Source organism: Haemorhous mexicanus, chromosome 1 (assembly GCF_027477595.1).
Source record: "Haemorhous mexicanus isolate bHaeMex1 chromosome 1, bHaeMex1.pri, whole genome shotgun sequence".
NCBI classification, from domain to species: domain Eukaryota; kingdom Metazoa; phylum Chordata; class Aves; order Passeriformes; family Fringillidae; genus Haemorhous; species Haemorhous mexicanus.
This window is the reverse complement of record NC_082341.1, coordinates 140288875-140360963: the sequence shown is the minus strand read 5'-3', so window position 1 is coordinate 140360963 and position 72089 is coordinate 140288875. Positions and strand designations below refer to the sequence as shown.

The 72089-nt window shown below is 38.2% G+C and overlaps 1 protein-coding gene and 1 long non-coding RNA gene across 2 annotated transcripts; one reads left to right on the top strand and one right to left on the bottom strand.

Moving 5' to 3' along the window:
• Positions 1-20421: 20421 nt before the first annotated feature.
• Positions 20422-48357, bottom strand: LOC132337144 (uncharacterized). The gene is made up of 4 exons (XR_009489071.1): positions 47658-48357; positions 46623-46730; positions 43104-43291; positions 20422-22062 (listed from the first exon to the last, which is right to left on the bottom strand). It is a non-coding gene; the product is annotated as an uncharacterized LOC132337144 (long non-coding RNA).
• EIF3E (eukaryotic translation initiation factor 3 subunit E) lies at positions 48353-71768 on the top strand. The gene is made up of 13 exons (XM_059865372.1): positions 48353-48511; positions 50219-50333; positions 53303-53420; positions 56634-56676; positions 57133-57237; positions 59224-59349; positions 60798-60922; positions 61639-61765; positions 63659-63760; positions 64436-64545; positions 69906-70008; positions 70454-70588; positions 71611-71768. Exons 1-13 carry the CDS (start codon positions 48422-48424, stop codon positions 71647-71649), a joined length of 1338 nt encoding a protein of 445 aa, XP_059721355.1. The 5' UTR covers positions 48353-48421; the 3' UTR covers positions 71650-71768.
• Positions 71769-72089: the final 321 nt, after the last annotated feature.

Below are 72089 nucleotides of genomic sequence, written 5' to 3'. Positions count from 1 at the left end.
TCAAGGTTGCACATTTCTGTGTACTGCAATGATTTGGGTAGGATTTCACCCCCATTATCTGAACACTTACTTTTGGTACTACTTTGTGCTCTAGGACCTTCGACATGAGTTGTGGTGCTCTCAGGCTGTCCTAGTTTCTACTGAATTTTTAAAAATATAACATGAGTGGAAGCTTATTTTGATGACTACTTGTTCTTAGTTGGCTGATTCTGGCAAGGATTCCAGCATTTCTATGATACAACCCCCCTGGCTTCAAATGAACATACAGCCTTGAAACTGGAAGTGAAGCATGAGCACGATGCTGTGCTTGAACAAGAATAAGCTCTGGTGCAGCCACAGAATGAAGCATTCAGTAGGAATCACCACTTTAATTACAGTCATGAAGACGAGTCTGGATTTTCTGTAAAAACCATCAGCAAAGGGTCTAAGCACAGCCCTAGTGCATCCCTGACTGCCTTTATCAACTGTTCTGTTCTTCCTTCCAGACCCTGTAAAGCTTCACTCTCCTGGGCACTGGTGCCCCAGTGCTGGAGAAGAAAGGGCCACCTCAGTGCCTTGCCAGCTCCTCTGCTGAAAGGAGAGCTGTGGGACTGGGCAGATGGGGAACACTCCATCTGGGCCTTCAGTAATGTGCTGCAGTGAGGTCAGACTGTTGTTGTGTGGCACAGTACAGCCTTGCAGAAGGACACAGTGTGGACATGAATCATCCTCAGCTGCTGACTGAGCCCACTTCAGCTCCAGAGACATATCCAGTATTCAAGGCTGGCACTCAGTAAATTGGAAGCACTGTGTCTCCAAAAGCCAGAAGGATGAAAGTATTTTGGAAAAAACCAAGGAAATGCCAATAACTAGAGCAATCAACTTCCCAGCCAATCCTGTCACCTCCTTATGCATTATAAAATACCCAGGATACTTTCATTTTAGGAGGAACATTCTGGATTAATAAATAGAAGCCAGAAATATTTGGAAAGTACTGCTCCCAGGATTAAGTGTTGCAGGTGGAAGGCCTGAATTTACCAAAATGCATCACTCCTTGAATGCTACATGTATAGAAGAACTTGGGACCCTTTAGTTTTTCAAATATGCAAGTGTACAAAGTGAATTTCTACCTTGCTCTGGAATGAAGCAATATTGATTGTGGTTTTATAATGGCATTAACAACTGAAGATTTCATGTAACCATAAGAACATATTGGTTTTATGTGACACAACTGTGTGAATTAAGAGGTTTTGACTGGACAAGACATGAAATCTTTCATAAAGGATTATCCTTTTCCCAGAACAAAAATAGCAACAGATCAAGTTCAGGAAAACAACCTGCCAAGCCCCTTACCTCCTGCTCTACTTCTTTTAGACACACTGCATATTCATTAATTAGGCTTGAATTTCTTGGGATTGATAGTATTACCATTTTAGCAATTCTCCAGTCATCCATAAAGCTTCCTAAGAAGTCCAGATTCAACTTTACAAGTAAAAGTAAACAAAAGCATACCTAAAAAACTAGAAGAAAACGAGACAGAAAACCTATACTTTTGGCTGCCATTTCAGGATAGTATAGGCAATGCCATGAGTTCCCTGACTCAATATTTAATTTGTTTTTATTTAGCTTCTTTTGTAGGATCACAAAATATGCCATGGAGTCTTTGGCTTTGATTTTGCAACAGCAATTGCCTGAGTAGATCCTTATGGAGTCCCCTTCCTGAATGAGAGCTTAGATACTGTAAATCTATCCCAGTCATCCCTAAAGAGAAATTGGACTTTTTCACTGTCTGCAGTCAAACCTCAGCACCTCCAGATGTAGCACGCATTGCAGCCTTCACTTCAAAACAGCTGTCAAGAGTGTGCACCAGACTTTCAACTGTCATGCCATACACTCAGGATCCCACACAACATAGAAATGGCAAAATAGAATTAAATAATGGTACGCAATATGAAAAGAAAAACACAAGTTACAAAATGGTAGTGGTCATGCTCACCGGCTTTGCAAAATCCAAAATTTCTCTGCTGGAGTGAATTTAATACCAGGCAGTTCTAAAAATCATGAGGTCAAGATGTAGCTGCATTTGTTGGGAAAAGAGGAGTAACTCTACCTGCTAAAAGTATTTTAAAGAAATGAGTCCCAAAATTTATCTGGACAAAATACCCCTTCCATTTAATTTAGCAGTTATTTACTGTGCATATAAAGCTCTTCTGTTCAGGAGCGATGAACTATAGTGTGTAACTTGCAAGCTTCACATTGTGGTGTAGAAAAACCCTCTGAAACTGCCTTTATGTAGAATTTGGAATGATTTCATCAATTACTAGCACTCTTCCTCAGTATAAGTAGATTTTGGTTAGTAGTGTGTTTGACAAGGCAGATCAAGCTGACAACTTTCATTACTCAGACATACAACCATTGTAAACATCTTCCAAACCAAAGGTTAAGCTTAAGAAACAAGACACTGGTGTTGGCATGTTCAAAGATAGTTTTTCAACTTCGTACAACAGTTCCATCTGTACCATTATAAATGACTGAGAAAGTAATACACTGGAATACATACTAATGGCCTGCCACTGAAAGAGGCCAAAGAATGAGGAAAATTTAGATGATCCTGATCAATCAGTTCTGTTTCTTGAATGCTGTGTTGCCAGAAGCAAACCTGTTGAACTGAAAATCAGGTAAATACTTCCACATTGGCTTTTGAAGCAAGCATCGTCATAAAAATGAGTAGGCAAGACATACATTGTGAGAATTATTTAATTAAATATCTATATGGCAAAGTGTTTTATCTTGTGTAAAGGGACTGTATGTTATTAGTTTTAGAGTGTTAAATGAAGAAGAACCCTCTCAGGGTTCTCAGTCAGGCAAAACGATCTAATAATCCATTGTGACAATAACATTTATAAATCTAGGAAAATTTTAAAATAAACTATAAACCCAAAGATGGTGTGATATTTCTAAGTCTTCAAGCTTAACATCTCCTCCTCCCCTTATTCCTCTCCTCCCCACCCACCCACCCCCACCCCCACCCCCACCTTTTGCGTTTATCTCAAAGCAATTGAGGTTTTTATTTCAGATCTTCTTGTATATTTAAGTACACTGGTTGTCTACTATGGCAGTGGTCTAAGTATTTAAGCTTCTCATGCTCTTTGAACAATTAAACAGAATACTTAAAATAAGTATCAGACAATCCAAGTCCTCAAGTTTATATTTTGAATGAATACTGTGTAGATTTTTCTCTACCCCTTCATTATAGAACGTGCATGTTCTCTTAAAAGCTTGTCCCATGTCCTTAACATGCCTTCCAGTACCTTATGGGAGGGTACAAGACAGTTAGAGAGGGACTTTTTGCAAGCACACATAGTGACAAGACAAGGAGGAGTGGCTTTAAGCTGAAGAAAAGTAGATTTAGATTATGTAGGAAGAAGAAATTCCTTTCTGAGGGTGGCGAGGCACTGGAACAGGTCAGACAGAGAAGTTTTGGCTGTCCCATCCCTGGAACCACTCAAGGTCAGGCTGGATGGGCTCTGAGCAACCAGGTCAAACTTGTCTCTGCCTAGGGAAAGGGGGGGGAACTAGATGATCTTTAATACCCTTCCAACCCAAACCATCCTACAATTCTGTGATTCTTTGAAATAAAATCACAACTCCTGATGGATAGAATACCCTGCCAGGTTATCTCTAAGCAATGAGATAGTTTGATTATTGCAGTGTCTTAGGTGTGTCCTACTAACAGTAAATTTAGACGCTACCAATAACTCCTTATAATATTTGTTCCATGTTAATGTAGCCTATACTTTTATTCCTGCCAAATAACACTTGTCTGCTTGCTCCAAATGAGGATCTCACATGTCCCTATTAACTACTATTTCTTGCCATTGCTTCACTATTTCAATATTTCAATTTTTATTAAGCATTACTCGTGTTAGTCAAGGAATTATGAATGAGTCTTCCTAACAAACAGCAACCTTTTTATTATAGGTCACCTAAAACTAACAATGTAGTTGCAGGCTAGGTATGCCTTTTTTCTGTTTTTGAAAAATTGTGGGGACTATGTAGAGCTAATACAAAGTTTGGGCATTTGTGTTTTTTAACTAATTCAGGGAATATTCTGCAGTAATAAGAAAAGGTGGATGTTCAGATGTTACTAATGAATACCAGTTTAAGAATCTACATAAAGAGATGGACTAAACTACTTTTTTTTCTTTGTCCTCTCTTAACAGCAACAGGAAACAGTTGGAGACAATTGTATTTACCTGACTGTTGTGTACCAGTTTCACAGACCCAAAGAACTGTGTTTAAGTGAGCTGCCAAACCTGGTTTGGTGCCAACCTGAGCACTCCCAGTTTATCACCAGCTGACCTGCTGCTGCAATTCTAATACCCGCTTTCTTGCTCTACACTCATATTTCCTTATGAATAAGATTCTGCAGTCATTTTAACATATCCCACTTTGCCAGGGGTTAAGACATGACTGGAAAAGTCTGCAGCCTACAAAGCTACAGCTAATATTCACCTGAGTGTCTACCTGTGCTTATAATCTCCATAAGGCATTGGAATCAGTACATTTTATGGGTATCTGTATCTAAACTTACAACATTCACTGTAGCCTGACACTATCCCAATTGGTTTCCAGCAGAATTCGTGCCAGTGGGCACAGTCTGGATCTGATTTGGAGGACGGCGATGGAAATAGGGATCGTTAAGAACACCCCATTATCATATGGTCTGGTAGTTGGCTACGGTGCCGTTCTACAAACATGATTTAATACAGATGTTTCATTTAAACTCTAGGTTTATAAAGGTACACATTTTTTTGGTTTAGTCTGATTATAACCACAGTCTACTCCTCCCCAGTAATCAACTGCTAGAATTTGTCAAATGTTGTCATTTAATATGTGGGTCACTTCCAGTGTGTGTTTGTTGCATGGAATGCTCCACTTCCATAGAAACAGATGTTTTAACTTAACAGCAAAAAGAGCTAAACAAGTGCATGTGAAGGCGCAGTGCAAATAATGTGTTTCATTTCTGTTATTTATAGCTGTCCACAGCTATCATAATTTTTTTATTTGAAAATTATTAAATCAATTACAAGAAGTTTATTTGTGGATACTGCCAAGAATGATGCATGATAGGAGACTGCTTCTGGGAAAAGTGTCTTCTTCTGGGCCCTGCAGAGGCGTTTCAAAGAAGTCAGTGCATTTCTGAAAGACTGTACTGTGACTGGGTCTACACACTAGGCCTCAAAGTGTGTGCAGAAAAGAAACCTTGTTTAGGTCTCCCAGCTGGTCTGACAGATCATGTCAGGTGTCGGGGCAGTGGAGCTAATGCACACTTAACTCCTCAGCATGTTTGAAGAGGATCCCTTGCCCTCTTTAGTACAGCTGAGATGGTGATTAGAAGGAAGAGTCGGGGGAGAGGGCTCTCTCTGCGAAATGGCTGAGATGAGAAGGTGGCTTCCTTCCTTCTTTCAGTTTTATTTCACTGAAATACATCCTACCTAAACTAGGAATCACAGTTTTTTTGTGAAAAAAACCCAAACAACTATTGTTGTATGAAGAACTATTAATAGTCTTATCTAAAACAGAAGGGGGAAATATTTTTTGAAACACAGAACTATATACATGTGTCACAAAGAAGTAACAAGTCAGCCATCTGTGAAATTCTTTGCTCCTTTCAATCCTACCTGACTAGTTTCAGGTCAGTGTAGGAGCCACTGATTTTTATAACAAAAGTAATGTTTGAAAGTAAGCCATGCTGCATAGTTTCCAAAGCACAAAGACAGAATAATTCGTAACAGTGCTGTAACATTCCACATCCAGGGGAGAGCACATAAAAGAGAGCTGCCTGCACCCAAGGTAAGGGCTTATAGCTGATACTCTAACACAATTTCAAAAAAAAACCCAATAATTTTTACACCTGAGCCATGGGCAAACCTAAAAGTACAGCCTAGGTTATTTAAAAGCTCACTGTGTTCTTTTTCATGCCCACCCAAATGCCCTGGACATGTACTCCACCTCCTATGCTGGGTTCTCAGTGCAGTAGTCAGAGCCAGGCCAGATGAGAGAGATATCTATGTTTGGCAAGTCTCAGCAAATGTGGGACACAAGAGCAGTAAACAAATCAATGGGATGCCAGACCAAATGTGTTCCACATTTGTGAAAATAACAAAGTTGAGTCAGGAAGAAAGGTTTATGTGTCTTCTCCTCATACAATCCTTCCCAAGGTACTTTCTCTCAATCCCCCCCAAATTAAATCCAGCCCAGACAGCAGCAATATTTGTGAGTATGCAGCATCAACCAAATGCATTGCAAAGCCACTGACAGCTCCATGTGGCTTGGCCTGAGCAGGTGTTTCCTCCCACAGTCTCCCTCTGCAGCCAGGCTCATGGATGTGCTGCCACACAGCCCTGCTGGAGGAAGGGTCTGTGCCTCACCTGCCACTTGCAGGGGACCCAAGCTCAGCAGCCAGGCTGGCAACTTCTTCCCACACGGCTCTCAAATCTCTGCCCCTGCCATGAATTCCTTCAAGGGAAAATCTCCGGATCATTTCTCGAGCCTTGAGAAAGACCCTGTGAGACCTGCCTCTGTTTGTTTCAGGGATGGAAAGCCTTTGCAAATATCTTTTAGAGACTTGTGAAACCATGGGAATCAGCTCACCTCTCCTGAACAGGTTAGACAGCCTCTGGTAGCTCCACAATTGGTGACTCATAGCTGTGCTGCAGCCATGGGAAGCAAGCACAGAGGCAGTATGGGACAGAACTGTTGTTCAATATCAAACTTGTATTAAACATTAAATATAAAAAATTAAATTACTGAAAGGTTTATTCAAAGTTTCTACTAATTCTTTTTTCTATTTAAATCATGAGATGCCAAAAAAATTATTCACGGCTACTAATTAAAACAGTGCTTTGCCACATCCATAATGAGAAATGGGAAATTTTGAAAGCTGGATAGTCTGGAAGGCTTTTACAACTCTTTTTGGTGTATTCGAACTCATATTCACTTATAGTTAGTCAGCACAGTCCAACCCAAGCCTACAATAAAGAAATATAATATCAGCTGATGGCTTTAAACCTATACTTCAGACAAAAATAAGTAAGTAAGCATGACTGGCAGCAGAACAATTTGAAGATATCTTTAGTTAATGTGTTGTATTTTAAGGACTATGGGTATTGTATTTATTCAGTTAACTCAGCCCTTTTCCCCGACAGCAATTTTCTACAGAGAAAGTGCGATAAAATTCTTTTGAATTAATTTTTGTCTTGGAAGTAGTAAGTAAATTTATGGTACAATTTACAGGAGTGAGGTTAGTCATTTAATTCCTTTAAATTTAGAATTTCATTGTCCTGAACTACATACTATTTTTAATCTTTGTTGCATGACATAATCTTTATAAAGTGGGTGGATGGGCCTCACTAATTTATTAGGACTTTCATCCATTTAGAAGCCTGCTTAAAGAAAGAAGACATGTTACACTAGCACTGGATAAGCAGATTAAAGGAATACTAGGGTATTACGTATTATTCTTGCTTTCTTAACTAAAAAACCCATTATTTTCCTATATGTATATATGATCTTCACATTTAATATATGTTCTCCTCTTGAACAAATAAACAAAATAAAATATTGTAATAAAACTCAACTGATTTGGTAGACCTCAAAATCCAGATTCCTTTTATGCCTCAGCTATGCACAGTTTTGCCTGCACATTATAGTCGCACATATCTTTCTTCTCTGAGAGGGTTAATTGCCACAAAATGAATGTCTGGAACAAGGATTTGAGGATCCAGCTTGAAATACCAGCAAGAAAATGGTCTGTGATGTTAGGTGTGGCCTCTTCCTGCTTTTCTTTCTCTCACACCTATTTGCTGTTCCTTTGTCAATTAATTCTCTGGACAAGATTAAAAAATAAGGAAAAAGTCATAACAAAGTTACAGATTGCTTTCTGTACCTGTCACCATAGCCATGTATCTTCTACCAAGTATTCCCATGTTCTTCAACTCCCTTATTTGCTGCAAAAATTAATGGAAGAAATTATTGTCCTGGAGAAATCCTGGCCTGTTTGGGAATTTTTCTGCCGAACATCCGGGGGCTCAAAAGAACCTCTTGCCATCCTGCCTTCTCCATGGGATTCCTTTCACTCCTCTGATGCCCATGGAGATCTAAAAAAAAAGTAAACAAAAAAAATGCAGGATGAACAGTAAATTCAGGTGGAGTCCCAGATGTCTTCAAATTCTTGAGGTTTTTTTTTTTTTTTTTTTTTTTTTTTTTTTCAAGTCTCTTAGCTTTCTCAAGTAAAAGTTTTGTGTTCTGGGAAAACACGTTTCTCCCAGCACCACAGGCCCTTCTAGTGATTCTCCTAAACCCCAAATCATCACTCAACATGCAGCAATGTCAAATTTGGTAGTGCTGCAGTTGCTTTGATGGAAAGATCAAGAAGTTAATTCACAAGAGACAGAAAGGTAAGTTAGCCTTTTCTAAACTGCCTAACAAGACTGAGGAAAAAGCACTTTTTTCCCAATCTCTACTTAGATTTTCAAAAATGAATTTGTCTATTAACACTCACACAAATGTAAATGCCGTTTTGCTTGCACCAGCATATCTGGGAAAACTCAACTGGAAAAAATCAACAAAACCTGCAATTACAAATCAGTTGCTTTCCTGCTAGAAATCTGTCATTTAGAGGGTTTGAAGACAGTATTTTGTAATTTTTTTGGCATTTTATTTTACATTATTTTATTAAGCTTTATTAAAAGCAGAACAGCTACTTTACATTTGCAGAATCCTTAAAGATATCATGATCAAGTTCACAAAGTTTTCCCTGAAACATCTTTTACTTGCCTCTTAAGCCAAAAGACCTTGTGTTTGATAATGAAATAGCTGGACATTTGGGTATTGCATTTGCATAATGGATATTATGATTACTATATGTGAATAAAGCAAAAGTTAAAATTTTAGAAAAATCAAAATTAATGTAATACAATACAAGAATTATGTTCATAATTTACACTAAATTTTACAACACCTTCAATATCCTTTTCATCACAATGAAATTTAAAGGAAGTATTTTGGTATAATCCAAAGCAACTTTTTAATTAAAAAAAATTTTTGTGAAAAATTTCTACTCCCTTGCATAGGCTGTAACCATGAAATAAACCTAGCTATTAGTCCCAGAATTAGGAGATAGAAACATCTACTTCTCCTTTATTATTTATCTGGAAACATGAATTCCCATAAATTGACATTATTCACTTTTACTTCCTGCAAAATTGTATAAAGTAACAAAATACATAAAAATTGAAAATATTGTGGCATAAAACTGAAGGAGATATTTCAACTTCATAAAAATTTTTTGGTAAATTATAAAATCTAGAATTTCTGGGGCTTGAGAGACTTACAGAAACACAGATTTTTTTTTTTTTTTTTTTTTTTTCTCAGGAAAATCTTTTAACCCATTTGGAGTGCAATGGCAGCTCAAAATTCCATTGTGAGATTCCAAAATGCTGGAAAATTTTGCACTGCAGGAAAATTAAAGCTCTAACTTTTATTTGATGAAACTTTGGATTCCACCCCACTGAGCTAGAGAGACCTCAGTGCCACTCACTCATCTCCATGTCTCATCTTACAGAGGCATGATGAAACATTGATTTTTTTAATGCATTTTAGCTTAGTATACAAGGGTTCAGGTATTAATCTAATCCTCTTTTCTTTCCATGGCTGCAGAGAAACATTTTATCATTTTAAGGACTGGACTAAAGGCTTCTCTCACCCTGCTTTTTGATCTGACCACTTGTGATTACATCTGCAATCTTTCAGTCTCACACTAAGCCTTCCAGCACAGCACATCCCAGGAGCCAGCAGGTTCTCCTGGAGGGACTTGCAGCTGCAGGACACAAAGCACTTCAAACTGGCTTTGAGTCAGTGCCACCTTGTGACACATCAGCAGGAAGAGGCATGAACTTCTCTGGAGTTACACTCTGGGCAATACTTGAAAGGACATTCAGAGCTCCTTTTTACAGGCAGCTCTCACCATTTCAGTGAGTCCATGCTCCACACAAGCTCTGCTCAGGATTTTCTATGTAAAGTACCTTATCCATGCAAAATGCATTGTTGTAGTCCTCCACCAACAAAATCAGAACAGCTGAATTGCTGTGGGTTTTACTCATACTCATCTCCTGCAAGGTAAATCTGTTCTGGCCACATCCTTCTCATGATGCTGACAGGAGGGTTGGGCTGTCCAGCAACAGCAGGAATTGTCTGGGCTGTGGTCAGCCACCAACTACAAAACTCCTTCTTGCACCTGGAGTTAAACTGGGAACAAAGCCTCATCCAGGAACATGTATATTTTCCCACCTGTTTTATCTCCAGTGCAGTTGTATCAACGAGCTTCTGTTTCCTATTTGAAATCAGTTTCCTGAACACACAGTTCCTATCCTGTAGATCTCCTGGCACCATATGCCTAGGATTCTCCTAAACTCAGTAGGCTTTTGATAAAATCAAATTAGGCAAGAGTCAGAAGTTCTTCATGTTCATCACAGAGCTGATTTCTACTCTGCATTTTCCCAGAATAAAATCCCAACTGGTTTATTTTTGCAGTCTCACAGGACATGTCCCAGAATTGAGCATTTGGAGGGTGAGGAGACAGCAGCATCCCAGCTCACCTGTCAACAGTACAGTGGAAAAAGAGACAGAAGGTGGCTCCTGCTGGGAAAACAGAAATGGTACAATCTCACTTTGCTCATTATGGAAACACAGCCACTGTTTTTTCCATCTTTGAAAAATAAAAAGACAAATCAAAAATATTATTATTATCTGTTCCAACAATTACAGTGACCTTTAAACCTGAAATTTGGCTTGCTAAGAATTTCTGGCCTCACAGTTTCTGTTAGATTCCTTTTCCAAAAATGCATTTGGAGCAACTGGAAGTATTCCACTGTGCAGCTGCAGATAAACCCAATTTCCAACAGGCTGGTTCCAACATCTGCCTCCTGTTTTAACCTGGTTTGAGGGAGTCAGTCCATTGGCTGGTTGCCCCAGTGCAGCTCACAGGTTTTGCTTGCTTTGACAGTTCTTCGCATGCAATATCCAGTTCCATTCCCTGGCAGGTTCAGAACCTTTGGAGAAGTCAGCCAGGAAAGTCATCTTTGTGCCAGCAAGGCACTGCCTGCCCTGTGCTGCAGCTAATGGCCTTTTGTTAAATTCAGTGGCTGTCTCAGGAGTTCAGAAGAGAAATATGAGGTTTTGATTTAATGAAGTAATTTGATTACATAGAAATCAATCCCCTGCTAGGACTGGATAACTGCAACAAAAATGCCTCCCAAATTTGACACAACTTCTGCTTAAATTATTCTATAAGCTTGTGCTTAAGCACTTTGTTAAATGAAGACTTAAGCAGAGGAAGACAGTGCCTTTGTGCTCTCTTTGGGATAACAATCTGAAATGCTTTAAATTGGGTTTGCACCTCTTACATCTTTTATATCGTTTCCTAAATCAGAACAATCGTCTGCAGAAAAAAAGAGAAACTATGGAAGGTTCTCAAGCTGAAAAGTATTTAAAAACTGGATTTTTCTTGAACATGATTCTAAAGTTGTATATTACAACTAAATTAGGTTTCAATATTTTAGGCTGTAAGGAGTCAAACTTACCAGTGTGCTTAGCAGACTACTCCCTGGAATGCTTGTACTCTCCAAATTCTTTATTGCTACTTAACCATATCTATGTGGGGAAAACTCTTGCATAGTTTAGGTTCTACCTCTTCTTTAAGAGGTTCAAAGTTTTTGGTGGGGAGGAAGGCTATTTTAAGAATGGGAGATAATATAAAAGCACAATTTCCTTTCATCAGACTTGTTTCTCTCTCACACTCATGTTTCTAGTTCTGCATCTAAACCTCCACAACTTGGAATAAATGTTTACAAGACACAATACTTGGATTTTTCTTGTGGATGTGCAGAGTCAGCCCGAGAGCTGGGATTTAATGATGCACATAGATTTAATGCAGAGATAGATACATTTCACCTGAAATAAAAGGCAGGAGCAGACCTGGTTATCTGCATATTCCTTTGCACACCATTGGCCTGCCTCAGTTCAGTAGATGGAAGCACACATATTTAGATTAACACCTGCAATACAGCATTGGGTAAAAACTGGTAGAATACTTCGAGTGTGTAAGATTTTCTTCATTTTTTTTTAATTCAAGCAAAAAAAGCCCTCTTCTATAATGCACTGCTGGTGGAAAGGTGTCTTCTAGGTGAGACGTCTTTCTGAGCAAGCTCCCACATTCCAACAGCATTTTTTGGTGGTCTAAGCAAAAACGATTAATTTCCTAGGAGAGTCACAGGTTATCACACTTGGGCCCAGCCTCCTGAGGTGCAGATCAGGTGCTTCCCCTCAGCCTTGCCAGGAAGAAGGGGCTTTGCATGCAAAGACTGAGGCACCATGAGGTGCTGAAGCACAGCAGCTCATCCTCAGTGGAGAGCAGCTTGCAGCAGAGCTGCTGGAGAGATGATCACACCTTCTTTTAAACGTGGCACGTAATAATGTTGTTTTTGTGAAATGATGAACTATTAAATCTGTATGACATATAGATGAGAGAAAAAGTGTTCACAGGCCCGGTGTAATTTATGAACATGTGGTGCACAGATGTTACATGAGATTTTTCTTCCCTTTACTTTTGAAAATTTGGATTACATTTTCTCTCCTTCTCTCTAGTGTTCAAACTCTGTGTTTCATGCTTTATTAGATATCTCAGCAGGATAAATGGATGATTAATAATTGTTGATGACAGATATTTGGTTTCTATAAGCTGTGGAGTGAAAGATAAAATGATGGGAACAGTTGTACCTATGTATGACAACTAAGCCTCTTTAAGACTCTGTTAGAGTTATCCATGATTTATGAGGATGTCACCACTGACCCTAGATAGGGAAAACCTCTTGAATTTCTCTTATTGTAATCATCACTTTTTCTTCAGATATCAGAGGGGAAATATCCTCTAAAAAAAAAAAAAAAAGACAAAGAAAGAAAGAAAAACGTAAGTTTTTCAGGGTTGGCAGATATTTCAATGAACACCCAGTTCCTGATAGTAGTACAATTAAAGCTTTCTTCAGAGAAATACAGTTTCTGTGCTACCATCTCTCAGTTAAGCCTTGAGAACAAACCATCAAAACTAGACCACAGTGTGTGTGTGCTGGCATCCAGGGCTGCATGAAAGGCTCACCTCCGACTCTAGTCCCCACTTCACTGTTTAGAAGGAAAATCAAAAAGACAGCTCTGAATCCCTCCTGAGGCAAGATGAGCCATGCTGTCCTGATCTGGATCCTGGACAGTCATATACAGAGGTAAGGTTCTGCTTCAAGACCATTTCTTTTGTAATGAGAAGCGTCTGGCCACAGCAACTTAAATTCAATTTCCAGTGTTTTAAATTCAAGGAAAAGATTGTAATGGATTAGGTAGGTGGATTGACAGGAATAACTCAAAGCAGTTGGCAAGCTGAAAGCCTTACCTCATTTCAAGGTCTATCGTATATAAAATCCTAATTTACAGAAATACATCACTTCTGGGTTTTTTGGGTCATATTTATTGGAGAAACAAAGAAACAACAACAACGAAAACCCTTAACAAATTTATTAGGAGTTCTAATTTCTTTAGGTCTTCTAAAAAAATCACATAAATTTTGCCAGTGTAATAATAACTTGTTTATAATATCAACTCCTGATAATTGCAGAACCCTAAACAGGAGGGGAAATTCTGTAGGCAAAAAGTATTCCAGACAGGAACATAGATGAAGGAGAAGAAAGGTTGAAACACAACCAATTGAAAGCAGCTTTTTCAATTGGAAAAAAAGGAAATTTGCCTTACAAGTATATACCTATAATAGCACTACGTTTGCTAAAAAATTTTTTGTCTATTACTCATTATTATATAATAAAAGTTTTTTGGATATATAACCAATTACTTATGATATTTTCCTCATTTAAAACTTCTGCTCCTCCACCCCTGCCCCGGCCCCAAACCCAACTTCCTGGAAATTTAATTCCTCCTGAAGCTAAATAGTTTAAAGACCACTACAAATTTCTCTGACTCTTAATATTACTGCAAAATGATGGAAACTCTGCTTTTCTGCACCTTTGTTTTCAGCTCCATGAAGTTTTTGTGAGTTAAATTTGCATGTAGAAAGAGAATGACTCCTTCCCACATCTGGTAATTAGTCTGGGAAACATATTGCTATAAGAAATAATCTGATTAAGGACCACAGATGAACTCTATTCCTCTTAATTAATTGTTATGCATGTTGATAAATGCCTCATCTGAATTTTGGCCTGATAAAGGGCTTTTAAAAAAGGTTAGGAAGTCTGCTTTCTGTTAGTGGAGAAAATAGCAATCATATTAAGGTTTGGCCCCTCTGCTGTTGCTTTGAGTCCCAAGCCCACCTACACCTGGAAACCTAAGGCAAGACTGGCAGGAAGCAAATTTAATTTGAAGGGACAGGGAGGGACTGTGTGCTGTGAGAGGCTCTGCCCAGACATACTGGCCTCCTCCTTCACCAGGACTTCAGAAAAAATAACAGATATGTATTCTCCTATCTGCCACTTTGATCTGAGCTGTAGTCCTCCAGAACAATATAAATTAACAAAATCAATAGAAAACTCCCCTCATTGTAATTGGGTTTGGAGCAACTTATCTTAAACATTACTAAATCAGCTTTGATTTTGATCACCACTTAATTGTGGACAAAAGGAGTAGAAAACTTAGAAATAGGGACTATGTGCCAAATGTTCCTCTGACCCACCAGGGCTGGTTTCATTACAAAACCCCACTCCATCATGCTGAAGCAAAGCAACAGCTCTCAATTGCTGAAGCAGACAAAGGAGCCTGAGGTGCAGCTCCACTCACAAGGCAGCTTCATGGCTGGCAGGAGGCACCATAGGAACACCCAAAACTGCTGACTTTCAGTAGAAACTCTGAGAATAACAAGCAGAAAAATATTTTAGCTAAAAATGGGATATAAAGCTCCTTTAAGCTGTCCTCACTTGCTGCTGAGGAGTGGGAGAAGCCCTAATGCCCTGACAATGTGTTGCCTTTCTGCTGCAGAGGCTGCACAGAGGATCCCTCCAATTGGCTGCAGCAGCTCCTCCACAGCCTTTCTTGATGATGGCAAAGTCCTTCACATCAAGGATATGTGATAGTCATTGTTATGATACCAGTTTTGAACCAGTGTCTCCAGAGCTGAGATAGTTCTTTGTTTCAGCTACACAGGCAATATTCTTCAGCTCTGCTGCTAGCAGCAGACTTTCATCTCTGCCCTCCACTTGGCTCGAAGAAGGATTGACAGAGAATTACCCAGGGGGATAGAATAAACTCCACTTGGGAAAAAAAAAATTATCTTATTCAGGTGGGAACAAGTATGTTTTAATTCAGAAATATTTCCCTCTGGAGCAAAACTCTCACTTGACAGCTTGAAGGAGGACATGTGCCTCTGTGTGTTTCCAGGCCAAAGCAGAGGAGTGACCCAACCCTACAGTCCTCCAGCTGTTTCCTAGTGCTGGATCATACATGTCAGGTTCAACAGCAGGGACGAAGGGATGAGACCTTTTGTGTTTCTCCACCTTCAAAAAATGCTCAAACTGGCATGTTCTCAAGCATATGGAATACTAACCTCCCACTGTCTGAGGTTACTGAGCAGACTTTAACTTATTTTAGGATTATCCAGTAGTTTTCAAACCAGTGAAAAACTGGATAGACAGCTGCCCTTGCATTTTGATGGTTCTTAAATTTTCATGCCACCCACAAGGTATTTATCTGGACTTCTGTAAAGCCTTTGATACAGAGCCCCTCGACATCCTCTGTAAATTGGAGAGAGATGGATAACAGCTCACAGATGAGTGAACTGTTAGATGAATAAGTTTTTGGACAGACATATCTGGAGAGCAGTGGTCAATGTCTTCGAGTCCCAATGGACTCAAGTGACAAATGGTGTCCTTCAGAGTTCAGTATTAGAATGAGTGTTATTAAATATCTTCATTAATGATAAAAAGATTGAGTGCGCCCTCAGCAAATTTGCAGATGACACCAGTTCATTCTGAGTGGTATGGGTGACACACCAGAAGGATGGGATCCATCCAGAGGGACCTGGATAAGTTTGAGAAGTGGCCCATGGGAATCTCATGAGGTTTAACAAGACCAGGTGCTGGTGCTGCACCTGGGTTGGGGTAACCCCTGGTGTCAATCCAGGGTGAGGGATGAACAGAGAGAGAGCAGCTCTGCTGAGAAGGATCTGGGGGTGCTGGTGGATGAGAGGCTGGACATGACCCAGCCACCTGCACTTGCAGCCCAGAAAGCCAAACATAGCCTCTGCTGTTGGGCTGCATCAAAAGCAACATGGCCAGCTGGGCAAGGGAGGGGATTCTGCTCCTCTACTCTGTCCTCCCACATGGAGAACCCACCTGAAGAACTGCATCCAGTTCTGGTACCTCAACAACATGGACCTGTCAGAGCAAGTCCAGAGGAGGCCACCAAGTTGATTAGAGGGATGGAGCATCTCTCCTGTGAGGAAAGGCTGAGAGCACTGTGCTTGTTCAGCCTAGAAAAGAGAAGGCTTTGGGGTGACCTGCTTGCAGCCTTCCAGTACCTGAAGGGAGCCTACAAGAAGGTTGGAGAGTTAGTTTTTACAAGAGCATGTAGTGACAGGACAAGGGGAATGGCTTCAAATTGAAGTGAGTATGTTTAGATTAGATATGAGGAAAAAAGTCGCCACTGCGATGGTGATGAGGCAGTGGAACAGGTTGCTCAGAGAAGCTGTGCATGTCCCATCTCTGGAATCATTCAATATGAGGCTGGATGGAGCTCTGAGAAATGTGATCTAGTGAAAGATGTCCATGCCCACAGAAGGGGGTAGAACTAGATGGTCTTTGAGATCCCTTCCAACCCAGGTGATTCCATGACTCTGTAAAGGCTGAGATGGACATTCACATTAATTCTAAGGCAGTGGTGTTGAAGTTAAAGAGTAAGTAGATTGGACAGGTTTGTAGTCTGACCAGGCGTGGTGGCTCCTGTGGTAGTCTGGAAATCACTTACAACTCTGAGTTACATTATCATACAGATTAGTCATAGGCGTTGCCTCATAACCAATAATCCCATATTCTTTTAGACTAGTTCTGAAGGACAAGGACAGCTGGAGAAATGTCCTGGAAGGAATTAATTTTATAGTGGATGTCCAAGTCAGCCATTCAATGTGCAAGACAGGTGTGCACAGGAGTACATTTCTGTCATTCCACACATTGCTGTAAATCCCATATCCAAAAGCTGACTGGCTCTGGAAATGTGCATTTTTACAACACACAGTTACAATATGCCAGTATTAAAAATACTCACAGCTTGCCCCAAATCAAATCTAGTTTTCTTTTCCAGTTTTTCTCTTCACTGCTCAGGCAGTGCAGTTCTCTCAAGATCAAGACAATGGATAGTGCCTTTTTTTCCATAAAGGCTGACAGATAGAAGGACGATGATTAGGAAAAAGCTATAATAGACAAAAGAGTTTTAATATTCTTGCTTTGTCTGATACATTTCAAATATGCTGCCCTGTGCTAATGAGATGAAAAAGAAGACAAACATTCCCCTTTCCCTATCTGATCTGATCTGTGTGTGAAGCTCTAAAATGAAGCTCTAAAATGTTTTACTGGTTCCAGCTGGATCCCATGCAGCCTACAAAGGCCCAGTTCCTCTTAGGCAAATTAGAGGAGTGTAAATTTTTCTTATCATGACAGTGGCAAGTGCTCAGAATCTCTACCACTGGGAAAAGTTGTGAAGGCCACTACAAGAGCACATAACAGAGAAAAGAGGGATTCTTGTAGGAGGATTTACAGACTTACAAAATACTGTAGTAACTAGATGTGCATAAGAGACTTCATCAGGAAACTATAGAAGATCATATCCCATGGATTATTAAAAAGTGGACTGGGCAAAGAAAATATACTGTATTGGACAATTTTTCATTAGAAGCTGGAAGGACATGGTGAACTATTAAGTAATTTTTTTTTATCAAGCATGTCTTACTGCTTTTGAAAATAGCCTAGGTTGCCAGCTTGATCCTTGATGTGGGACAGCAGCCTCACATTTATAATAACCTCACATTTTATAATAGTTCAGAGAATATAATCTTTCAATAAAGAAACAGTGCATGGGAACCCTTTAAAAATGCATCATTGACAACAATTTGCAGGTTGAAACCTGTTGCTTTTAGTTTATCTTTCATAAGCCAATTTGAATTCAACATTTAACTTTTAATGGCAGGCGTGTTGTGCATAAGTGGAGCAGTTTTGTGTAAATACCTGAACATATTTAAACAAACAATCTAATGCAGGCTTACCCCAATGAATGAAAAAAAATGAAAATCAATAAAATCCCAAGTTACACTGGTGTGTGCTCATGCAATATACACCTACTGGGACTTAGTTTAAAAGTGTTTTGAAATATTTATTTCTCTGATATTTATTTTAATGGAAACTTTCCCAACTGCTGATGGCAGATATCATATACTTGTGGTGATAAGAAAAACGGCAATTTTTCTGTTCCCGTGGAATGTCTTGTTTTGGCTGTATGCAAAGAAATACCATATTGTAAAGCTGGACTGGAAGCCTGTCACTGAAATGAAAATATGGAAGAAATTTAATTGTTTCCATAATTCCTTATTTGAGTTAAACAAGTCTACTCAGACATGTAACCCCTGAAAACCTGACAAAGCTGCAGATGTTAAGAATTTAAACAGTTTGTTGTTCTCTTGATAGCAAATCTTATTAAATGTGAACTGATATGGTCTATGCAAACATATGAGATACAAAATAGTAGGATCTTTTAACTCTGATGGCAGCTTCCAAATATATTCTGTAAATATTTAACCAGGGACAAAAGGTACTGGTTTTTACAGCATTTCATTAAAAACAAACCAAATAACCTCGTACACTCAATTATAGTGCAGTGCTGGCAATGACTGCTGCTCCTTCCAATACTTTTTCATAATGTCTGTTACTTTCTCCCATCTTGTGATTGCCCTGAATTTCTTCTCTCATATTATCAAAACCAGGCCTGAATCACTTTAGTTTATTTCTTTCTTCAGACCAAGGAAGAAAAGGTAGTATAATTCCTACTGAATCTTGGAATACTTTCTTTTGTACTAGCACGTATTTTCTTTTTCTAAAAATACAACGTATATCCAATGTTAAAGCTTGTTGTAAAATAGAAACTAAGCTGGCAACACTCACTAAAACCACATATCCAAACCAATTCCTTTGCATCTGTTTTTGTTTCTTGGACTTCTTCGACCTTCCTCAGATTTCAGCTCCATGTACCAAGTAAGCAAGAATTTTGCGAAGGATGAAGCTCTCAACCTGCAGGAACAGGCAGAGTTCATCAGGAATGTTCTTAGCACAGCACCAACACGAAGTCCCTGTGTACAGACAGCTCCAGCACACGAATCACAGTTTACCTCCACAGTTATTGTTTGACTGGTATCCTTAACTAGTAGCCAGTCTATTCCTGATACTGTCCCATGATCACAGTGAGAAGCATGTTACGGACTTTGTGTCTGGGTGAGCTTTCCTCATGTGCCTGAGGAAAGAGTCATCTTTGGAAAGGAGGTAAAACTGAACCCAGTAACCTGAAGCCACAAGAAGGATGTGTACCAGTTCCAGAGCTAACCATGACTGGCCCCTGTGCCCATGGCTGGCTGAAAAGGGGCAGCCCAAACCAGCTCTGCCACAAGCACGGCAGTCCCACAACACTGGAACACTGCTCCAAGGGAAGATGGGTGATCACAGCAGACACACTGTGGGGACTGGTCCACGAAGCAGAGAGAAGATTAGACCTGAGACAGAATTCCTCCTAAAGTCAGCAGTGCATGTACTCATCACGCTCAACATACCAGGACATAAATCCTTTAGCCACCTCATAGAAAACCAGAAAAAGATCTCTCCAAGCAACTGCATTTCAGCTATCAACTTAAGGCCCTTGTTTTTCTGCTTTGTTCTCCTCCAGTCAGTTAAACAAAGAGATGTAGAAAAACCAAGGAGAGAAATATGAGCAGCTGAAAAAGAAAAGTGCTGTCATGATTGTACAATAGGTTGCTGGTATTTACAAAATTCTGTGTATTCAGATTCAATATTTTCCATATGAAGATCATCACTTAGTATTAATGCTGAAGCCATAAGGAGGATAGGGCCCCTCTTCCAATAAATAATTTGCAGATACAAGGAAAAGTACAATCCCTGCCCTGAGGACCTTGGAAATAATATCCTGCTTGTATAAGTTGAAATAGAAATGTGTTTATTTTTACTTGAGTAAGTGCTTAACACACAATAACTAAACCAAAACTATTATTTCAAAAGGATTTAGAATTATATTTTAATTATCTCAATGTTTATAGAATTGAAATAGCAGGAACTACTAATAATGACAGTCTCAAATACTTGTATTTTTTCTTTGGAAAATCCAGACTGATATAATGATATGCACTTGTAAAAAAGAAAGCAGTTGGACAGATGAGCTCTTCCATTATAGGATTTGGCCTAGAGAAGAGCAAAGAAATCAGCATTCTCTTCAGAGCAATTTACACCTATTGGTCTCCAGAAATTTACACTGTTGAGGAAATTTGGGAGTTTTACTATGCCAAGTCAGAAAACACTGCAAGTTATTTATGAGACCAGCAAAAAAACAGTAACCACATAAAAGAGTATGTAATATTTTTTTCAGTTATGTAGGAATACCAAATATAAAAAAGTAACACAGAAAAAGAGCAAGATCCAGAAAATAAGTATTGTGGGAACTCACATTCTCTTTGCAGATAATTTTTACCAATATCAATGCTGAGAAGCACCCATCCTTCATTGTCTGTCAAGATAGACTACATATGGCTCTGGAGAAATGTTAGCACACTGTGTGGTTCTCTTAACAGAATATCTGTGACATGCACAGAATGAGGACCTGAAGGTTTGTTCTCAAGTTACTACATCCCTCTCCCTGCCACCCCCCATAACACAGACCAGCATGAATAAAGCACATTGAGGAAGAGATTAAAGACAAGTGCACATTTGTTGAAAAAAAAAAAAAAAAGTGTTATTTCATAGAATCATTTAGGCTGAACAAGACCCTCAAGTGTGTATGTACAGACTGAGGAATGGGACTGAATAGCAGTGCCATGTGAAGGAAGCTGGGAGTCCTGATCAATGGCAAGTTGAACATGAGCCAGCAGTGCCCTGGCAGCCAGGAGAGCCAACCTTGTCCTGGGGGGCATCAGGCACAGCATCGCCAGCCAGGCAAGGGAGGGGATTGTCCTGCTCTGCTCTGCACTGGGGCAGCCTCACCTTGAGTGCTGGGGGCAGTTCTGAGTGACACAATAAAAGACAGAAAAATATCAGAAATTGTCCAAAGGAGGGCAACAAAGGTGGTGAAGGGCCTTGAGGAGAAGCTGTATGGGGACCATCTAAGGTCACTTGGTCTGTTCAGTCTGGAGAAGAGGGGAGACCTCATTGCAGTTACAACTTCCTTGTGAGAAGAGGAGGGGCAGACACTGATCTCTTCTCTGTGGTGATCCAAGACAGGACCCAAGGGAATGGCCTGAAATTGTGTTAAGGGAGGTTTAGGTTGGATATTAGAGGAAGGTTCTTCACCCAGAGGGTGGTTGGGCACTGGAACAGGATCCCCAGGGAAATGGTCACAGCACCAAGCCCGACAAAGTTCAAGGAAAGTTTGGACAATTCTCCTGGGCACAAGGTGTGACTCTTGGAGATGGTGCTGTGCAGGGAGCCAGATTTGATGATCCTTGTGGCTGCCTTCCTTCAGCTTATTCTATGATTCTGTGATTCCGTGATTCCAACCTTTGACCAGTCACCACTTTGTCAACTAGACCATAGCACTCAGTGCCATGACCAGTTGTTGCTTGAACACCTCGAGGGATGGTGACTCCAACACATTCTTGTGCAGCCTGTTCCAATGCTTGACAACCTTTTCTGTGAAAAAATCCTTCCTGATGTCCAATCTGAATCTTCCCTGGCACTGCTTGAGGCTTTCTCCTCTTGCCTTGTTGCTAGTTGCCTGAGAGAAGAGAAAAATATTTGGAAAATGCTGCAATATAGACAGCACAGAATGTGTGTGTGAGATGAGTATGAAGTGGAAGCAGGATCATCCCCATGGAGGGAAGAGCTGGCCTCCCCAGAAGTGGTCCTTAGGCTCCCTCTTTTCCTTGCTGTGCTCCTATACTGCTGCGAGTGGACCAGGCTTGCATGCATGGGATTTGCTCCCATGCCTGTCATCCAGGGCCTTTGCTGGATCACCCATCCCATGGAGGAGCTCCAGCACGGACACCATAAAAAAGCTAAAAGAAAAAAAGACCCAGAAGAGAAAGGAGCGCAGAAAGGAGAGGAAATCACTGTTTTAATCTACACCACATGTACAACGTGGCTGAGCTTCAAGCTCTAGGGAGTCATAACTCTGAATGTCCTGACTTATGTGTGTTTAAAATCTGAACTGTTGCATTACAACATGGGGTGGGTTTTTACGCATTTAATTTAATTTTTTTCTTTGGGGAAAAAGAAAGTATGCTTTACTGTACAGTCAAAGAAACACCATGACAGACAGTCAAATAAATATCACCCTCACATTTATTTGCATGATTAAGCCATCAGACAGTCAAGTAAATGGAATGGAGTGCATTTATTTGAATAACCTCCAAGGTATTTTTGGGCACATAAATAAAATAGGGATGGCAAGTCATAGCCCTTAATTTTTCCGTTGCTAAAACAGTGCAATTCTAGAATAACTCCTCTGAAAAAAAAGTAAAATAAATGTAAAAAACCAAACTAATATACATCTGAAAACTACTCTGCTTTTCCCATCCTCCTCCTACACAAAGAGGTTTTAAATTAGGAGGACTTTAATTAGTTTTGAAGGGCCACATGCAACTATGTGTCTAGACAAGGTTCAGTGCTGTAGCGGTTAACCAGATACTAAACACCAGATAGTATAGTACCCATACATTCTTGTTTGGTAAGAATCAGGAAGCTCTTATAACTCCAAGACATTCTCCTTTTCAAAAGCACACAGAATCTTCATTGTGTGTGTTTCCACATCCACAGAAGACCAAGAAGACAGCATTGGTAGAGCAGAACACTCCCTGTGACATACTTGAAACCCGCAGTACTCACATTTAAAGGATTTTTTTCCTTGTTTTTTTCTTGGGGGTTGTTTTAGAGACTTCTAGACTAACTCTAGATTGATCCCATAGACTAAATGCCCTGTTGTGGCTGGAGTCCATTAGATGAGCTCTGGGAGTCTATACTCTAATTTAGTTTCACCCAAAGGCATCTAACACATGTGTGCCAAAACATCCCACAATGAGAAGCACAGAACAGTCAATAGGGACAATTGGGAGTGTCATTTTCAAGTGCAATCCTTATTTGCACTGAAATATCAGCATTGGCACACACTGTGAAGGAGAGGAAAGGTAACTTAAGCTCATTAACTATGCCTTTTGTATTCTTAAAGTATAAGAATAAGCCCTAGAAAAAGCACCCAGTTCTCACTACTTCCACAGCAAGGACAGATTAATGCACCTATAGCTGAGAAAGCTTCAAGAAAAAATTTTGGAAATGCTTCCAAGGAAGTGCATATGAATTCAGACATTACTTATAGTCCTGTATGACTCAGAGCCTGGTATGAAGCTTAGTCATGTGCTTGGAGACGACCAAAAACATTTTAGTATCCAGAAGCATCCAAATACCAAATGAATCCTATTTTTACCACCCAAAACAATAGTTTCATTCAACAATGGTGAGAAACATGAACTAAGTTTTAGTTTAAATCAATAGTGAAGGCCACTCAGTACAACATTACAAATTGCAAAATTGGAAGACGTGCGCAACGACCCAAAGTGATGATTATCATTATTAAAAATTTATGTCAAGCTAAGGAAAATGTTCTTCAAGTTTCTTGTGCTGCCCTAAGCCTTATTTTGCTTGTGGGTAGGGTCATGATCAAGGCCCTGAAAACAGCAAAAAGTTATACTTTCCAGACCTGGTGAAACCTGGTGATTTACATTGGAAGCACTAACAACTCCAGGAAACTCCTGTAGGAGCTGGGTATTCTGGTTTGTATCCTGCAATACCCCAGTATGACATCCTATCTTTTATCAGATTAACTGCATCCCACCAGCACCTCAGTGGACATGTCCACATTGTGCTTAGCTCCTTGACAATCTCCCAGGTAGAGGTCACTTGTCTACCTTACTCTCCAGTTTTCCTTTGAAGGAAATTAGCTAGCTCTGTTCACATCAAAGCAGGAGGGCAGCTCTGCGGATTGCTCACTTGCAACTCTTCCCAAAAGACAGCACAGACCAGCCTACACTCTGTGGGTCCTGCTCAGTGTAGTCCTCCAACACCATTGCAAATAAGCCCATATTCCTTTCTGTCATACCCCACAGCCTGCTGCATATACCTTAAGATTCGTATAATTAAATCTCCACTCTAGAAGACTGAAATACAACCCACATGTTACACTTTGATCAGAAAAACTCATTAAAAAAATAGCAACTTGTAAGGCCACCCTGTGAAGCTCAGACAATACATACACTATGAACATTACCAGTCTGTTTCAGAGGACAGTAGCCCTGTAAAACATGGATGTTACCATCCTACACCAGGTGTTCTGTGGGCCAGGCATCACAGTCTTCAGCAGACATATTTTATAGCATGAATGTACTGGGTGAATTTTAGTTTCTTTACAGGAAACTCCTGGGCAGAAGTTAAGTGAGGAGAGCTTGACAGACTACCCCCTTCTTGGATCTGGGATGTCAGTGGAGAGAAGCGAAACATGTTTGGTGGTAAAATCACCAAGTGCACTGTGCAAAGAACAGACAGCGGAGTCACTTCCAGAAATGGTAGCACAGCTTTCCAGAGAAGCAAGAGAGAGAATTGTCAGTGGGCCATTTCTGTAGCCCCTTGACCTGGAAGACTATAAAGAGGAACTCGTATATAGGTCTCCTATGGAGAGGTGATATGTCAAAGCCTAGAAAGCCAAGCAAGACAGCAGGACAGCGACTCCAGTGCCAGGTGGCTATAAATTTTCACCTGTGGTACCAGGGTACCAGCCTGGAAGGCTGTGAATCCAGGGTGAGAAACACTGCATTCCCATGGCACTCAGGAAGCTTGCATCATCATGTTTAACTGGTGCCTTTTGTGTGATTCCCTTCGATATTTCAACTTTGACAGAATAAATGGTCTAGTAAAGAGATTAAATCAAATGTCTATGTCTGTATTTCCACTGAGGACTAATCTAGATTAAACCCATTATAATTAAGAATAAAAGTTTAATCCTAAATGAAACTGGTGGAACTGCAGCCTGAGTAAGGATGCGCTCCAAGCTACACTGCCATGCACTTTTACTGATTAAAAGTGAAAGATGCTGTGAAAATAAGAGTGTTTTTTTGGCAAGAAAGGAAATTAAACTATGTTGAAAATATCTAAAGCAATACATTTTATCCTAGTAACAAATCTTAATTACTCTATCACATTACCAGAAGGGATTTCATTAATCTCTCTGAAACAAATTGTATCAGTCATCCAAAAAAAGTTTTAATGATCAATCTAAGATGGAAGCAAACCAAGCCATAACTTCTCAGGATTCCTTGTAAGGACTCACAGAATACGAGCTGCTAGTAACATGTGAGCTGTGAGCTTGACATACAGGCTGCTGAAATTCAGTAGACATTGATTCAAGTGCAATTTTAAAAGGCAGTCTGTAGCTTCCTGCTGAAGAAGCAAAAAATCAGTTGCCAAGATGAAAAGTCAAGGGAGGGCCAAATGCAAAAAGCACATGAAAAAGTTTTGTTACAAAATCTTTAATACCTGGTACTGTTGTTCAGTACAAAATTAAGTCTTGATGTAGCCAGTATATGTACATTTGTTTAACTTTACCAGCATGAACTTGCAATCAGTTAAGCAGATTCCCTATGGCCAGCTGTGAGTGAGCTTTGCTCAGTGGGGCACTGACTTGAGTCTCTCTCCTTTAGTATCAATTTTCATGAAGTGTATAAGACCTTAATAGTTTTGGGACCTTTAATCCTCAGTCAAATTTGGTTAAAATTGGCTGCCAGTTCAGAAATTATTAGAGGACAGTTAGACAAGCACTTGAATGGATACAGGAACAAAAGAGCACTAGAATCAAGCAATTTCTTTCCTTACAGAGTTTGAAATAAAAGGGGCACATTGAAAGTAGGCTGTGAATCAAGAAAAAAGTTCATACTGATGTTCCTCTTTGATTATCAAGTCTTCCAAAGATGATGGTAGAAATGTCATCCTCTGAAACCTTTTAAACTTCATTTTTCAAAAATTTTGTGAATAAATAATAAATTACCCTGTAGAAAAGGCTTTTTTACAATGAATAATTAGGTGTTTTCAGTAGAACTGATAAACTATATACAAAAATGGTTCTTTGTCATACCTTTCTTCAGGTGAGCAAATATATATGCATATGTAACATATAAAAATTTATAAAGGTATGAAACTGTCTTTAAATTTAAATCTTCATTAAGTCTTCTTATGATATTTAAAAAAAAAATCACTAAATCAGAAAGGAAACCCATAAGGCATTAAAAATGACACTGTGTATGCTAGTCCAAAAATCTGTCCCAGCTGGGCTATATACTAAACCATCATTTCAGAGAAGTACAATGAAAATAATTGGATTTTCTTGGTATTTTTGTCTGAATGACTCATCCTCAAATTCAGCCTGGGTGTCTGGTTCTATGCCCTTTGTCATCAATCATTCTAAGGAAAAACAATCTGAACTATCTCCTCAAAGCACATGGATAACTTTATTGAAAAAAATGCACCCTGGCAGTTAGCAACAATCTCTAAACTAGTGCAGCTATCTTCCTGTGTTTGTTGTATGTACATTTACAAACTAAACCTCAGGCAGTTTACTTAGTCTCTCTGTCAGTATTTAACAAACTATTTTCCTTATGAAAAACCCAGTTCAAATTAGTTTCTCCTTGGCATCCATATTGTTAAACATAATCTTTGCAGAAATACCTCACCTAAGAATAGGAGTTGTATTTTATTTCACAGACCTAACTTCAGCAGTCTTCAACTGATCTGAGCCCCACAGCACTCACGGACATATGGTGATGAGATTTGGTAATGTAAATGCAGCATTCATTATAGGGTCACTGGCTGGAAGGTGGTGTTAAGATTCTGGGATCAAAAAAGCTAAAGTATGATCATGCAGTTTATTGCAAAAAGACTCAGAAACATGCTCTGGTATGCACACCCACAGAGCCATACATACTGCTAATATTCAGCAAATATTGCCTCTCTTTAAAAAGAAAGGCAAAAAAAGCTCTTGAATGTCATATTCACACATCAGTTCTGATTTTCAAGAACACAAAGAAGCAGCAACAATACAGCAGAAAAAAGGAAATCCCAGCTGACAGCTCACTGGTAAGCAAGTAAGAACATTTGCACTTTCAGCAAATGGCTAGATTGCAGTGCAAGGTTGTGGGGCTTCTATGTGCTCACCTTAGTAATAGCTACAGGTAGGACAGGTACTATTGCTTTCCTTAAATTAATGGAGTAGCTAAAAGATCAAATTTTTAAGTCTAAAACTGATCTTAAATTCTCATCGGAAGTTAGTAGATAAAAAAGTTTGTCTTTTGAAATGTTAACATCCTATTGAGGTGCTATAGAAAGTCAATGGGCACCACACATTTTCAGCATCTTTAAAAAGAATTGGAAATTTAATTATAAGCCATGCACAGATCCACAAGGCAAAAGTCTAATCCTGGTCAAGTCAGTTGTAACCTCCAGCCTTCAAACCTTTCCATTGATGGGAACATGGTCATGGTTTCACCAGCAGTTTAAAAGAGGCTTCATCAGTTATTGGAGCCATATCTTTCTGTCAAGCTTTAAAATCAAACCAACTTTTTTGGAATTCAGAGCAGGCTCTGAATTCCAAAAAGTTGGTTTGATTTTAAAGCTTGACAGAAAGCTGTGTGCAGTCACAGAAACTGTGAGAAGGTGGACAGAAAGGCTCCACCTGAGGCCCCAGTACAGGCACACTTTTCCCATGTCTGTCTGCATGGGCCAGGCATCATGGCCGACATGCTTTTGTACAGACAGCAAGTGATTTCCTTCTCTCCTGGCAGCCCCTCATAAGAGCTATCAACTGATCAATGGATGACAGAAGGAATCTTGCTCATGAACTGTGCCAGACTTCTGACAACAATGTTTACCTACTCACTTAAAGAAAAAGTTTAGGGAATATGGGGACTTAGTTACAGTACATGTGATTTTTCCCATCCATACTGTCTACAGGACCACTAAAAAAGATTTCTTTTTTCAGTGGAGATGATGAAAATTCACCAAAGTTTGCAATTTTGCTATGCACATTTGGCACACTGCATTATGGGACTTGCAGTCTAAGACCCCAGACAAGTGCTTGGTTTTACAGCTCTTCCTTTAGGAACAACTCACAGCAGCATCACGGATTTTCCTCTTTCCAATTACAGTCCTGCATGGATGCACTGACATGAGGAACATTCAATAATCAAGATCTGCAGTACCAAGTCACAGAGGACACACGGATGATAGAAGAAAAACTAGATTATTGATGCTTCCTTTGAACAATATAAAATGAAATCTAGACTAAAACAATGGGGGAAATGAAATTATTTTACTTGCAAACAGTATTAAAAGCTGCCATTTCAGCCATATATTCCACATCTTTAGTAACCCAGTTATGATTAAAATAATTTTTACATGCATTCTCTGCACATCAGTGAATGAAATTACTCAACCTACTGATTAGTTTGGTTACCATTCTGTGACATGCATAATTCTAAAACTAAACTCCTAAGAACTACTTCCTCCACTTTAAAGGCAAAATTCAGATTGGCATGCAGGAAGATCTGACAGATTAGTCAATGGGGGCAGCTAATCAGTCACTTGACTTTTTGTCCTACTGAAAAAATTCCCAAAGTTACGCTAAAGTTGGTTTAACATGAATACACCTGCAGTGAAATTTTTCTCCTCCTTGCTCAATGGTATCATCAGAAACACATGTCTAAAAATCTCTCTCTTTTTGAGAGAAGTTACACTAATGGTGTCAAACTCAGAATGCTGCAACACATTAAATAGGGTTTCAGAAATGGCCACAACTTCCCAAGCTTAGGTCCTGAAGTTTCATTGAAATTCAGTCATTTGTTGTTCTTTTGTTGCTAAAGCCCACCATGATGATTGTGCCAACAACCTTATTAATCACAAGGTGATTAGAGCACCTAAAACTCGGAAGGAATGGCTGAAATCTGATCCGACTGCTCTTCCATACTTCCACAGGTAAATTGTACCTACTTTGTACTTGAAGTGCACAAGAGATATTTTGCAATTTGCCCTAAGTTCAAAGTAACATTCCTACAATCTCTGAGGAGAGGGCAGGTTTGGATTTGGCTTTGGAAAAGATTAAACTATTCCATAATATATACTGACCTGAAAAGAAGAAATATGTCACCTCTGAAAATGTGTGCCAAGTAAAGACAAAGGGCTTTTAAAATTAGAGGAAAAATAAATCTGAAAGATGCTTTTATCTACTATTATGCTTCAGGATGGTTCTGTAAGATATCTGCTCTAAGCCTTGTGCTAGACAGCTGGAATTCTCCAGAAGACAAGATTCTCATCTCCCTGATGCTCCTACAGTCTAGATCTACTGCATTACCTCTGAGCTCTGAAAGGCTTTCTGCAATACTGGCAAGTGCTTCCTATACAAAATATTTATGTTGTTCTACAGGGAGAACAGTGAATTTCTAAATGAACATTTTGGATTCTTATAATTGATCTGTATTTGTCACACTGCATTTCTATTTATTATGTTTGCTTTCAGTGGAAAAATCAAATCTAAGGAACATTAAAGGAAAAGTTGATCAATCAATCAAATGATGAAAAAAGTATGGCCACAGAATTACATCTCTAGCATGACCAGAGCAAAAAGGTCTTTTCTGTAGTAATTTTGTTTTGCACTTTCTTCTCTCAACTGAAGAGACAATTTCTTTTTTCTACATGACTTGAAATACATCAGGATCATTTTAATCCTTAATTAACATATCCTGAAGTTAATTCCTTGTTTGCAAAAGATACAAAGATCTGCAGGAACAGGACTTTCCATTGTATAATTTTCTTTGTCAACAAAAACTGTTACACTTGAGCCCATAGATTTAAATGTGTATTAATCTGTCTTGTTCACACTCATTCAGTAAGTAGTTCCATTACAATTAATGAGACCGATAATATCTTGATCCACATCCTACAACTCTCTTTTAATTTCAGCACAACTACTATAACTAGGATGACATATGAGCTATCAGCAGTTAAACCAAAATACAAATACACTGAATTGTATTCCAAGCTACTTTGAAGATAAAAACCTGGAAAAGTGAATTTTTAGTGAACTGAGAAGACTTGTTGTTTATAAGGCAGCTTGTTGAATCATCCCTTATTTTCAAGCCTGCATGAAACTGCCTAAACAGTTCTGTTCCTAATCTTTAGAAGTATACTGATTTATGGAGGGACAGAATAGCTAGTAACACACATGCAAATAACAAGACCCCTTGTAAGACATCCTACTGGTGTAGGTCTGGTCTGTCAACTAAGGTGTATTGTCCACTCTGGAACCCCACTATCTGCAAAGTGTTCTGCTTTGGCCAGTTTCACATGAGTTTCTGTTCTCAAGCAGGCAGCCAGTCTACTGGCTTTTCTATAAAAATCAGATATTGCTTCCATTTATGTCAACATTTAAGTCAATCAGCTCAAACATTTTCATTAAGGGATATCATTAAATATTGTATATAAACAGTCCAACGTTTCAAAATCTATACCCTTTTATCCTTAGGCAGGACAAAGCAACACATAGATGAAAAAAAAATTAATTTCCAGAACAGCAATAGCTAGAGCCAGACAGTTTTTGTCCAAGCTCAGAGTTTACAGCTATTGAGTGAATTTTCATTTTATTTGTAGTAACAGCTGTGATTTCTACACACATTTTGCCAATCGGAGGACAAGCATTTTCTTCTGAGTAACTAATCATGCCTCCAAGGGCCTGAGTTAGCAACACAGACATCCTTTTAAGGGAATAGAAAACACCACCTTTGCTATAGCTTTGACCTAAACCCAAAAGAGCAAGGCCCTTGGGGTCATGATTTCAAGCAGCACTGCCCATACCTTTCCTCTCAGTCATGTATTAGATCATTACTTCACCACTATGGGAAAAGAAGTATGAACAAATTCACTTCTACTTTCATATTTCTCATGAGTTCAGCAGTTCCTAAAGTCTGATACATACAAAGGTCTTGTTGCAGACTGATTATAGGCTGGTTGCCAGAAAGATCAAGTAAGGTATTTTAAGCTTCATCAACCATATGGATGTGCCTTGTCTTTTTAGAGGATGTATTTTTCCCTGAGGATTTTCAACATTTTAAAGTTCTACTATTTAGATTTTTTAATAATTTCAGATAAATTTAGGATGACTGAGACTCAGCACAGAAGTCCACAGAACTGACAGTAATTTTCCAACAGTGCTATGTTCTTGGATGTTAAATTCCTTTACCTTGTGTGGCTAGATATTGAAAGAATGGGTAAGGTTGGAAGAGAACCCAGTGGGTCGTCTGGTACAACCTCCCAGCTCAAGCAGGGTCATCTAAGAGCCCATGGCACAGGATTATGTCCAAATGGTTCTTGAGGGAAACTCCACAATCTCTCTGTTGGAGAAAGGGCAAATCTGTTTCAGTATATGTGGCCACCTGCACAGTAAAGAAGCTCTTCCTCAAGTTCAGGTGGAACTTCCTGTGCATCGGTTTCTGTCCATTGCCTCTTGTCCTATTGCTTGGCTCCACTGAGAAGAGCTTGGATCTATCCTTGGACATCCTCCCTTCAGATACTTGGAGATATTTATGATGTCCCCTCTCAGTCACCTCTTCTCAAGGCTGAATAGGCCCCTGTATTTAATCCTCTCCTCGAAAGAGCTCCAGATTCTTAATCATCTTTGTAGCCCTCAGCTGGACCAGCTCCAGGACCTCCATGTCTCACCTGTAATGAGGAGCCCAGAACTGGACACAATACTCCAGATGCTCAGCTCACTAGGGCTGAGTAGAGGGGCACATTTTCAACTGTAGATACATTAGATAGCAATTAATAATAAGGGTTTAAGGATTGTTGCACTTGATTAGCTGCAGTCAAATATTTCTTGAACAGGAAAAGCTGATTTTGTCTTTGTATCTCAGGGCTGAACATCAACAGTCCCTTTTGCCCCTTACACACATTTTGAAATCATATCTTCAAATTCTCCCTATCTACTTGTCTTTGTTTTCTGTTGGGTAAGAGACTCTTCTATTGCTCTACATTTTTGCCACTAGTTACATGCCTGATGATCTGATGTAAGCATAGCTCTACCTGGCTGCCAGGAAATCCTGCTGAAAATCAAGTCTCTCATTCTCTGGCATATGAACAAAGAAGTTCAGGGGTTGTCTTCATCCCTGGAATTACTGCAGAAGATTTTCCCTTCTGGTATCTCTACCCCACTTTTAAACTGATTTGACCTGCAGGTTACAAAGGGATGAACAGGGGTCCCTGTGGCATGACAGCAGAAGCCTTGCTTCTTTAGTGAGCCAGCTTAAAAACTGACTCACACATGATCTTAGAAATTACTACATATGATATAAAGGCTGATGCATGCAATAAAAGCTGTCCATCTGGGTATTTTCATAAAGTTTTACCAGATCATGCTCAAGGAGGCAGAACAGGTGGCTCTAAGTTTTAAAAATCCTATCTTAGTATCTTACTATTTCTGCTATTTCAAGTTCTCTAAAGGCAGTGAAGCCCACCTCAAAAGGTTCCATAATGGGCTCTCAGTTTAATGCTCCAGCAAGAAATAATTCTCTTTCAAGTCTCTCCTACACATACCTGAAGGAAAAATGTGATGAATTAAACAAGACACTTATCCCTTGTACAATGCAACTGAAATGGGAAAACTGGGAATTTCTCCAAAAATAGAAAAATGTCCTGAAAACATTCTAAATTTTAGGTAGACATATGGAAATTTAAAATACTGTAATTAAGCATACAGCATAATTAAAAGCAGCCCTCAAAATAAGGCCTCAAATCCTCTAGAGGAAAATATATATTAAGTGCATGATGACATTCACCAAATGTATTTCTCCAAAATGTGTGACCTGAGAAAAACGTTAGGAAAAAACTGGAGTTTTTACTATTTCACAGCAACTTCAGAGCACACAAACAGCACAGGATCAGTGCCACAGTCTGTATATTCTTTAGCAATGACATTGTTAATAGTATCTTCAGAGGAGGTGCAGCGTATCAAGCTCCATTTCAGTCCCTGAGAAGTCTCCCTATAACTTCCAAAAGAGCTGGGCACTGTTTCATAAGAATTATATTTCCCTTGCAGACTGATTTGCATTTTATTACCCAAGTTAAATAATATCAAACTTCCCAAGAGACAAAATTTCCTAGAACCTATGTCCTGCCCTGCCTTCATTCCCCAAAAGCGATCCTGAGTAGAGGCATACAACTGTAATAAACTAGATTTTGGCAAGTTTTGCTCACCAATTAAATCTATTAAAGTTAAACAAGTCTGTTTGATCAGAACTGAAGCTCGGGAACATTGCTGGGAATCTATCTCCTAAAAGGTCTAGTACAGAAACACCAACACAGTTTTGTAATAACTGCTAATTTATTGCACATCACAAGTTTTTCTTGGAGGAACATAGAGGACAAAAATTTTCAAGTCAGTTATATTTTTACTCAAATGTCAGCAAGTCTTAGGGATAACCCTTACCCAATGAGCAATATATGATGCAACACATGCACTTCAGGAATGGCCATTCATGTGCAGTGTCTCCCATTCCACCTACTGCTGCATTTGGCATCAGGACAAAACAGGGTGTTGGCAAAGGCAGAAGTTCAACAGGGAACCATGGCCTCTCTAGAGTACAGAACAAGCAGCCCCTAGACACAAGTGCATAGGCACTGGTCATCCACAGCAGCAAATATATATATATGCAAGTGTGCTCTATACCAAATATATGGTATAGAGCACACGTGCATTCAGCAGATGCAAAACCTCTTCCTTGTGCATGAACACAAAAACCTTCCAAATCCTTCCACTTCTTGCTCTGTTTCGTTCAGGGAGCTCATCCTTCTCTTAGCAGAAAAAACATAAACCAAGAGCTCTATTTACATACCATCACAAAGAAGTTTACCTTTAAGATTAATACCTTAATACATAACACCCCCCCCTCCCCCGCAGTGTAATTACAAAAAGAAAACAGTGAGCATCATTTGCTCTCCTACGTAACTACACATGCATAAAGCATATTCTCCTACATGAGGACTGCTAGGACAATTACACTTTACTGAAAGCATATGCTGTTGCTTTTAGATGGAGATGTGCTCATATCATTTGAAGGGTAATGTAAAAAAAATATTATTGCTGTAGTTGTGCAGTGCTTCCTGACAAAATTTGCTTAAACTGCGACACATCACTTACAAGATTTCCCTCCACTCCTTTAGGGATATATATTCAATATCTTGGGAACATGCTGCCATAAGCAATGGTTCTCCTCAGTGTTCATATACAAGAATATATCCCACAGTTTTCACTATCTGGATTTGTTCCCAGAATAATTTCAGGAAATTTCTAGGCCATTCTATACAAGTAAGCTTTTCTAAAATACTCTTTGGGAATAAACTCTAGAAGCAGATGGATCACAAACACTGGAGCCCAGCAGGAAACAGATTATTAGCAAAGTCAGCATTTGCACACTTGCTCTTCCTTAGGACTTTTTGTTTAAAACTGATGATTTGATGGTAAAAAAAAAAAAACATCACCCATTTCGGTCTTCTGAGCAGTGTCTTCGTTATATCCTTGGTATGCAACTATGTCCAACACCTCTGTTCTTACCTTCATGATGTTTCCAGAATTTGTGCTACTGATGCAATGCTCTGTCTTATTTGTTTCTATAAAGAATTCAATTTCACATCACCTTTCTCTCATGTGAGAACACCAAAATGATTCTTGAATAAAAATGTGCCACATCCTTTTTTTTTCTGGAAAAAGAAACTGCCCTTTAGAGATTCAATGAGTGGGCTATTGGAAAAAATTAAGTGGCAAAACAGAGAAGTCAGTGATGTATCAAAAGACTTATTAATTCCAGCTCCCTTGGGAACTGTACCATGCTTTGCTTGACATTACAAAAGATTGATAGGTGTAAATTATACTCTACTGGAGGTGAATACCAAAGCATATTAAAAGCAGTACCATTTCAATTGGATTTCCCATGTCCTGCCCACTGAATCAAGTTTTCTTCCATTTCACATATAACATTTATCAAAACTTTTCAACACTGAAAAAAAAGATGAAAACTATTAACAGGAAACCAGAGTGGCCAATATTTGGAGAATAGTTCCTTCATTCTTAAATATTTCTAAGAGACTGTGACAAGAAGTGATTTTTAAAAGTATTCCGTACATTAAACCATTATATTTATTTACTTTATTTGACTTAAATTTTTTTTAATTTACTCTATAGCTACAGTAAATTCATATTTATATCTAATGTAACTGTGGATCAAAATTTACATGGAAATACTTGCTTGAACATAATTGCACTTGCAAGCCTTCTCTCCTACTAATAGTCAAACTTGAATCTCAATCTATTCTGACACAAATAACTGATGTACAGCAAAACAGCTTGGCAGGCAGGAAAAGCAATATTTCAACAATTCTTCAAGTTATTGTTGTTTCAGCACAAAAAAGACCATACTTACTTAATGAAAAATATTACCAATCTCTAGGGTGTATAAAACAAATTTGTTTTAATGCAGCAGTTTTGGCTCAAATCAAAAGCATTTGGAGATTAATTTCTTTCTTTTTGAAGGTTAAATGAGTTACTCTCCCAACACTTACAGAAAAAGTTCTAATGCTCTTAAGCACTCCACAAAAACCCCCAGGCCACAAAGTTCTCTTTTGTTGTCAATGTAGGTATCATGTGAAACACTAAACACCTAATAATTAAAATTTACGAAGTAGATTCTTTTTTGCAAACTTTAAGGTATAAGCAAGAAATTTAATTTCTACATTCAGTCTAAATAAATCCTTTTCATAAATGGACACCATTTTTAGCATACAATTATCCAGTTTGATCTGATATTAGAAGCAAAGTGTCAATAAAGACATGCATTTTTATACTGTTTTGTAAATGAATATTGAATAGAATACTGCCACCTTTTGGCTATGATCTGGCCTTAAAAATGCAACTTCTTTGCAAAATTTCTAAAAACATTAGATATGTATTGATTGTTCTGAAGAAATCAGCCTGTCAACAGGCGAATGTTATGCTTATCATTAACATATTGTTGATGTAAGAATAAAACTTTTCATACTGAACTGCACAGTATTATCCTATTATTTCAGGATAATGAGCAAGTACTTTCACAAGGGCTTTTGTCTTTAGCAGAAAAGACGCACCCATAGCTTTGACAGCAAGCTAATGGAATTACTACTTTACAATCACAGCAATTCTTCTACTGCAATTCATGCACTCAATTTCATAAATACTCAATCACAGACTGATTCTCAGAAAATTCTTGCTGATGAATTTAGTCTAATCATAAGCATTTAAAAATGTGAAAGGTTAAAGGCATGTAAGTATTTCAGTAACCTCTGAAAGAAGGAGTCTAAACTATCTCACCGTGAAGAAATGATGCTACTAGAACAGGCAGTGAAGAAGAATTGGGATTTGGGGTTAATCCCTAGCAAGTGTTGCAAGTCATTGCAGAGAGATTCTCCCAACTGTAGGCTAATCAGGTTTCAATTTAATTCATTTATGCTGAATAAATTAAATAAGAGGATTTGATCAATCTTTAGGGAAGAGTTTGCTGATTAAAAAAATCAGGAAAATAAGTACTCCCTTTTTTGTTTCAGTATTTGTTTTATCTGTTGGGGTGTTTGATTACCAAGGTACACAGAAGGACTATCACTTCTTCACGGGCTACTTTAAATAAGATCCTATAAGCCTACAACATGTTTACTATAAATTCAGCTATCTCAATTCTCCAGTTTTGCACTGTCAGACAAAATAACTAGTAACTTGATGAAAAATACAAAATCCCCACTAGAGTGCTTTAATTAAAAGGAGAAAGGTTCTTACTGAACTCCCTGTAAAACGCCAATGAAATAGTTAAGTGGAATAAAATTTTCATTTGTAAGCATTTTCATATGCTTTAAAGAACATGTTAAAAAGCAAAAAACATGAATCATTTTGCTACTTTAAAGGCAGTGTTCTTGTATCCTTTTCCCTATTATTGTAAATACTTTGTATGTCAAAACTTTGTTAAATCCTATCAGAGTTAAGTAGAAGGAATTCACTAGACTGGAAGCTTAATTTCTATCAACAAGTATAAACACTTGAAACTATCCTGACAACATTTTGGAATTTCAAGATAGCATTCACATCTAGAGAAGAACAAACAGCAAGATTACTATACTTTTAGCCACTAATGCACTGGTTTCCCCTTTTAAACCAATCCTATTTAAAATACATGCATTTTTCCACGTATTGGCCATTGGCACAGGGAGTTTTTACACAGAAACCAAAACTGTGCAGGCTCAGTTGAAACTTTTTATGCAGCAAATTTGTTCTTCAGAATTAAGTGAGTGTATAAATAATTCCCTTCAGACACTTTCTTCCCCATCTATCCTATTCCAAACGTTTTTACCCAGATAATCTGAAGAAGACAACTAGGAATATTTACAAAATGCCTGGTTTTTGGAAACAAAATTTAAAGCAGCATTTAACTTTGACAAATAGCCCTCACTAACCTTTAAAAATTTGCCTGTAGGGATAAAATGACAAATGACTCTCACAATGGGACTTATTAGACTTTTAGACTATTGCTCTAACAGGGCCCTTCAGGAAATACTGTTTCAGATTATATCAGCACTTCCATTTTTCAGGGCCTAATAACTCAGTTTGAAAAAAATAACCAACCAAAAGAAGTAAAACAAAAACCACACACACACCTTCCCTGGGGGATGAAACTTAACACATGATGTCATGAATGAACCTTGCTTCAAAATTTAAAACATGTAAGTTTCACAACATTCTGTGCTTGTATGCAGCTCATGATGCTCATGATATTTCAGAAATAAGAATATTGTAAAAGATTAGCATAGGCCACTGAAATGTTTTCAGTGTTTTGAGAGGGGAAGAAAATTTTGACAATGTCTTTAAATGTCTTAAGGTGATTTAACATAGCGGTGAAAATGCTGTGCTGCTGCAGGCAATATTAGCTGCTAAACATATGCTCTGGTCCAAATCCTCTATCTGTTTCAGACCCCTTAAAAACCACTAAAGTCAATAGACAGATCCCATTGCCTTCAAAAAGTTTGGATCAAACTCCTTAAGATTATATCATGCCACAGACAACAATATGGGATATACCAGACATTTAGAAATACCAGTCTTGTTAGGCAAGGGGGGTGTAATTATGGAGATTTAAGACATCATAGTCTGTTGACTGAAAGCAGTAATGCATATTGTAGAGATGAACATTTGTATTAGAAGTCCAACAGTGAGAAAGAAAGTCAGCTTCCCCTTCACCTTCCTGGCTGAGGCTGCATTCAGAGCAGGGATTCTGAGCAAGCTCACAGAGGCAATCACAGCATTATGGAGTAGCTTTGTTCTCAGATGGACCAGAAGCACACAGCTACAGGGTGGTCAGCTGACAGAAGTGCCTAAACCATTTCTCCTTCTACTGCATTTTCCTGAAGCAGCCATGTTTATTACATATCTGCTAAAACACTTAAGTGGTGGACTCAGTAGAGGAATGTTAGTAATAGGCAAGTATCTTTATTTCAGATACTCCTTTACTCCTTCAATTGCATCTTCCCTTTTTAATCTACTCTTTCATTATACAAATTTTCAAGGTGTTCTTCAAACTATATTCACTGAGAGTTCAAAATGTTAAGGCCATACAGTATGATTAATAAACAGTGAGAATTTAGAAGAGTTGGAAAATGTAAGAAAGCCTGTCTCTCAAACATCTTAACATGGAACTGGCAACAAATTTACAAAGGGTGCCTCAAAATAGAATTTAAAAATAAAATATAATAAAAGCCAAACCAAACTGTGTCTGATCTTTGCTTTCTATATCTTACACCCATCAGATAGGAACACTGATATGTGTTCTGCTTCAAAAGCATTGAGTTCACCTCACATTTTGTAAGGCAGCAATCTCTTTACTATGGCACCTTACTGACTCTTTGAATATGTCCAGACTGGTCTGCAAGCTTTGTGGTGACTCTTGGACTAAACCTCCTGAATATCCAGACCCTGTAAGTAAACCTGGATTTCCTATTAAAAGAAAGAAGTGCTCTTACAGCTCGTGACAGGGTGCATAGGCAGCACAGAGTTCTTCATGAGCACAGAGAATTTGTTTCCTTTTCTGCCCATGAGCTACTCACCTATCTTTAATACTTTAACTCATGTCCTGTTATATGACTTGTTCCAGCAAATGTTTTAGTTGCTGTTTCTCTTACTCATTTTTATCCCTATTTGGATCTGCTGTGCCATCTCCCACATTGTACCCCCCTAAAATTGTCCTTAGTTTATTTCTTTGAGCTGTCTTTGTGTAATTTATTATCTCCATATGATCGTCTAGTAATATTCTTACACAACTTTATCTCATGTATCAATCATCCATTCTATGTATTGTCCCACAATTATCACAATGAATGTAGGCTACTGCAGCTGTGGAAGAACAATGCCTTCAAAGACAGCTCTCAAACAAAAGGAGAGAAATGAACATCTTCACCACAACCCCCGCCCCCGTGAGAAATTGTGCTTTCCACTGTCTTAGACTCATTACCGACTGGAGGCCCCTACAACAATTAAGTACTCCAAGAGACCAGAGTGAGGTCAGATCTCTTCCTCTTTTCCTGGTCCTGCCACCAAGCTATTGTGCTAGCTCTCACTAAGTCTTTATCATCTCCCTGCTTCAATTTTCCTCCTCAACAAATGCGCCTAAAATGTTATCCCTCCTGGAGAAGTTAATTTGAGATGAGTACAGGGAACACTGTAAGATTGGAATGTTTTTCTTGTGGTTAGCATGGTGACGCAGTCCACTTCCCATGGACAAAGCCCGAGAACAGGCAGGGTTTCTTTTTGTATTTTCAGGCATCTTTGGTGCATTGCTGTTGCAGGAAAAAAATAAATAAATTAAGCAATAGCAAACAGGTGATGAATGTGTCTACACCAGTGTGAATATATGAAATGGAACTTTATACCCTCAGGAAGACTGCTAGTTTCCACTGGCAACCAGTACAGTCTGGATATAAATTTTGATAATATTGTGACTGAACAGCAGCACATCCCAGCTCCTCCAATTAATACAGAGACAGAACCCCCAATTAGGAGGCTGATCATGCATTGTGTTTCTACACAGACTACTTGAGAAAATGGGAGACTAGGGGCCTCAAAGGAGGTTTTCCCCAAAAAAAAAAAAAAAAGAAAAAAAAAAAAAGACATGGCTTTGGAGGAAAAAAAAAAAAAGAGACCTGGAAAAAAGGCAGCGAAAATCTCAGCTGGAGTAAAGATCTCAGGGGTCAGGGGGTATGTGTGGAAACAACTGCCAGGGGGTGCTCAGGGACCTTGGTCTGTAATGACTGAGGCCAGCAGCCACAAGCAGTGGCAAACAAAGATCCAACATGGCTTTAGCTCCAGCATTCCTGGACCAGCCATGACCTCCCTGCCAAGAAGGAAAGCCAAGACCTACTAAATATAATGCTGGGGGTGAGCAAGTCCATGTGAGATAATCTAATAGAGTGAAACCACTAATCTTGTTGGTTCTTGAACGAACCCAAGTAACCAGATCCACTATGGCTGTTAGTTCCTGCCTTGCCCATGAACATTACAAGGTAGTATTCTGTAATGTATCCTGTTACAGAGTCCCATCCTTTCTGAAGAAATGCTGTCTAACACTGATGCACAAGGCTGTGGATGTATTAGATCATTGTGAATACAGCTTATTTGTAGGATTTGCCATGGTGACTGTGACCATTACCATGACCTCATGAAGACAGGTACAGTAAGGTACAACCCTCACCCACGTGTGAAACATTCTGCCTGTATTTATACAGCATGCTCAGGTGACATCTCCAGATTGCCCTGTAACCCATTTTACATAGTCCAGAGACTCCCACAGCAAGGCACTTAGCACTACCTGCAAATATTCAGCACCACCTCTTTCCAAGCTACTCACTTCTGAGAAACTACAACAGGTAGGCAGGACATGGCCTGGCAGCCCCTGTCCTGCCCTACAGCAGAACTGAAGAATGGACACAGGGCTCTGATCTCTGACACCCCATCCTCCATGCTACCAGGGCCAGCCTAGATTCTAATAAATGGAGAAGGCTGACAGCAGACAACAACCCTGAAATGACAAATTATTCCTTCAGTAAATGCAGGTAAATATGCAGCTGCAAGGAAATATAAAGACTGTCTCTGGGTTTAATTGTAAGCTTTTCCTAAGTTACCTGAAATCAATGTCCAGTCCATATGCTCACAGTACCTCATCTGCCCTGTCCACTTACCTGAACAACAACCCTAAGTCTCTCTTCTCTTAAAATTCAGCCCTGCTGCATGAGAACACTACCCCATGCAGATGAAATTATATATTTGGCAACCTAAGCCAGGGTGTAGGGTGGGCTGTTTTTTTAGAAGAAGTGTACATAGAAAAATAATAAGTAGATGAAATATAGCTCCCTTCAACCTTTTTCTAACTCTGAACGGTTTTCTGATGGGAAGTTTTTGGCAAGGTCCACCACCTGATTACAGAGCTATGGATTTTGAACCTAAAAAAGACAGAACATGCATGAAGCATTATGCATCTCTCTTTCCCTGTTCCTCCTTGTTTTTCCCCCTCAGCTCTTTAGACAGCTTACTTGAGCAATCATTTACTGTGGGATTGATCTATCTATTTGTGTTCCAGTTAGCAGGGTTTCTAAGAAAGTTGTGTCATGCTTATGTTAAGAGCTGTGGACTTCTGGGTCAGAGCTGACCAGATCCTAATGAATCTAGTGGGCAAGCAAGGCATACAGTGGTTAAATTTGAGTATAACTTTTGCTTAGGTATTTTAGAATCCTGTACTTAGGAGTCAAATTTAGGATTGTGAATGTTTACACATGTGAATGTTACACATTTGCAGCCCTTATTAGAGCAACATAGTATCCATAAAGTGTCATAATTACTGAAAGGAAGATGACCAATAGCACAGTAATAAAGTAGAAACAAATGCAAAGCAATAGTAAAAAGTGTACAATATATAATAAAAGATGAAAACATAATGAAAATTAATTCCACAGAAACTGATAAACTTCTGCAGGCCCTAGCTCACATACATGAATGTGACAAAAAAATTGTTTTACCCTCCCTTATTCTGAAAAAGCTCAGTGAATATCTTACATTTCAAGAAATGTACCCACTTACTACATAAAGCCTAAAGTTTACAACCCTTTTACCAAAGTACTCAAGAAAAAAAATCCTCTATTTTCTATGAATTAAAAAGGTTTTTAAAAGATTTTAAAATATTGAAACCTGGAAATAAATGTCTTAAGCTAAGATAGTTTCAAGCTTCATTTCCTGAACAATGAAAAGGGAAGCAAATATTTAAATCCAAAGGCAGAAACTGTATCTGAAACAGGTCATGAAACTCACACCTACAATGAGATTTATATCAACTTCAGATGGTTTTCAAATTACAGTTTCAAAAAAGTCTAGTGATATATGTACCACCTTCAACTCAGATTTTCATGTACAATCATTCTATAACTGCTTAAGATTTCATAATTGAACCTAAACTAATCCAACAGTCAAGGATAGAAAAAGAATATACAGTAAGCCCTGCTTACTGTTCACTGGCATGTATATGATAACTTCAGATATGAAGTTACCAGGATCCAAGGGAATGGCCTGAAGTTGTGTCAAGAGAGGTTTAGCCTGGATACTAGAGAAAGGTTCTTCACCTGGAGTGTAGTTGGGCACTGGAACAGGCTCCCAGGGAAGTGGTCACAGCACCAGCCTGACAGAGTTCATGCAGCATTTGGACAATACTCTTAGGCACCTGGTGTGACTCTTGGGTATGGTCCTGTGCAGGGCCAGGAGTTTGACTTGATTCTTCAGGGTTCCCTCCAACTCAGCTTTTTCTGTGATTCTGTGAAAATAATACTCCCTTCAAGTTGTTGCACATTCATTATATTGAAGCTTTTTCATAATAGCCTATTATTTTTCCCAAGTATCCTGGGGATACAACATTTAAAGATATATCCCACTGAGAAATTTCACTTTTCCCCCTCCTTTTTATTTCCCTTTTCTTCTTTTTTTTTTTTAATAAATCAAAATAGGGAACAATTTTCAGTTACTTAATGCATGACTTATTGTACCTCTTAATGTATAAAGCTATTTTGAAAAATAACTTTAGAGCATTTTATTTTGAAAAGCCTCATTTTTTTTTCTCTGATCTCCAGCTCAAGTATTCTTGAACTGCAATGGTTTTTCTTCAAATCTCTCTCCTGTGAACAGCTTGGGATTGGAAAGCAAAACTGGTTTATTTCATGCTCTTCCATCATCACCAATAATAAAGATCTGAGATTAAATTATGCCCTTCCTCGTTGATTCCAATACTCTGGGATAAAAAGCTTTACTTACAATTTCCTTTGCCTAGTTTTGTATATTTAAAGTACACTATGTCATACTTACAGAGCCAAATTCATTTATTCCTTAGCAATCCAGCAAAGCTCACTGAAGTATTCTGTAATTCCCAGGCATAGTTCTGCCTTATAACAAGCACTTAAAGTCTCTCTTGAAAGCACAGAATTAGACAAGCTGGTAACACTTGAGATGCATGCGTTATTTTCAAATAAAATTATAATTCCTTCTATCTTTTCTTGCTACCATGATGAACATAATGAAAATTGTACCATAGGGTGGAAAGGAAGGGACTATTCCTGTGTAAAAGGTTTCCCTCTCCACTCCTTTCACACTACTATATTCTCTAAAAAAAATCAAGGTAATAGACCAAGAGTAAGCCCATATTATACAGTTTTTTAAAAATTATCATTTTAACCCTATCATGTGTCAGTATAATATACCTGATGTAACCCTTAGGAGGATTTTAGTCAGCAGAGACATCTGCATTTGTAGGAGATTCACCTCTTAAAACCTTTATTCCAACAGGCATATTGGGAGTATAAGCCATGAGAAAGGGAATATTTTTCTTACAAGTGGAGTGTAAACATAAACCCTCTTTCCCTATGAAATAACTATCTTTTCACTTTGTCTTGTTCTTCCCAATTCCCTTTGTGGAGGGAAAGGGAAAGTATTTTATTTATCTGTTCTACAAAAACCTAGGATTGGTTGAAACCTTGACAGAGAATATATTAGAACTGACTGACTTCACTGGATTCAAAACATCAGTGAATCTTGCAACACAACAGCTTCATAAATTGTTTGGGGTGTAATATAAGAGGAATAGTTCAAAAAAGACAGAAAACATCACACTGAAAGTTGAGGATAGGGCCTAACACAGTCTAGAATTTGGTGAAGTACCATCAGGTAAGCATTTCTGCCCTTGGCTTTTTAATATGTTCACAGTTTCAGGTGAGGAAAATCTGCTTATCCCAGTTCCACTAGGAAAATGCAGAGTAACTCCACTAAGTTAATTATAATTACATTAGGTAAGTTCTTCAATATTCTTAAACCAGAAAAAAAATTATCAAATAATTACAAAGTTATAATGTGGTACAGAATCTCAGAAGGAATCAGCTTTGAAAAGACCTCCAAGATCACTGAGTCCAACCTATGACTGAACCATGTCAACCAGGCCATGGAATTGAGCGTCCAATCCAGTCTTTCCTTATCCAGGGACAGTTAAAACCCCTTCTGTGAAGAAATTCTTCAGATATTATTCAACGTAAACCTCCCCAGGCACAACTTTAGACTGTGTCCTCTTGTTCTGTCCTTTGTTACCTGGAGAAGAGCCCAAATCCCACTTAGCTACACTCTCCTTTCAGGGAGTTGTAAAGATGATTAGATCCCCCCAGCTCTCTCCTCATAGCCCTTGCATTCCAGGCCCTTCCTCATCTCCATAGCCCTTCTCTGGACCCACACCAGCACCTCAATGTCCTTCCTGACCTGAGGGGCCCAGAACTGGACACAGCACCAAGGTGTGGCCTCACCAGTGCTTAGAAGAGGAGGACAATCCCTGCCCTGGTCCTGCTGGCCACACTACTGCTGATAGAGGCCAGGTGTCATTGGCCTTCCTGGACACCTGGGCACAGGCTGGCTCACGTTCAGCCGCTGGCTCATGTTCAGCACTCCCAGGTCCTTTTCCACTGGACCACATCCCACTACTTGCATTTTGGACTCTTGTATTTCATAATTTTTTCCCCCAGATAGTTTAAATAGCACACCAACATAATCATGGATTTTATGATGATTCAGCTGAATTATGAGATACCCTTTTTGTAAATTTGAATGCTATCTAGAAATAGTTGACAGCACTGAATTCCTCCAGATGATACATTCTTCATTTTAGAAATATTTCTGTTTTATGCAGTGTAAAAGTATTTATGGAATGCAGGATTTAAAAATTGTTTTCAGATACAAAGTCAAAAGAAAAAAGATAGCAGTATAATTTCTGAATTACAAATAAAATAAAAAAAAAACCCAAGACAAGTTACGTAAGGTTTGAATCATATCAACGGATGTGGAAGAAGTTAATAGATTCAATTTCCCTTTGATAATGTGAGACAGAAAAATATTTTACTATGATTTCCTAGCGATTATTTACTTCTAGCAATTCAAAGAATGTTGGATTCCACTGTCATGTTAACAATAAGATAAATGACAACCAATTATGTAAACAGAATCCTTCAGATAAAATTTCCTCACTATTTAGGAATTATGAAATCAAAAGACTTAGCCCAAGCAAGATACATTCCTGTTGATTTATTTAGGATAATCTTCTAGATAATTCTAGCCAAATGCTTTTATTTCATTAACCAAACTAGCAATCTTAAGTACATTGGTGCTAAAAATATCAAGTATAGAATTTCCAGAAGGGAAGAACTTCATTAGGTTAGAGGACTTCAGCCACAAGCCTGTTCTATGTCAAAAATGAAATTTGGGCTAGAGGTACTATGCTTTGTATAATTCCTCAGTCAGGTGTCTGTGCAAGAATTCAAAATAAACTCACATTTCCTGTTATTCAGTTAACATTGGCTAAGACTGTTTTGACATGAAAGCTTAAATGTATTTTAGAAAAATTTTACCAAGAGGGTGAATATCTCGCTAGATGATACAGCCAAAGCAGTCAAACACCCTCTTCTTAAAACTAATCCTCAGCACAATGTATGTTTCACTGAGGGAATTTAAAACAGTTTGCCTGATATTTTGCCTTGGTTCAGTATTGTTTTAAGTCTTATGGTCTTCCTCTAAAAGGCTTCTCCAGCTAGTTCTTGACACCTTTTCACTCATTACTGTACCTGTTTCTTGCAGACACTAATTCATCAGCTAAAACCAAGCACTGTATGGGGCCTTGGATGTTTTAGCATTTTGTAGTGCTGAGGGTCTTCCACTGGCAGCTCTGTAACCTGTCATGAGGAGAAACCAGTGGCAAGTTTGAACAGACCTTGGTGAAACCCATGCTGTTATTATGGGAAAAATAACAAAGGAAGATAGTTTTCACCATTAGAGATTATCTATGCCATCAGTGACATGTAGGTATCAAAGTATACAGTATCTACAGCTACTATGAAAAATACTAGGCTGTCTTGCAGATAAAAAGGGATTTTTTTCTCACAGATGATGTTCTGAGAAAAGTATTACACAAAATTACACATATCACAGACTTATATGAAAGTGTTAACAATTCAGTGTCACATGAAGAATTACTTCATTCATGCTGCACACTTTTTTTCCTTTACAAGGTATCATTAAGATACAATGAAGTCTTACCTCTAAAAACCAGCCTGTCATATCCTTAATTCTACCGCCTTAACATCTTTCTGTTAAGGTGGGGAGAACATCACTGGCTGCCTGAATAGTGGCTTAATAAATGTTAATAAATGTTAATGTTAATAAATAAACCTTCTTACTCCTCACCTCCCATTTACATTTAAAACAAACCATCCAAGTCTAAAATTAACCTGTACTACAACTATACTAACTTGCCATTCCACATGAACAGCTATTGTAGCTACTGCAGACATTGTCTGTAGTTATGTGGATCACTAAACAAATTATTATGCCTCTGCTCATGAAAGGTAAAGTTTCCTGATGACAAAGGTTTTAGTCATGCTTTATGAGAAGAGATGAGGCTTGACTTACTGAACTCAACTGTGTGTCCTGACAAAAATCACTAGAAAACTTACAAAGTGTAACAGGAAAAGAAACCTTTTATCTTTCTGGAAAGTTAACATGGTGAATCACAGAATCATTTAGGTTGGAAAAGTCCTCTAAGATCTAGACCAACATTAAACCATGTCCCTAAGTGCCACATCCAGACATTTTCTAAATACCTTCAGGGATGGGGACTCAAGCACTTCCCTGGGCAGCCAGTACCAGTTCTTCCTTACAATGGCTACAAGTAATATGCAAGTTATCAGCAGTAATACTTATTCTTCCATTTCTCTCTCTAAACTCAGCAATACATTTCTGCACTTGCTTGGAGTTCCCTGTGAAAGCCATTGTCCAGCAGCTCCCCAGCCTTTTTCCATCTCATCTGGCACAGCCTCCAAACGGAGAGCTTGGAAACATGGCCAACGTGGACCAGCCCGTAGCAAACTTTTCACTGGGTGCCAAGGACAGCTTAGGCCCCTTTTCAGATTCTCATTACCAGATTAGACCGAGATCAAGTCAAGCTCACACACGACGCACAAAGTGTGGGGGCTGCGCTCACAGCTGCCTTCGGGAGATGATCACCCCTCCAGAAATCCCACTCCGCCCCAAGTGCCCGAAGTGTCGCCGAGCATTTGCTCACGCGCTCCACCGGCGCCTTCACCCCACGCAAGCGCAGCCCCCACACCGCGGACAGGAGCGGCCCGGGAGCCGCACTCGGAGCGTCCCCAGAGCAGCCCGGGCGCCGGAGCGGGGAGAGGAAGGAGAGGGGAGAGGAAAGAAACGGGAGAGGAAGGCGCGGACATTGGCCCATCCCCGGCTGCGGGCCGGGGCCCACAGTGCGCAGGCACCGGCTCCCCACCGCGGGGGGGGCGGGGCCGCGCAGGCGCAGCGCCCACAAGAGCCGCGTCGCGCCCCCGCCTTTCCTCTCTCTCCCGGCTCCAAGATGGCGGAGTACGACCTGACCACCAGGATCGCGCACTTCTTGGACCGGCACTTGGTCTTCCCGCTGCTGGAATTCCTCTCTGTCAAGGAGGTGCGTGTCTCTCCTGAGGGTGGGGAAGGCGGCTGTGGGAGCGGGAAGATGGTAGGCCTAGCTGCCGGTGCTTCCCGTGGGCCTGGGTGCGCCGGGGCTTCCTCCCGTGGGCCTGGGCGCTGCGCGGGCCGGGCGCGGCCCGTGGGGGATTCGGAGCCTCCGTAGGGAGGAGCTCGAGGCTCCTGTGCTGCGTGAGGTGAGGGGCGAAGGGTGTGGGACTGCCCGGGCAGGGACGGGAGCAGAGCCGACAGGAGGCCTGAGGGAACCGCTCCTTGATCATGCCGCGCAGCTCCTCGGCCCCTCGCTTGCGAGGCAGCGCAGACTTCCTGCACTTTCTCCTTCTCCGGATTTGGCGTAGTGTCTTTTCCTCACCTGTATTTGGAGAAAGAAGTCAAAACTCTCCCTTGCAGCCGCAGTCCCCCGGCGTGGGGCACCCTCGATAGCCCCGCAGCTCTTGGTGCTCGGGCCGTCCCTCAGCCGGAGCTCTGGGCGGTCCGTGGGGTTATGCCAATGATGCTGACTTAATTTTAATTTGAAACCCATGCTATCACGAATTTATGTTGGAAACAAATATAAGTCCTTTCTGGCGTTAGCCCTTGCTAGTCTTCTTATGTATTTTTTTAAGTTATAGTGCAACAAAGAACATAGTAATGCTGGAGGTACCTCAGATGAGTGCTTCAGGTACTTTGAGCTAAACTCATCAGTCTAAGCTATTTTAAAATGGGAGCGAAATGTGGAGAGTTATGTAAGTTTTGCATTTAAAGTAGGTGTTATTTTAGCCTTTAGATAGGAACTGATGAACCATGTGTGCATTGAGACAACTTGACCTAGCCAGATGTCATGTCTAGCACGAGGAGTTTGCTTAATGCCTCTCATCTTGGGGGCATTTATACATTAGCATTTTTATGTCAGCTGAAGTTAATTAAACAGGTAATTTTGTGATGTTAGTTTTGAATAACACAATGTTCAGAGCCGAATTAAACTTCTACAGATTCTATATCTGAGATGTCCACAAATGTGGTGTGGTGAGTTGTAATATGGCTCATTGTGCAAATATGTTTTTGAGGAATATGCTGGATTTGGCTATCGCCTGCATCTTCAACATCTAACAGCAGTTTACAACTCACTTATAAATTATGGAATATGAACTCTTAAAAACAATTTGAGAGGTTTAAGTACGCCATTCAATTACGTAGCTACTCTAAATTTGTTTTTATGCTATAGACCTAGCAACATATTTTAGATTAATCTGCCCTACAATTAAATTGTGAGTTTAATCTTGTGCCTCTCTTCTGAAATCCACTTTAAATAATTTATCTAGTCCTCACTAGATAAATTATTTTGTGGAAAGTACTCAGTACTTTGAAAGAAAAGCATGATTAAGTTTTGGTTTTTTTATTTTTTAAATTTTTGTAAAAAAAAAATACTGTTCCTGTTAAGAGACTAGTAATAGTTACTTGACTTCTCATTAGCTTTTGAAGTACCTATTTTTGTCGATAGCAGGAAATATTTAATATTTTATCAAGACTGAAAATGCTCAGAGGCTTTATAAAAGTAAGTACTCTTAATGGTAGAGCAGTGAAATTTGATACTTGAAACAATTCAGTTGTACGGAAGTCCATTAACTGTGCCATAAAAGTAATACATAATATGAATTGAAACTCCTTAACCCTATTCAGGTGACTCTGTTAATAATTCCTGTTTCAGATATACAATGAAAAAGAGCTGCTCCAAGGAAAACTGGATCTCCTTAGTGATACCAACATGGTGGATTTTGCTATGGATGTGTACAAAAATCTTTATTCTGATGAAATTCCTCATGGTAAGCTGCTCATTTAGATGTAAAGCTTGTTTTTCAACTGTTCTGACTAACATAATAAATAACTAGTGGTAATTGCTTGTTGTGTACAAAAACTGGAGTACTGTTTAACTTCAGCATTACCAAAAGGATGTGCAATACTGAGACAAGCAGAATGCCCTAATACTGGAAAGTTTGGGTTTGTTGATCTGTCAGGAACTTAACCTTTGAGTGACCTCTTAAGTATTTCAATGCTGATTTGGTAATTTCACGCACTTTAAAGGTATTGCAGTGCAGCTAATGGAGTTGCAGTAGCTTTTCATCTGTCAAATTAAATGCTTGCACCATGATTTGGTGTTATTTGGTGACTTTAAAGCATTCAGTATGTTTAGATTAGAGTTGCATTGTAAGTAATTTCATTGATTTGTCTGTGGCTATTTTTAGACTTAGAGAAAGCTTTTTTGAAAATGTGTGTTTTCCTCAGTTTTGGCAGTATAAGAATTGCTGCTTCTCTAGGAGAAAATAAATTTAAGATTAAAATGAATGTGATTTCTTACTGTATTATCCATAATTTTGATAACGTCTCTGTTTACTTCTTAAATTTCTATCATCTTGAGGAGCATTGGGGCATGGGGAGAAAATAGATCATGTAGCTTTTGTCTAATTTCCATTCTTCATGGGTGTTTTGATTTTAAAGGTTTTTTCCAAGTTCTTTTTTTTTATAGATTGGGTGTTGCATTTTGTTTTTATCTTCCTGGTCTGGTCTTTCAATATCCAGTGTCTTCCTATTTCTCCATCTTTTTTTTTGTGTTGGTGAATTCCTCATCTTTTTCTTAGCTATTTGGACTACAGTCTATTTTGCTGCATCTTAGGAGGAAGAGACTTGGGTGCTGTTGCATTCTTCCTCTGGGTCCTGCTCTTTCCAGGCTCTTGAAGCTGCAGAGATGGCCACTCTTCTCTTTGGAAGAAGGGAATTGATAGGCTTATGGACATTGGAGTCAGTGTTTTGACCGGGTCTGCTAGCATTAGGTGGGCATTGTTATGGGCATGTGTATCGTGACACATGGGACTGGTAATGAGAACATGTAATGAGAACCAGGGCGGTTCATTTCTGTAGTGTCAGAAACAGTCGTACTAATACCTGCACCTTCAGGTTACTTAACAGCTCTGCTGATTAAAAAAGTCAGGTTGTGTCAAGGCTATAAAAAAAATCCCAAAGTCAAATAGGTATTCCTCTTTCTTTCCCTGCTTCAGCTTTTTTAAACTGTTGAATATTCCTGTTATCAGTAGTAATTAAGGAGTAAAATACCAAAGCAGTAAGCAAGACAAGAAATAGCAATTCTAGCAGACTTCCACAAAGTAACTATTCCAGATGTCTTCAGAATTCTGTTTATGGCCAGTTAATTAAGCAGATTGTGTCAGAGTATAACTTCATAAGGTCACAGCTGCAAGAAAATTGAATGAATTTTCTCCCTCGGAGAGCTCTGCCTTCATGAAAGACCAGAAATTTCCACACTTGTTTGCAAATAGTATAAGAAAAGCACTAAATCTCTTAGAATTTTACATCATCAGTTTGGCAGGTTTTTTGTTTTTTTTTTTTTTAACAGTGACTTACAGTTGCTTGATGTGTGGCTTTTACTCAATTAACATAAGCAAGCTAGTTCTTTCACACATTGTTCAGGGTGCTTGCTTGCACAGCTTCCTATGCAAAGGCCTTAACTTCTGCCATCTTTCTGATATGTGTCACCTTCTTGTATCAGCGCTTATCAGAATGTGTGTATGGACAGGTGGTTCCTTCTTGTGGAGTCACTGGCATCATCAGAAGTTTACCCTATCCTTTTTTAAGACTTCACTGTTTAAAGTACTCAAAACTAAGTTCACTTACACAGTTATAATTAGAAATGTCCCTGCACGATTTATAGTTGCTTTTGTCTTGTCTTCCATAAGATCAACTTACAATTACACACCCAGGAGATGTCGCAGGAAAACATTTTCGTATTTTTAGTAAGTCAACTGAATGTTTTTTCTTTCATCTGTTTCTTCCTCTTTTATAATCTCAAGAGTTAACTGAAGGTGGAGATAATTTCTCCTTGTTGGAACACTTCCTGTCAGGCAAGTTGTTCTCATGTTTAGGTTGTGTCACCATTATGGTGTTAGCCACCTTGGATGTCCTGTTCAAATATCTGTATAGTCAAATCATGAAAGAAATGTCAACTCTGTTCACCGTGGCATTGAGTGTTCTGGTGTTTGGCTCACTTTCACAGTTTCCTGCATTTATCTCCTGGGATTTAGTCTTGGCTTCTCTGATCCTGTATGTTTCACATACCCAATGTCAGGGTGGTTTTTCCTTTTTTTTTTTTTTTTTAAAACATGTACACTTTTCCAAATTTTAAGGCTTCATTTTATTGCATTGCTAGCACTTGGTGAGGAATCTGGGGTCGGTGTAAAATAAACACCCTAAAACTCTTAGTTGAATTTCCTAACAATTTTTCTTAAAGGACTTAATGTTTCCGTTAAGCACAGAGTGTTCAAAATTGTTATTTTGCAGTTGGAGCTGCTTGAAGTTTTTCCTGTCAATTTTTAGTTAAGTATGTTCTAAATGTTCTTTCAGAACCTGATCATCAGTCAGAAGAAAATCAATCTTCATGGTATTATTGGATTGTTTACTTTTTTGCAAGTTTATTTGGAATAAGTAAACTTAGTTAAAGGTGGTTTCTCCCTTAATGGAAGCCTGAGGAGACCTTGTCTAATGCAGACTCTGCTCCAGCTGTACCTGCTGTCTGGTGGCCTCCACTCAGGAGGAAAAGAACCAAATGTTAGGAGTTTTTAGTAAGTCACAGAATTGTTATGCACAGCTGGATTTGAGACTTGCCTGAGAGGACAGGTGAGGTAGGAATTGGGAAGATGTGTTCAAGTGTCAGCACCATGTAATTACAGACTGGTTCATGCAAAAACCTAAAGCATTATATTAAAGTGTTTTTGTTTGTGTTCAGCTTTGCGTGAGAAGAGAACAACTGTTGTTGCACAGCTGAAGCAACTTCAAGCTGAAACAGAACCTATTGTCAAGATGTTTGAGGATCCAGAGACTACGAGGCAAATGCAGTCCACTAGGTAATTTCTAACATAATTTGTCAGGATGGCTTGTTGGTACCTCTCAGGTGTTGCTGCTGGGAATGCTTTCTGTGTAGTAACTGCAAGAAAGACATTTTTATTTTCATATAGTATGTGAGTAGTGCATGTGGTCAGGTAACTGAAATTGCTGGACTCTTTTCAGTGCTTTTCCCTGTTGTGCAAAAGATATCTATTGTTGTTAATGTTTGTGAATCAACTTGGTACAAGTGACAGTCGTCATCCAGTGCAGTCCAATCACAGGCACATTTTTGTTTGGCTTTGATCAGGTTTAGGGTTTTTTGAGGGAAAATACAGGCTGAAACAGTTCATATTTTCTTTTCTGCCTTCCAGAAAAGGTTATGGAGTGTCATACTAGTCTGGGAGGTGGTTGGGCATCCTTTCGTCCTTAGAGGTGGATGAGCATCCTTTAATCCTCAGAGCACATATTTCTTCAGGGTGTTCTGTCCTTTTCTTGCTTACTCTCTCCAGCCCCAAACTGTTCCAGCTTGTTGGTGTAAGGTTGTGCTCATAATAGTCTTTTTAGGATGCACCCCATTTCTTTTAAATTTTCTTATGGGAGTAGTTAAAGTAGAATGACTTTGTCTGCACATTGTGTCTTAATGAGTTTGTCTGCACATTCACCGTGGTTAAGCTTGAATTGGGCTCTGTAGGAAAGAGTTCAGCTGTAGTCACTGAGGAGTAACTACAGCTTCAGCAGAGAGGTGGGCAGCTATTTGTTTGGCATAAATTACTCCTTGTTTCCTTTAGATAGGAATCAGTGTTACTCCTATTGTAAATGTGTCTGGCAAAGTGGAATAATAATTGGATCCCTTCTTCAGCCTTACCTGCCCTAAAATTTTAAATAGAGCATACTGTATCAGACAGAGAACCTATGGCTTAACTTGAATTTGAAGGTGAAGCCTGTACTTGGATTTATTGTTGGCAAGATTATGCATCCACTGATACTGTAACATTGGGAAGGCTGCAACATTGCTTCTGGAATTTCTTAGAAAAGTATTGAATGTACAAACTCTTCCTTGTAGTCTGCAGAAATCTTCTGAATGAATATACATTTTTTTTGTGAACAAACTCCCTGAAGAATATGGGTCCCTCGAGGGAGATGAACTTGATTAAAATTTACTCTGTTTCTAATGCACGTTATTATCCCTTTTTTCTTGCCTCTGTTCTTTGTTCCACTCTTTGCATTGTTTTCATAATTTGTTATAGATCAATTTAGATCTTGGTTGGTGCACAAATTGTGAGCTGCAGTGTATTATGTCTCAATGCACCCATGAAACAAGATGTCAGTAGGAATCATGAAATCTGTAGCTTTACAGCATGTCAGGAGAAGTTTGTTTTCTATCCTGATACCACCAGAATGTATTTAAGCTTCTGCTGTAAAACCATTTTTAACTAAGTAAACCGCCTTTGCATCTGATTTCAGAATGGATGTTCATGTCAGATAATTACATAAAGAAAAAGGAATTGCATTTGTTTATGACTTGTGATTATGCAAAGCCAGGAGTCGCTTGCTTTTATAAGTATAGCTTTGAAAGTGAAAATCTCAGTTACTATGGCAATTGAGCCTGTCTTAAAGCTATTCAAATCTAATTGAACATACAGAGGTCTTGTCCAATTCTTGCTTTGCCTTTAGCCAGTTTTTAAAATAATAATTAGCCTAGAAAAATGTTACTAAAATATCAGCATTTCGTGGGGAATAAGCTCTGCTACTTGCCTTCTGATTGACAAAAGTTGGTCAATACTAGGTACTTCAAATTGGAAATGCCTTGTTTGGGAGCAAGAGAGACCATAAATTCAATAAATGCATGGAATATAACTTGCCTAATGCTATAGAGTATTAGCCCTACTACTCATCTGCAGCAAGTTTTGGTTTAGAACTGGTATGTGATTTGTGTTTGTTAAATACCTGGAAACTTCACAGCTTAGAAGTTCTGGTTTTGGTGATTGGCTCGGAAGTAGTTCTAATCCAGGTTGTTGGGGTTAGATAGGTAGAACTGGGCTGAAATATGTCCCATCTGTCTAGACCTGAGTAGTGTGCTGTAGATAGCAGAAACAAGTTTTGATTCTTTTGGGAATTTCTGCTGGTGATTTTAAATCTGTGTCAAATTCAGATAGCTGCATATTATTGGGACTTTAGATCATGACTTGATCCATGATGGTGCTGTTTGGAATATCCAGCTCTGAATGAGTGAAGGGGATTTTGCAGGTGGAAGTTCTTTCAAGAATAAAGCAAAACATTTCATTACTCTATGCAATTCTTGGAGGATGTTGATTTTAAAATTACAGAGTGATAATCAGTATTCCTCATCCTCAAAGTATGATTTACTGGAACAAATCCATGAGACTATTTAATTGTTTTCAGAGGTATGACTGAGGATTGTCATTCTTGGCTCACTTGGCAATTGGCCATTTCCCTGTAGAATCTTGTCCTGTAAGTTCTAATTAAACAACCTCATATCTTTGCAGTCGGTTGATTACAGAGTAAATGGGTAAATATTCTTTCATACCATTTTTACTGTATCTTTGTCTCAGGGAATTTACAGCTTGCCTCCCGGAGGCTTAAACTTCTCTTTGGTATAGGTAACAATGCTTGTTCTTTTAGTATTAATGTTAAATAAAAAAACAGTCTTCAGAGATGTGATCACATGATCATAGAAGTTAAGAACTTAGTAGTATGATTATGTTTTATGGTTCTGTGTTCTGCACATATTGGCTGTGGTAGAGATATTCTTGTGATCCCCACACTGTCTCAGTGCTAACAGTAGGATAAGTTTCCTTTCTACTTCTATTTAGTCTTGGCCATTTTTTTCCCTGTCTCCTCTTAAAGTTGTCTAGAGTAACTGCTTTAAAATTGGAACATGAGAGTGGGAAGAGCTCTAATTCAGAATTTAACTTCCAAACTGAAAGCTAAGGATGCTATCAAATTTAAAACAACTTTCCACTCTTTCTTAACTGTAGTTATTGTTGCAGCTGGTAGTCATTACTTAAAATTAGAATAGTTTTAAGATTTTGAAACTACATGACCCAGTAATAGATGGCTGCAGCTGCTTTTGAACAAGTGGAAGAATTTTACTTCAAATTCATGCTCAGTTTTTTGTGTTTCACCTTTAAAATTGTGTTGCATTGTGTAGTGTTACATGGTGGCTACCAATTTATTTTGTAAAACGAGTGCTTTCTATCCTTTTGTTGTAGAGATGGTCGGATGCTGTTTGACTATTTAGCTGAGAAGCACGGGGTAAGTCTTGTAGCTGCTGGAATTCAGTTCTATGTCCACCCATCCTCCCTCACAGCTGACAGCGTTTTGACCAAGTATGGCCTAGCATTTTGTCCTGTCTCCTGTCAATGTAGCTAATAGGTAGAATTTCTGATACTAACATATTTAAGCCTTTGAAATTTCAATTTTTGTAACAAAAAATAGCTGAAATTTAATGTTCACTGCATCTGTGTAACTTAGGTGTGCTTTACTTTGTAATGCAAGATTTCACCTTTTTCTGGTATTGATACAAACTTTCATTCCATGGCATGGATTGAGAATATAATAGTTTTCTATTGTCTTTTCCTATTGTCTTTTCCTATGTACAATGTCTTTTGAAAAGCTACCAATTTCAAATGTTACTCTACCGTTAAAATCAGCTTGTGACAGCATGGTTTTTTTTCCCTAGGGAATAAAAGCTTTTGTATTCCTTTTCAGTTTAGGCAGGAATACCTAGATACACTCTACAGGTATGCAAAATTCCAGTATGAATGTGGTAACTACTCGGGAGCTGCAGAATATCTCTACTTCTTTAGGGTTCTGGTAAGTTTTGATTGGTTGTTGGCTTGGGGTTTAGTTTTTTGTTTTGTTTATTTAGTGTTATTTTCAGTGAAATACTCAAACCACTAAATTGTCTAAATTCATTCTTAGCATATAATACTTAGTAGCTTTTTGAGGCATTTACTGTATGCCAAAGTTTACAGTAATGGTTAATAATCATCACTATGGTTCAGCAATTCCGTTATTTTCAAGTAGAACTTAGAATTGTTCTTTGAATTTCTATGTCTTGTAACATTTAATTATGTAATACAATGAAGTGAATACTTGTTTTTAAGAATACTTGATTTCGTGCACAAATGTAGTCAACAGCAGTGAAAAGCTTGTGGGTGGGTTGAATGTAATTACTGGTAATGGTGAACTGCCAGCTTATCATCTGAACTCTGATCTGTCCTCTTGATTTCTGTGATGGATTTAAGAGTATAAGTCATCTCCCTATGAAATGTAGACAGCTCAGATGATAAATGTAGAACCAGATCCATCGTCTCTGAAGCAGCTCTTTTCATCTTGTTGTAATTCATATCATTTGTCACTGGTGGGAGTGAATTTTGAGAATAAAGATTTGATGTCTTGTAAGAATCCCAGCACAGTAAATTTATTGTTGGTGGTCAGTGAATGTGCTGCTTTACTAACAAATGGAAATTTAAGGTAACTGCTTGAAAATCCAGATAATGTAGTTGGAACAGCTGCAGTACCTAAAAGCAGTTATTTTGTGTAGCTACTTTTAATCAAGTGATTTGGAACCAGCAATAGAGCATGTGAACCTTCTCAACACAGTATCTACTAAACTGTCACCTGGGTTGCCTGGAAGATATACTGCTCATAAGTCAGTATCTCATAGATTTGTGCAGTGATTGTTGAAAACATGTAGTGATTCATACCTTTATGCTTTTCCTTGCTGGTTTGTATTCCCATCTGAAAGTAATCTTAACTTTCTGAAATACTGCTAAACCACAAAAATTTCTGTAGTTGACTGTAATTAAAGAAGAAAAATTGAGAAATGTATCTTTAATCAGAAGAACAGGGTTAAAAGTACGAATGAGTTGAATTATTAGTTTAAATTTGGATGCTAAAGCTGACTTCCGGTGTTATGGGGTCTTTTTATGTGCCAGCAGGGGAAGTGAAAGTATGTAGGTTTGTGGGCAACTGTCCTTAATTCTTCATGCCTTTTTTTCTGGGCATAGCATTATGTTCTTGTATGTCCAGTAACCTCAAAAAATGAAGTACTGATTTTGTGCTGATAATAGCTTAGTATAAAACTTTTGTTACTGATTCTGATGGGAGATTTGTTTCAAAGCCCTGTGTGATGAAACATAGTCTGTGAAAGAACTATTGTAACCAGTCTAAGAGCAGAATTTGACATTGTGAATGGCATAGTGCAACTCATTCCTGTGTATAACACAGCTTGACCTCATGACTGCCCTTCCAAGGGAGCAGGTTCAGTGCTGCCAAGTTGCAGTTCCACTGGAGAGTGCTGTAACAAGTACGCTTCTGGGCAAGGCATTAGCAGGAAGAGTTTGGAATGCTAGCTTTTTGAAGGTGATTATCTACTGAGTTCCTTAGTGTCCTGCCCAGTAATAACCTTGTTTTATTAGTTTAGAAGCATTTGTTGAATGGTGAAACAAAAAAAGAAAACCCAAAATAAATTTGGAACCAGTGTGTCATTTGGTGCTCAGCCATTTTTAATTTTTTTTAACTTAAACTGCAGCAGCACAGATCTTTGTCTTTTTTTGACAAGATTTCTGTTTAAGAAATTTTAACTACTTTTTTTTTTTCCTGTTTCTAAACTCTTTTTCTGGAAAAAAAAAAACCCTTACTTAATTTGGAGAGTTAGGACTATGCAAACTTGGTATCTTCTAAATGAAAAATACTGCCAGAAAATACCGTTTGTAATTTTAAAAGTAAATAATATTTTTTAACATTAATTTAAAATACTAAGAGTGTGACTTTTGTTGCTTTTGTTGAACATAGGTTCCAGCAACAGACAGAAATGCTTTGAGTTCTCTTTGGGGAAAACTGGCATCTGAAATCCTGATGCAGAATTGGGATGCAGCCATGGAAGATCTCACAAGGCTAAAGGAGACAATAGATAATAATGTAAGTAAAATCTTGGACATCGTAGCAAGGTGAGAGGTTAGAAGTGTTAGTACTCAAGTTTTATTGTAAATTGCTCCCAGTCTTACTTAGGAATAGGTTACCACCTTTTCACTTGATACTTTCTTATTGGCAGTGGGAAAGTTGAAGGATGCTAGGGAAGAAATAATGAAACATTCTTTTTCAAATTGCTTGCCTCTTAACACCTTAGGTTCTCATCTGTATTTTCAAATATATTTCCAATAAACAAAAAAATCTTAAGGATGTGTTTGAGGCCAAAGTATCATTGTGTGAAACTGCTGTTTAAATTTCAGATACTTGTACTATTCATCTTCTGGAAAGAATAGAATGCCTGTAAATAAACCATATTATCTGATGAAGACAGTGGTTTTGACAGAAATTGCAGTCAGCTTGTACTTGGAAACAGTTTTCAGCTGATTCAGCTTTCTTGACAAAACTCTCCTGAGTTCAGATGAGTACCAAGAACTTAAGGGGTGAGTGGGGCTGCAGTACTAATTCAGAGCAACCGATGAGATTAGGGACCTCTCAGTCTTCCTCTTCCTCTTTGCTTGTGGAACTTCATTGGCCATGTCAGAGATGTGAAAGTTCCACTCTCCTGAACCAGAGTCTTGAGAAAACAGGTGTTTTCTGTCCCCCAGTCATTCTTTGTCTATGTGACAGATAATTAGTGTTAACAAATTTTCTTCTGTAATTTTGTTGTCTTTATGATTCTGTATGGTTATAATAGACTATTTCACTTTTTTATTAAACTTATAAGATTTTTTTAGGATTGAGTCAGAGCAGTTGGTTGTCGTGCTCTTCAGAGGGAGGATTACTTGCCATGTCAGTTCATCCTCAGTGTGTTGTTTCGCAGTCTGTTTGGAGTATTATTGAAATTTAGAGCTATTACAGGTACTTGGAGCTGAACCCTTGTTTGTCCATTATCAGCAGGTTTAAATAAAGATGATGACTTTTTTTTTGGCTGAAAGTGATTATAGAGTTTCATCATTGTCTGCGGGCTTATGGCAAAAAAAAAGGTCTTGTGAGGATTTAGAAAGGAAGCAAAACAGGAAAGGTGAAAAAGCCAAGTAGTTACTCAGATCACATCTGAAGAGGGAAGACAAGCAATTCAGAATTGAGAAGGGAAGTAACTTTAGGTTGGTGTGGTGGTCTTGGAGAGCTAAAATCTCTGGTCTTACCATAAAAAAATGCAAATTTCAGGAAACAGTTTGGAGTGTAATATTGGAAAAATTACCTTGCTTAAAACTTCAGTAGATTTATCATTGAGATGACAGAAAAGCTGGAGGTCAAACTCAGCCTGACAGTGATGACAATTATAAAGATCTGATGTGAAATCACAAAATTTTGGGCAATTACAGGTTTCTGTGGATTAGTAGTCAAGCAAACTTTGTGTTGTGTTTGACTTGAACCAATGTTACATTTTCTCCTAGTCTGTCAGCTCTCCACTGCAATCTCTTCAGCAAAGAACGTGGCTCATCCACTGGTCTTTGTTCGTGTTTTTTAATCATCCTAAAGGGAGAGACAACATCATTGACCTTTTCCTCTATCAGCCACAGTAAGTTGTGTTGTACCAACTGGGGGGGGGTCTTTAAATCAAATTTAAGGCAAATTAGAAACATGCAAGCTTGCTGAGCTTAGGGCTGCAGGGTGAAGGTATTGTTCTATTCTGATCTTAGAAAGCTATTTCAAAAGATTCTTGGGAAATCCTAGACTAAAAATGAAAATTGAAAACTGTATCTATTTGTGAGAGGATTGACTTATGTGTAAATCTAGCAGTCTTTGTTGGTCTCCTTTGAATGCTCTCTGATAGCTTGATACTTTTATGTTGTTGCACCCAAAACTGCGCCCAGTACCAAGGTGAGGCTGCCCCAGTGCAGAGCAGAACAGGACAATCCCCTCCCTTGCCCAGCTGGTGATTCTGTGCCTGATGTCTACCAAGACACAGTTGGCCCTCCTGTCTGCTAGGGCACACTGTGACTCACATTCAGCTTGTTGTTGACCAGGAGCCCCAGATCCCTTTCTGCTCTCCAGCCTCTGATTCCCCAGTCTACATAGATCCAGAGTTGCCCTGTTCCAGATGCAGAATCTGACACTTGCCCTTGTTGTGCTTAATACAATTGGTGATTGTCCAGCCCTCTGACTTCTTTGTCAGGGTCTTTGTGCAGGACCTCTCTGCCTTTGAGGAGTTAGGAGCTCCTCCCACTTTAGTGTCATCAGCCAACTTCAGTATACCTTTGAGTTCTGAATCTTACCTATGTTTTTTCTTTCTAGGTATCTCAATGCAATTCAGACAATGTGCCCACATATCCTCAGATATTTGACTACTGCAGTCATAACAAATAAGGATGTTCGTAAACGTAGACAAGTGCTGAAAGATCTAGTCAAGGTTATTCAGCAGGTAAGGACTGCAGTATCTGGTATTTTTTTCCTGTTTTTTAAGAAGACTTCCTTATAACCTTCTTCTAGTAATATATCTGGGTTAAGATTAGAGGTATTTTGATACTAGTTTTTTGTCAGTGAAAGTTTTTACTGAAGTAAAATGCATATCAGTCAGTGGGAGGATGGAATTGTTTTTTTTCTCCTTTCATATACATGTCTGCTTCATGTCCACATACATGCAGTAGAGTATGCATGCCGTTCTTACTTTCTGTATTATTAAATGCTGAAAATTCAGTGAGATGAAGAATTGGATCCAAAGCCATTTCACAACTATCTGTACAGTAAATTGTTATATGAAAAAGGATTTTTTCTTACATTTCAAAACCACTGAATTGTGTGTGTTAATTTGAAGTGACATGAGGATGGAGATACAGAGAAGAGCAATAAAAGAGTTGCTTGGTAGTGATCAACAGGGGTTTAAGGCCCAGATTTTTATCTGAAATCACCAAACAACTTGTATACAAACCAATGCATTCCAAATACTTGATAATGTTGTAAGTAATAAACATTGTATCTCTGTGTGAGATATAAATATGACAGTTATTATAGGCTAGCAGTCAGTTATAACCACTTCAAGCATTTGGGAAACTACCTGTACAAAGCACAGTCAATGCTACAACTTAATCTGTTTGTAAGCATTAGTGTTCACAAAAGGTAGCATAAGCAATAAATCCATAGTAAGTGTTGTGACTCAGCTTTTATCTTTATCTAAAATCTGATTGTAACATTGAGCTTTTAATATAATATGAATTTCTAATACTTGAAGTAAGTAACATGTTACAACTTCTTGCTTTTGTTTAATCATGCACACCATTAAGATATTCCTTTTGAAAATACCAACTTGGGCATTGGTTTTGAAATCGCCTATCAGATTTCTTAGTACTCTTCTAACACTGTATGATTCATATTATTAAATGATGATATGGTAGAGGTTTTATCAATTTGAAATAACTTGTGGTGCTGCTTTAGTAGCAGTAAAAGATTGGTTATACTTGCAACGTCTTTGCAAGTATTGATCTCATAGGTACCCGGTCTGTTTATTGAAATTGAGAGATGCTCATCCTAAGATCATTTTGCAAATAATGGTTAACAAGTGCAATTCTGATGTGAAAAACATGTATAGAACTGAATTTTAAACACAAATAATGAGATTGTAAGTACAGTTCTTTGGGGAAGGAAAAAATAACTGTTCCATAAAGAAAAGTATCTCTTAGGAATTGCCTTAAACTGTTGATTTTACTGTATGCTAAAGCAGATGCTGGTACATATTGATTTAAGCTGTCTTAAAATATGCATTAGAAACACTTAAGGGGATGTTTGTTATACTTGAATTTACACAATTGTATATAGATGTAGGGTTGTCTCTGCCTGGTAGATGAGAAAGTTGAGTAACTTCTGTCATACCAAAATAAATTGAAGTAGTTAGTGTATAGAAAGTAGCATTTTTGTTTGCTATGTTGTCCATGAAAATCAAATAATCATTAAGTTTCAAGTATGAAGGATTTGGTGTTGGAGTCATCTTTGAAATCAGAATTTAGGAAAACTATTTTATCTTATTTTATGAAATTTGGAGGTTTGATACAGAGACAGCTCTAATTTCTTGACAGTTTCCTAGCCCAGAGATTGCAGCATTAAATGCAGAAGGTGAAACTACACCTCTGGTTGTTTTACCAGCCTATTGGGAGGAAGCACACTGATGTAGCTTTTATAAGAGGAATTTTGAAGTTCAGGTTTTTTTTAAGGTGATATATGGGTTTGTTTCCACTATTAAATTTTTTTAAGACTAAAAGGAATATGTGAACGACCATGTGGCCTTGATTTCTGAAGTTGCTCCCAATTTTTTTTTTTATAGGAGTCCTACACATACAGGGACCCTATCACAGAGTTTGTGGAATGCTTGTACGTTAACTTTGATTTTGATGGAGCGCAGAAGAAGCTGAGAGAGTGTGAAACAGTAAGACTTAAAATATTTATAAGACTCCTTTTCCTTTAAGTAAAGACCTCTAAAATTCACAATGGACTGCTAATTTGTTTGAAGTGGTGTTTGATTACATTGCCAGTGTTTTCTGATAAACTTAAATTCATGATTGGGTGGTGTTGGGTTTTATGACAACTCATTTTGTAACACACGTGACTTACCGTTAAGAATATAGCTTTAATGTTATAATAATGTTATGTTTAAGAAGTTCTAGAAGAAGCAGCAAATAGGTAATCATGCATTTGGCTGAGCTTCAGGTGTTCCATTAAAGTCTGAGAAATGCTTGAAGAAAAGCTCAGATTTGCCTTTTGTTGTGAAAGATGAGTGGGGAGTCAAATTTTGTGTTGAAAGGATCTTCAGTAGTTAGGACAGCAGTAGAGTTTGACCTTTAGTGGAGTTACAACCTTACTCCCTTCTTGAGTCAGACCTCAGTGATCATGTTAGCATGCAGTTTCAATTTAGTAAGATGCTGAACAGTGAAACAGTGAAAAATACTGTTCATCTATAGCTTTTTTGCCACGTCTTTGAACTTAGCAATAATGTTTTTAGGTATACTGTGGGCTGCTCTTAGTTATTGGCATTATTTACCGGCAGTGTCTACTGGTACATTTCTACTCACACTTTGCTCTCATGTTCCCCTTTCCCTTGCAGGTGCTTGTGAATGATTTCTTCTTAGTGGCGTGCCTTGAGGACTTCATTGAGAATGCCCGCCTCTTCATATTTGAGACTTTCTGTCGCATCCATCAGTGCATCAGCATTGGGTAAGAGAGGGTCTTCATTCCTCAGTTCAGAAAATCAGTCATGGAGGGCAGTTTGACAGACAGTGTCAAATACTTCAGGAAGTATTCAGTTGTCAGCTAAAATCCTAACTAATATCTTATTTGCATAGTATTCTTTCTAATTTTATAACTCTGATGTGATGTACTTGAATTGAATTATCATTATTTTTCAGATTTAATTATTGTGTTTAACTTCAAAACAACCTTTCTCTACCACCCCAAGCTCCCCCAGACAAGCTGTACTTTCAAGCTAAAACTGGTGTGATTTTTAAGTAGGATCTCTGCTGGATTTAATGGGAACTTTCGTACCCCGTGTCACCGAAGTCCTGGTGACAGTACCTCATTGGGCCTCATTTGGGCCTCAATTCCACATGTTGAGGTAGAGTGTTAATATTAAGAAAATACAAACTGCAAATATAATAATTGCTTAAATTTTTTATTTGGTAGATACAGACACCCATGTCTGTCTTATAGGTATGTTCTTTGAAATTTATAGAATCACATTGCCTTTTTCATTAATTAAATAGAAAATAATGGATTTTATTCCCTGTGACACAAAGTGATTCAGCTGCAAGAAGTGTTATTAGCAAATATGTCTGATTATTCAGATTTATTTTACAAATGCAGGCTTTTCAAATTGATCAGCTCTGATGCCTCTTGTATAAGTATTTAAAAAAAAACTAAATGGGAAGATATAATGTATGCTTGAGATCTCTTTCCACTTGGCCTTTGCACACATTTCCTATATTTCCCCATCCTTAAATTAAAAAAGAAGTGAGAAACTCTGAATGCTCTAAAAATCTCACTGATAGAGAGCAGTGCAGAGATACAGGAGAAATGAAGGCTGCTGATTAGATCAAGTTCAATGGAGTCTTGTTACTAGCTTGCGTCCAGAGCAAATGAGTGCATCTAGTCCTCTGAGGAAAGGATTTAACACTGCCTGATTTCAGAGGAAAGGATTTGAGAAAAAATTGTCTTAATATTGCAAACTTCTTGGAAGGATTGCTTTTTTTATGGATAGGTATAGTTGGAAAAAGGTCTTTGGTCACGGGGTGACGTTTGTTTTCATTGCCTTTGGAAAATTTTTTATCCTTTGTATCAGCTGAAAATAGTGGTGTTGATGTAATAGGGAAACTGAATTTGAGCATTTTAGTCAGCTGTGGTGTATTGGGTTTAAGCCTCTAGTCCTAATTGGAAATGGAACTACCTTCTGTGAGCAGAGCTTTTCTGTACTTAATATTTGTTTTTATAAGAGTGCTAATGCTTTGTCTAAAATCACTTATGCTTGGGCATAAAGGGGGGTTGAATAAGTATTTGAAAAGAAAGAAAAAACCTCATACATATAGTGCTCTTAAAGATGGGTTTCTGGGGAATATAAAGCTCAATAATGTCTTGCTCTTTCTTAGAAATCTTTTTCGTGGTATGAATACTGCACATATTCAAGCACAAGTTTTCCATGAAACTAGATGTTTAAGCTTTTTTAAATAGAGACTAGATGTCTTTCTAAGAAACCTCCTCTTACCTGACTCCAGTCAATGAGCAAAGACTCTGCAATGTTTGTTAAGACTTTCTAGTCTTGTATCAAAAGATACTGATAAACTGTGGGCAAGATACCGATGATTCATTATGGCAAAAATTGCAAGCTCTATCAAATTTTGTGGTAGGTAATTGCCATGTATTTAGTTTTTGTTACTTATAGTAATAGTTCATATTTTTTGTGCTGTGTGTGGTATTTCAACTTTAGGTATGATAAAAAATATTGTAGTTGGCTGTCCTTGTTAGGTGTGAGTAATTCCTAAATATAGGTAGCAGTGTCCTTTCTTTATAAGCATTGTAGTGTGTTCTGAGGCAAGTGATAGATTTGGAGTTGAGACATTTATCTCAGAGTGACATGGATATTTCTACCACCTACCCCTAAGTAAATTGCACATTGAGTCAATCATCAGTAATGAGGTGGTTCTCAGTAGGTCATTGTGTTTTTAATGATGGATATCAGCCTTAAATTTCTTTGCAAGCTGTAACAATCATTGTATTTGAGCTGATTAAATTAGGTACATAAGTATTTCTTAGTGTATTTGAGTTGCTTTTGAAGAAATTAACCAGTTGAAATGTTTCGCTGAGGCATAGTTCTTTCATTTTTTTGTTCACAAGTGATTTCCCCTGCTAATCCTGGAGCAAAAAAAAATTAATGATTGTAACACAGTACTTGATGAGTACTGCTTAGCTATTCAGAATGAATTTGAAAACAGTAGGAAACTTCCTTATATTTGCTTTATCAGTTGTAACTTGAAGTTTGCACATCCTAAATCACCCTGTGATTGGTTTGCTGTTTGAAATATTGTGTTTCTAGGAAGTAATAGATGAAGCTGCTTCTGTTTTAGTTAGTTTGATATGCCTGTATTTAATTGGAGATCTGAATATGCTTCATTCTTTTGTACTGCACATAAAAGAAAACAATATAAGATGGGCTTGTTCATCTATATGAGTGTGTGGGGAATTCAGTTAGCTTGCCTTTTAAGTAAATGAAAACTTAAATAACACTAGCCCTAGCATGACCCAAATAAGTGAATTTCCATATAAAACTAGGGGACAGAAATTATTTAAAAATCTGCCATTTAAAATTAACTGTAACTTGAAAGGGTAGATCATTATTTAAATTTTAATAGTATTTCATTGTAATTGACTTAATTTTTATTGAATTATATCAGGAATCTTTATAAACAGTGGTAACCTACAATATAGATTCTGTTGTATCCTTTCCTTAATATTAATATGTTAATATGTATTTGTAAGTCTAAACATGTCACTAATACTTCAGCTGTCAAACTTGAGTGAGGCTAAGCTGTATTTTATATCTCAAGAGATTTAAATACGTGTTCTAACTGTGATAGGAGAATAATGGCGTTAGTTACAGAGTTGTAATCAGGATAGATCTTCTGTGCATTTGCTCTGGAAGGACAGAGAATACTTTTTTTGGCCATGTGTGTTACTTTACCAGGAAAATACCCCTATGTTATACATCCATGCAGTTTGGGTGGTCCTGGCTGCTTCAGTGTAGCTTCAAGGAGACTCTTAAGAGGGAATCCAGTTGCCACAAGGGCTGGAGGAAGGTTTTCTCTTGTGTTCAAGTTCTAGGTTTTTAATAGCTTTATTCCTTATTCAGTAAAAGATACTTGCTACCCGATAATGTCAGTTGTTTTATACTAAAATTTAAAAATTAAGTCTCAAAGCTACAAAGTGAGATAAAACAGATTTTACATCCTTTTTACTCTGTCATTTTCATTCTCTGATTTTTAAGTTTTCCGGACACATGTACAGGAAAATAATACTTGTGTAGTGTTACTTCTGTTGTGTTGTTACATATATATTGTATGTTTGTTCAAAAAACACTTTTTAGTTGAAAAAAAGCCACTTCTGAAGCAGCTGAGCTAAAGTAGTAAAATGTAGATATAAGAGAAAAAGGTAAAATTATTTGCTAGTAACAAATGCAAAGTACTTCATAGTTTTTGGCTTGGAATAATTCTCTAGAAATCTGTGCCCTCTTCCCCTCTAATGCCATGAGGACTGTGTTAAGGAAAAAGGCAAGTGTAGGTGCTGTAGGTTGGAAGTCATCTGGTTTAATCCTTTGAACCCAATTGCAGCTCTGAGCAGGTCCCACAGCAACATTCCATTATGCTGCTTAGTCAGGAATCCACAAGTAAATCCTCTCATCTTCATGAATGGAGGTTCCACACTGTAATCCCAAAGCTGGGTTGTTTAATCCCCAGTGTAGTGGCAGTAGCCTTTCTTGTGGTCATCTGGAAGGGAATTTACTTTATCAAAATCTTACTAAGGTTTCTAAAAGAGAAATGTGAGACTAATACTCACCCCCATGTACTTTCAGTTTAAAATTTCTTTAGTTTCAAGTTAAATGGTTAACATCACTGATTGGGGGTAATAAAATTATTGTACTTTTTTTTGTATTAAAGTATCTCATGTTCTGTCTAGGTGACTGATAATTCCACAAAAATTTCCATACCTAGTGTCTTCTGCTCTCTTCTGCCTTTACAATTGCACCTTCAAACTCATATTATAAAGCTCTACTGAAACAGTAGCAACTGGGATTGGGTTTTGCTTCCCCTTACTTTGCCAAGTTCAAACACTTGTTACCTATTTGTTGTCTTATTTTGCTTAAGTGAGTCAGTGTAAATCCAGTATTTTAAGTTACTTTTGGGTTTTTTTTCCTGTTCACTTCATGTTTATCTGTGGAAAAAATGGTATTTGCATTTATAGTTGGGAGGAAGGTGAGAGATCAAGACCATATAGGAGAGACAGTTGTATAAACAAGTTTATGTAGAAGTCCAGTCAGGTAGATGAGGTAACAATTGGTAGTTTATAAAGTTTCTACTTGATGCAAATAATCATCAAGAGAAAAAAAAAAACCACTGTTTTGGGTGGAGAAAAAGATGTTTAGGCAAGATTCTGTGAAATTGTGAGAAATTGACCTCTTGCGCAACTCTGCGTAGCCAGCTGGCTTTTTAGTCACGCCTGTAGCCTTTACCGCATGTTTGTTACCTTAGTCTGCAAGCTGATGGAAGAATGAGCGTTACTAATGCCCTGTATGAGCCAACTGCCAGCAGGAAGCTGAAGGAGTTAGCTGGAAAGCCACAGGAAGCACTGTTAGGAGGAATTATTCCTGGACAAGACTGCTTGTTTGATTAAGAATTTTCCTTTCTCTGTTCTCCCCCACCTTCCTTTCTTGAAGTTGCAAGAAGTTTTAACTTAGTGTATCTGTGATACCCTCTATACCAAGCTCTGTCTTGTGGGTCTTGTTCCTGAACTTTGGAGCAAAATTTTCTTGCTAAATGTATTTTTTTGACTAGGTAATCTATACTTGACTGCTGATTGCATTTAAGTAAGAATAAAAGCAGTTAGGTTGATTTTTTTTCTTTTTTTTTTTTTTTTTGATAATAGTGGTGGTGAGTTTATGTTAATAGTGAAATTAATGACAATTTTTCCAAGAATGTTTGTGTAGAGAAGGTTGAATAGGAACATAGGACAATTGTGCAGGTCAAGATTTAAAAGCAGTGTGGTGTAGTTCAGAATGAGGAAGAATATGCTTCGGGATATGAATTTCTTGTTTGCAGTGGGGGTGGGAGATGTGCAGGAGAGCATGTATGCAGTTTTTAAAGTAATTTCAGTCAAATTAAAGTAAGCTTCCCAGCTATGCAGTATTTATTGAATCTTGGCCTGTGCCATATTTTGTGTTGGTTTGACTTGCATTCCATTGCCCCTTGTTATGTTTACTAACATCAGAGAGATTTTATTTTGCCATTTAATTTAATAAGTTGTTTATCTTTTAGTATGTTGGCAGATAAACTGAATATGACTCCTGAAGAAGCAGAAAGGTGGATTGTCAATCTGATCCGAAATGCGCGATTGGATGCCAAACTGGATTCAAAGCTGGTAAGACTGTACATAGAATTTTGTTGAAGGACGCTAAAGACTGTCAAGTTACAACCCCCCTGCAGGGGCACCTCCCACTGTACCAGGTTGTTCAGAGCCTCATCCAGCCTGGCCTTCAGCACTTCCAGGAATGCAGAGCCCTCAGTTTTTCTGAACAGCCTGTTCTACCCTCATAGTAATCTAATCTAAACCTGCTCTCTTTCATTTTGAAGCCAGATGGATCCAAGTGAATTTGTTGAGTTTTTCATTAAATTTCTTTTACTTCATGGACAAAGAAAAACAATAGAAATCAAAACTTTCTGTTCCTGGCTAAACTGTAGTGGATTTTTATTGTGTTTTGTGCTTGTCTGTAAGATCTGTGAAGGATCTGAAAGCCGAGTATTACATTAAAAATCCTTGCATGCTGAACAGTTGTTAAATTTGTTCTGTCTTTGCTCGGTTTTAGGGCCATGTAGTCATGGGCAACAATGCAGTCTCACCTTACCAACAAGTGATTGAGAAGACCAAAAGCTTGTCTTTTCGTAGTCAAATGTTGGCTATGAACATTGAGAAGAAACTGAATCAGAGTGGTAGATCTGAGGTTGGTATAAGTTTTGTTTTTCTGATTTCTTGCTGTCTTTTTTTAAGAGAGATAAATTTAAGTATAATTCTTAACCTATGCCTTAATTCACCAGATGTGCTTACTCCTAGGAATTATGTTGGAAAAGACATAGTGACCACAAAGACAGTGGTTCTTGCTTTCTTTTAGCCTTTCTCTTTATCATTAGATTTTATTCTGTTGCATAACTGTTTCTGTCATTTGCTGCTCTGCTCCATTTAAATAGTCTCCTTCACTACCAGGAAAGAGCAGATTATGAAGTGTGACACTTATGAAAGTAGTTATAATACTTTTCCAAGTGGATTGTACTCAAAAGTATTGTAGGTGCATATGTGGTATTGAAAGGAGTATCAATGGTACTTAAGACTGGAATATGGAAGAAGAATTGTGCAAAATGCTGTTAAATGAAATTCTAAAAAATGTAGAAAGGGTTAAGTAGAACCAGTGAAAATTAGAAAGTTGGCTAGATCATCTGGTTTTGCTTCCCTTCACATTACAATATGAGAAGCTCTGAGGCAGAACAGTCCTGTAATGGGGATGGCTCTGAGGCCCAGCCATACATTTTTGTTGGTTTTGTTTAAAACAAACAAAAAATCAGAACAAACCACACAGTAAAAGAGTAAACATTATAAGTTTTATTGTGCTTCCTCAGTCCTTGGCAGAAATACTGGTGGAAGTTGGACAGGCAGTGGTGCACTATTTAATTCTGTTAATGGGAAGTTGTATGAAACTTGTGTATCATTCCTTCCTTTTAAAAATATAGCTGAAAAAATATTTCTGTATTTATATTGGGATCTTCTAGAACTTCTTTTTGAAACTACTAGCTTGGAGGACTCTAGCTGTACAACTCAGTGACAGTATGTGTGTCTGGTATATGAACACTTGGCTTTAATCTTACAGGGTATCCTTCATTATTAGCAGCATTCCCACTGTTTAAATTAATGTGTTTTAAATTTCAGTATTAGGTAATATAGTAATGTCTTCTAATCTTTATTCATTTTTAGGCACCCAACTGGGCTACTCAAGACTCTGGATTCTATTGAAACACTTCTACAGTGGGGACAAATCTGTTTGATTAAGAAGCACATAAATATGTAACCTTTTTGAGAAAAGTAATTATGTGTTAGAGCTTATGTTATTTGAATAAAATTGGCTACTTTTATCAGTCTGTGTGTGTTTGATTTAAATAGATTCTTATGTTTTATAAGGACTTCTTAACATCATAGTATTCTACAGCATTTTTGATCACATTTTGCAAAATTTAGAATGTCAGTCGTGTTAGGTCTTTTTGTACTAAAGGATGCTTTTGCTCTCAGGGCTGTCTGAGTTTGGAAGCAGGGATTTATAGATTTTTATTACCTATTGCAAACGTTGCATGTTAAAAAATTTAGGAGTGTGTGGAACAAACAGACCATGTTTGAACATGTGGTCAAGTCAAAATCTTCTGTGCTTCCATGTTTTTGTTTCTTACAGGAGAAGCATG

Excerpts from the sequence above, each read along its gene's own strand:
- EIF3E (XM_059865372.1), top strand. The coding sequence starts at position 48,422 with ATGGCGGAGTACGACCTGACCACCAGGATCGCGCACTTCTTGGACCGG. Across the intron at positions 48,512-50,218 it reads AATTCCTCTCTGTCAAGGAG|ATATACAATGAAAAAGAGCT; the intron begins GTGCGTGTCTCT and ends TTCCTGTTTCAG. Across the intron at positions 64,546-69,905 it reads CATCAGTGCATCAGCATTGG|TATGTTGGCAGATAAACTGA; the intron begins GTAAGAGAGGGT and ends TTTATCTTTTAG.